This window comes from Schistocerca cancellata, chromosome 10, assembly GCF_023864275.1.
Source record: "Schistocerca cancellata isolate TAMUIC-IGC-003103 chromosome 10, iqSchCanc2.1, whole genome shotgun sequence".
NCBI classification, from domain to species: domain Eukaryota; kingdom Metazoa; phylum Arthropoda; class Insecta; order Orthoptera; family Acrididae; genus Schistocerca; species Schistocerca cancellata.
In genome coordinates this window covers 87,387,608-87,459,696 of record NC_064635.1, presented here as the reverse complement: position 1 = coordinate 87,459,696, position 72,089 = coordinate 87,387,608, and the positions used below count along the sequence as shown (strand labels likewise).

The window sequence follows — 72,089 nt, the reverse complement described above, 5'->3', positions numbered from 1 at the left end:
AGTTTGTTGCTGGTCATTCCCACATAGAACGCTTCACAGTGTAGGCAGGTCAGTTGGTAAATCACGTGGGTGCTTTCACACGTGGCTCTGCCTTTGATCGTGTACACCTTCCGGGTTACAGGACTGGAATAGGTGGTGGTGGGAGGGTGCATGGGACAGGTTTTACACCGGGGGCGGTTACAGGGGTAGGAGCCAGAGGGTAGGGAAGGTGGTTTGGGGATTTCATAGGGATGAACTAAGAGGTTACGAAGGTTAGGTGGACGGCGGAAAGACACTCTTGGTGGAGTGGGGAGGATTTCATGAAGGATGGATCTCATTTCAGGGCAGGATTTGAGGAAGTCGTATCCCTGCTGGAGAGCCACATTCAGAATCTGATCCAGTCCCGGAAAGTATCCTGTCACAAGTGGGGCACTTTTGGGGTTCTTCTGTGGAAGGTTCCGGGTTTGAGGAGATGAGGAAGTGGCTCTGGTTATTTGCTTCTGTACCAGGTCGGGAGGGTAGTTACGGGATGCAAAAGCTGTTTTCAGGTTGTTGGTGTAATGGTTCAAGGATTCCGGACTGGAGCAGATTCGTTTGCCACGAAGACCTAGGCTGTAGGGAAGGGACCGTTTGATGTGGAATGGGTGGCAGCTGTCATAATGGAGGTACTGTTGCTTGTTGGTGGGTTTGATGTGGACGGACGTGTGAAGCTGGCCATTGGACAGGTGGAGGTCAACATCAAGGAAAGTGGCATGGGATTTAGAGTAGGACCAGGTGAATCTGATGGAACCAAAGGAGTTGAGGTTTGAGAGGAAATTCTGGAGTTCTTCTTCACTGTGAGTCCAGATCATGAAAATGTCATCAATAAATCTGTACCAAACTTTGGGTTGGCAGGCCTGGGTAACCAAGAAGGCTTCCTCTAAGCGACCCATGAATAGGTTGGCGTACGAGGGGGCCATCCTGGTACCCATGGCTGTTCCCTTTAATTGTTGGTATGTCTGGCCTTCAAAAGTGAAGAAGTTGTGGGTCAGGATGAAGCTGGCTAAGGTAATGAGGAAAGAGGTTTTAGGTAGGGCGGCAGGTGATCGGCGTGAAAGGAAGTGCTCCATCGCAGCGAGGCCCTAGACATGCGGAATATTTGTGTATAAGGAAGTGGCATCAATGGTTACAAGGATGGTTTCCGGGGGTAACAGACTGGGTAGGGATTCCAGGCGTTCGAGAAAGTGGTTGGTGTCTTTGATGAAGGATGGGAGACTGCATGTAATGGGTTGAAGGTGTTGATCTACATAGGCAGAGATGCGTTCTGTGGGGGCTTGGTAACCAGCTACAATGGGACGGCCGGGATGATTGGGTTTGTGAATTTTGGGAAGAAGGTAGAAGGTAGGGGTGCGGGGTGTTGGTGGGGTCAGGAGGTTGATGGGGCCTAAGGTTCTGAGGATTCCTTGAAGCTCCGCCTGGACATCAGGAATGGGATTACCATGGCAAACTTTGTAAGTAGTGTTGTCTGAAAGCTGACGCAGTCCCTCAGCCACATACTCCCGACGATCAAGTACCACAGTCGTGGAACCCTTGTCCACCGGAAGAATGACGATGGATTGGTCAGCCTTCAGATCACGGATAGCCTGGGCTTCAGCAGTGGTGATGTTGGGAGTAGGATTAAGGTTTTTTAAGAAGGATTGAGAGGCAAGGCTGGAAGTCAGAAATTCCTGGAAGGTTAGGAGAGGGTGATTTTGAGGAAGAGGAGGTGGGTCCCGCTGTGACGGAGGACGGAACTGTTCCAGGCAGGGTTCAATTTGGATAGTATCTTGGGGAGTTGGATCATTAGGAGTAGGATTAGGATCATTTTTCTTCATGGCAAAGTGATATTTCCAGCAGAGAGTACGGGTGTAGGACAGTAAATCTTTGACAAGGGTTGTTTGGTTAAATCTGGGAGTGGGGCTGAAGGTGAGGCCTTTGGATAGGACAGAGGTTTCGGATTGGGAGAGAGGTTTGGAGGAGAGGTTAACTACTGAATTGGGGTGTTGTGGTTCCAGATTGTGTTGATTGGAATTTTGAGGTTTTGGAGGGAGTGGAGCTGGAAGTGGGAGATTGAGTAGATGGGAGAGACTGGGTTTGTGTGCAATGAGAGGAGGTTGAGGTTTGCTGGAAAGGTTGTGAAGGGTGAGTGAGTTGCCTTTCCGGAGGTGGGAAACCAGGAGATTGGATAGTTTTTTAAGGTGGAGGGTGGCATGCTGTTCTAATTTGCGGTTGGCCTGTAGGAGGATGCTCTGAACAACCGGTGTGGATGTGGGAGAGGAAAGATTGAGGACTTTTATTAGGGACAGGAGTTGATGGGTGTGTTGATTGGCTGAGTGGATGTGTAGGTGAAGGATTAGGTGGGTGAGGGCAATGGATTGTTCGGTTTGGAACTGGTATAGGGACTGATGGAAAGAAGGGTTGCAGCCAGAGATGGGAACTTTAAAGTGTGAGGCCTTTGGGGGTGATGCCAAATGTCAGACAAGCCTGAGACACCAACCACCTGTTACCCCCGGAAACCATCCTTGTAACCATTGATGCCACTTCCTTATACACAAATATTCCGCATGTCCAGGGCCTCGCTGCGATGGAGCACTTCCTTTCACGCCGATCACCTGCCGCCCTACCTAAAACCTCTTTCCTCATTACCTTAGCCAGCTTCATCCTGACCCACAACTTCTTCACTTTTGAAGGCCAGACGTACCAACAATTAAAGGGAACAGCCATGGGTACCAGGATGGCCCCCTCGTACGCCAACCTATTCATGGGTCGCTTAGAGGAAGCCTTCTTGGTTACCCAGGCCTGCCAACCCAAAGTTTGGTACAGATTTATTGATGACATTTTCATGATCTGGACTCACAGTGAAGAAGAACTCCAGAATTTCCTCTCAAACCTCAACTCCTTTGGTTCCATCAGATTCACCTGGTCCTACTCTAAATCCCATGCCACTTTCCTTGACGTTGACCTCCACCTGTCCAATGGCCAGCTTCACACGTCCGTCCACATCAAACCCACCAACAAGCAACAGTACCTCCATTATGACAGCTGCCACCCATTCCACATCAAACGGTCCCTTCCCTACAGCCTAGGTCTTCGTAGCAAACGAATCTGCTCCAGTCCGGAATCCTTGAACCATTACACCAACAACCTGAAAACAGCTTTTGCATCCCGTAACTACCCTCCCGACCTGGTACAGAAGCAAATAACCAGAGCCACTTCCTCATCTCCTCAAACCCGGTACCTTCCACAGAAGAACCCCAAAAGTGCCCCACTTGTGACAGGATACTTTCCGGGACTGGATCAGATTCTGAATGTGGCTCTCCAGCAGGGATACGACTTCCTCAAATCCTGCCCTGAAATGAGATCCATCCTTCATGAAATCCTCCCCACTCCACCAAGAGTGTCTTTCCGCCGTCCACCTAACCTTCGTAACCTCTTAGTTCATCCCTATGAAATCCCCAAACCACCTTCCCTACCCTCTGGCTCCTACCCCTGTAACCGCCCCCGGTGTAAAACCTGTCCCATGCACCCTCCCACCACCACCTATTCCAGTCCTGTAACCCGGAAGGTGTACACGATCAAAGGCAGAGCCACGTGTGAAAGCACCCACGTGATTTACCAACTGACCTGCCTACACTGTGAAGCGTTCTATGTGGGAATGACCAGCAACAAACTGTCCATTCGCATGAATGGACACAGGCAGACAGTGTTTGTTGGTAATGAGGATCACCCTGTGGCTAAACATGCCTTGGTGCACGGCCAGCACATCTTGGCACAGTGTTACACCGTCCGGGTTATCTGGATACTTCCCACTAACACCAACCTGTCAGAACTCCGGAGATGGGAACTTGCCCTTCAGCATATCCTCTCTTCTCGCTATCCGCCAGGCCTCAATCTCCGCTAATTTCTAATTTCAATCTGCCGCCGCTCATACCTCACCTGTCTTTCAACATCATCTTTGCCTCTGTACTTCCGTCCCGACTGACATCTCTGCCCAAACTCTTTGCCTTTACAAATGTCTGCTTGTGTCTGTGTATGTGTGGATGGATATGTGTGTGTGTGCAAGTGTATACCTGTCCTTTTTTCCCCCTAAGGTAAGTCTTTCCGCTCCCGGGATTGGAATGACTCCTTACCCTCTCCCTTAAAACCCATATCCTTTTGTCTTTCCTTCTCCTTCCCTCTTTCCTGACGAGGCAACCGTTGGTTGCGAAAGCTAGAATTTTGTGTGTATGTTTGTGTTTGTTTGTGTGTCTATCGACCTGCCAGCGCTTTTGTTTGGTAAGTCTCATCATCTTTCTTTTTAAATATATTTTTCCCACGTGGAATGTTTCCCTCTATTATATATATAATAGAAGGAAACATTCCACGAAGGAAAAATATATCTAAAAACAAAGATGATGTGACTTACCAAATGAAAGTGCTGGCAGGTCGACAGACACACAAACGAACACAAACATACACACAAAATTCAAGCTTTCGCAACAAACTGTTGCCTCATCAGGAAAGAGGGAAGGAGAGGGAAAGACGAAAGGATGTGGGTTTTAAGGGAGAGGGTAAGGAGTCATTCCAGTCCCGGGAGCGGAAAGACTTACCTTAGGGGGAAAAAAGGACGGGTACACACTCGCGCGCACACACACACATATCCATCCACACATATACAGACACAAGCAGACATATTTAAACCTCTTTGTCTTTAAATATGTCTGCTTGTGTCTGTATATGTGTGGATGGATATGTGTGTGTGTGCGAGTGTGTACCCGTCCTTTTTTCCCCCTAAGGTAAGTCTTTCCGCTCCCGGGACTGGAATGACTCCTTACCCTCTCCCTTAAAACCCACATCCTTTCGTCTTTCCCTCTCCTTCCCTCTTTCCTGATGAGGCAACAGTTTGTTGCGAAAGCTTGAATTTTGTGTGTATGTTTGTGTTCGTTTGTGTGTCTGTCGACCTGCCAGCAAGTCACATCATCTTTGTTTTTAGATATATTTTTCCTTCGTGGAATGTTTCCTTCTATTTTTATATATATATATATAAAGGAACGAAAGGAAATCACCAATAAGGATCATACCATTGAGCAGGAGATACCAGCACTGTTGGCCACTATTCACAAAATAGGGAATAATAAAATTCCTTTAGCAAGAGGCAAGACTTGCATAACCCTCAACGCCCCCAACAAAGGCAGCATAAACCTCTTGTCGACTGTCCAAAACAAGAGACAACTTTCTGAACATTGCCCTGAAAATGTTCAGATCACTATCCATGGCATGTTCAAGAACAACATTTCAAGAGACTTAAAACTCTCTCCCCTCTACTCCTTCCAGGAATTTTTTTACTGTGGAGAAAATAAATGGATTTACTAAACTTTCTCCAAAATTAGTGGATCTTTCAGAGAACACGAATGTCAATGGCAGATTACATGTATATAAAATAAAATTATATATTATTACATATTATTTGTATATACCATTTCGGACATAGATGAAGATGAGTAGGAGATATGATACTTCATGAAGAATCTGACAGAGCACCGACAGACCTAAGTCAAAACAAGGCCCAAGGAGTAGATAACATTTCATTAGAACTACTAATAGCCTTTGGATAGCCACCCATAATAAAACTCTTGTGTCTGGTGAGCAACATGTACGAAACAGATGAAACACCCTCAGACTTCAATAAGAATGTAATAATTCCAATTCCAAAGAAAGCAGGTGCTGACAGGTTGTGAAAATTACTGAACTATCAGTTTAATAAGCCACGACTGCAAAATACTAACACGAATGCTTTATAGATGAATGGAAAAACTGGTAGAAGCCGATTTCAGGGAAGATCAGTTTGGATTCTGTAGAAATGTTGGAACACGTGAGGCAATATTGACCCGACAACTTATCTTAGAAAATATATTAAGGAAAGGCAAACCTACATTTCTAGCATTTGTAGACTTAGAGAAAGCTTTTGACAATGTTGACTGGAATACTCTCTTTCAAATTCTGAAGGTGCCAGGGGTAAAACACTGGGAGCGAAAGGCTATTTACAATTTGTACAGAAACAAAAGGCAGTTATAAGAGTCAAGGGTCATGAAAGAGAAGCAGCAGTTGAGAAGGGAATCAGACAGTGTTGTAGCCTATCCCCGATGTTATTCAATCTGTATATTGAGCAAGCAGTAAAGGAAACAAAAGAAAAATTCAAAGTAGGTATTAAAATCAGGGAGAAGAAATCAAAACCTTGAGGTTTGCTGATGGCATAGTAATTAAGTCAGAGACATCAAAGAACTTGGAAGAGCAGTTGAACAGAATGGACAGTATCTTCAAAGGAAGATAGAAGATGAACATCAACAAAATCAAAACAAGGATAATGGAATGTAGTCAAATTAAATCAGGTGATGCTGAGGTAAACAGATTAGGAAATGACACTTAAAGTCTTAGATGAGTCTTGCTATTTGTGCAGCAAAATAACTGATGATTGTCGAAGTAGAGGTGATATAAAATGTAGATTGGTAATGGCAAGGAAAGCATTTCTGAAGAAGAGAAATTTTTAACATTGAGTATAGATTTAAGTGTTAAGAAGTCTTTTCTGAAAGTATTTGTATGGAGTGCCACCACATAAGGAAGTGAAACATGAACAATACACAGTTTAGACAAGAAGAGAATACAAGCTTTTGAGGAGGAATACTGAAGATTAAATGGGTATATCACATAAGTAATGAGAAGGTGCTAAATAGAATTGGGGAGAAGAATAATTTGCAGCACAACTTGAGTAGAAGAAGGGACTGGTTGGTAGGACATGTTCTGAGGCATCAAGGGATCACCAATTTAGTATCGGAGAGAAGTGTGTAGGGTAAAAATCATAGAGGGAGACCAAGAGATGAATACACAAGCAGATTCAGAAGGATATTGGTTGTAGTAGTTACTCGTAGATGAAGAGGCTTGCACAGGATATAGTAGCACAGAGAGCTGCATCATCCCAACCTTCAGACTGAAAACAACAACAGTAACAATCATCAGTTTGTAACTTCTGTCACAGTCTATCCAGCCATGGCTCATGAACAACGCAGTCTTAAATAGGTTCTCTGAATGGGATATTTGTATGGAAAATGCAGATACGTCATTAAATATTCTAATGTATTTGAGCTGTAAATGAACAAAATGCTGCAAACTCACTCTATTGCAGATTGTGTAACTCTGAATGTCATATTTCACATATTCTGATTCTACACCAGTATAAAACTTCAGTAAACAAACGAAAGGAAAAAAACCACTTGCTATATCTGCTGAATGTTCGACAAAGAAATCAGCATTCGGTTAACATTAACTTTTCAGTACATGGAGAGCTCACAAAACACCTTTTCAATTGACATTAGCAAATTACAACACATTCCTACTGCACATTTTTTCACAAGCATTTTATTATGATCACTAAAAATTAACGGTGGAAACTATAATTCACAAACTTTATTTTTTAGAGACAAAAAGTGAAGCATCTGATCCCACCTATCAGCTTTGACCTGTGACATAAGGCTGTTGTGGAGTGTGATGTCATGACAGCGTGACATAAGGCTCTTGTGGTGTGTGACGTCATGACGGCAGGGAGTATGGTTTGTAAGTGTGGCGTGTTTGTAGGTGTCGTGTTGCGGTTCATTGTGCCCTCTGGTGGTATATTTTGGGGTTTCGTGTTGTGTGGTGTAGTGGGTTCAGTTTGGTCTTACTCATTCTAGTGACTTGTTCGCATTTTGGCTGTATTTTGAGCGGAATTTGTTTCAGTGAGTTAACAATTTAGTAGTTTTGTGTGAAAGTTATTGTAGTGCTGTTAACTGTAGGTCGTGTGTTAATTTGAGTAAATTAATTGGTTGCTGTTTTTGGTTAGGTATGGATATGAAGGATAAAATCAATAGCATTCGTCTGAATGCAGTGATGGGCGATACTCCGTTGGAGCTCATTAAATTTTTGCAGCTCTTTGATTTGTTAGCCGAGGTCTTCAAGTGCTCTATTTGTGGGCATGAAATGAGATTGGTCAAAGTTCCGGCGACTCGGGCCAGGGGATGGTTATAGGTGGCATTGCCGTAAGGATAGCCTGTGGTGCTCGATAAGTTATGGTTCCTGGTTCAAGAAGTCTAGGTTGGGCATGTGCGAGATTGTATTGATGACGTATTATTTTTGCTATAGATCCTCAGATAGTTTTTGAGAGCATGAGACTGGCGTGAGAGAGAGAAGTGTGCTTGACTGGTTTTCATTTTGTCGTGAAGTATGTTCCGAGTTTATTAAGTACAGGGGTAAGTTGGGTGGGCCTGGGGTTGTTGTGGAGGTGGACGAGTCGCAGTTTGGGAAAAGGAAGTATGGGACGGGTAAGTCTGTGGTTGGTCTCTGGGTGTGGGGGGCTGTTGTACCGGGCGTTGGGTGTTACGAATGTGTTTTCAGGGTTGTGGAGGGGTGGTCTAAGGCAGAATTAGTGGGATTAATTGAGGAGTATATAGAACAGTGTTCCACAGTGGTTCCAGATGCATTTTCTTCTTATAGGGGGTTGGATGAGAGGGGGTACAATCATGTTAACCATAGTTTAGAGTTTAAGAATTATGAGATGGAGGCTTGTACAAATACTATAGAGGGGATGTGGGGGGCCGTTAAGTCAGTTCTTGGGAGGGAGAAGAGGCGCTCTTCCAACCTTCAGTCTCATTTAGATGATTACTGTTGGCAGAAGAGCATCCCTGAGGGCTATTGCTTTTTTTTTTTTTTTTTTAAGAGCTATTAGTAAAATGTGTAGGCCGAAAGTGGTTGGTTAGGGTAGTTTGGGTGGCTGGGGGGGGGGGGGGGGGGAGCGGTGGTGGTGGTGGTTCAGTTGTTACTGTTTGTGGGAGGGGCGGGGGGGGGGGGGGGAGAGTGTGTTGGTTTGTGATTAAGTTGTGGAGGATCTATGTTGTTGAGTTTTTGTTGAGTTGTAGTGTGTGATTGAGATTTTTTTTTATTTAGTCTTTGGTTTTTGTTTAAGGGTATTTTTTTGGGGGTGAGGGAGGAGGTTGAGTTGGTGGGGTGGGCTGTGGGCCGACCTAGGTTACAGCACCGGAACTTTGTTCTGGTCAGTTTTTATTTTTCTTGTTCTTAGCGTATTTGTTGTGTGTTGGGGTTGAGGGAAGTGTTCCATTCCAATGTGTGGTTGTGGCTGTTGGTGTTCCGGTATCGGGAGTTACTGTTGAGCTATATAGGTCAAGGGAAGTGTTAGATTCCAACTTGCGGTTGTGAGTTTGTTGGCCGTTATTGGGAGTTGCTGTTGAGCTATATAGGTCAAGGGAAGTGTTAGATTCCAGTTTGTGGGATCAGGAGCTGCTGTTGAGCTACATAGGTCAAGGGAAGTGTCCGATTCCAGAGGATATTGTGTTTAGTGGAATTTAGGGAGTTTTGTGTTGTTAGGTTTTTTCGTCGTTTTGAGTGGTTTTGTATGGGGGTATGTGTCTAAACTTGTTTATATTTAGTTTGTACCCACCCAAGAACCCCCAATTTCCCGCGCTTGTCCCGTTAGTGTCATTAGGTCTTTTGTGGAACGTGTGCGTGTTGGTTTTCCGATGTATTTTCGTGTTTATCACATTTACGTAATGACGTCATAGGTGCCATATTAGATTCGTGGTTTATGGTCGTTTTCGCCATATTTGTGACGTCATGGGTCAAAACAGATGGGTAGAATCAGACGCTTCTGTATTTCTGGGTACGAACTTATTTTGTTGTCACTTTATCTACTGGACAGTGTTTTAGGCCACTATAACTCCTAATAGAAACCAGAATGAAACCGTGATATTTGCTGATTTTGTATACACAAATAATTTTCTTCAAAATTCTGATTAGTTCTGCTTTGTGCCACTATTTTTTTTTCAAAAATGTCGCTTGGGATTCACTTTTCATTTTGTGGTCTTAAGACCACAATTCCGCGCAATATTTCAGTGTGCATACGGTAAATATGTTGCTAGTTTAGTATTTGGTTTAACCTCGTACTCATATTGTCGGACGCCGGTAGTCACCAGTGACTCCTGACGTCCGACACTACTGTGAACTCGTTACCAGTTATCTCCATACTAACTGGATGTACATCTTCTGTCTTTGACCATAGCGCTTATCCATGCCATCTCAGGAGTGTTTGCTTATATCGTCCGCCATCTTTTAGTTAGGCAAAAAGTTTCTCTTGGTGTTAACGAAGTGTATGTTGTAAGTGTAAAATGGTTATTTTGTGCTCTGCATACAACTGTACGAACCGGTGGAACAAGGAAAGAAATTTAATTTTACACAGGTAATAATTGAAAGTCAAGAAATGACAACAATCTCGTAAATATCTCGCTCGTTGCCTTGCATGATACAACTGTTCTAGACAGGTTTCCCCTGCAGAAAGGCGATTTACTGAAACAGTGGGTCATTGCCACTAAATGCCTACAAGGGCTAGTTTCTTGTGTGGAGATCACTTCTTGGAAGAAGATTATTTAGTAAGGCCTGGTACTTCGAGAAGGCATCTCAAGCCTGATGCAGTGCCATCACAGTTTGCGTTTCCGACACATTTAATGCCCAAGGAAAAGCAACCAAGGCGACAGATGAAAATAACAACTGAACAGCCTACTGTAGAAACTCGTGATTATATTGAACAGGTTAGTCACTTCACATAAACAGTATAGACACCACTGCTCAATACTAAACTGGAGAGACTACTCAAATGCGTCTTTGCCTAGAAAGCCGTGAAGCTCTATGCTAGAGTCGCCGTACTGTAAAGGGACAGAATACCACATTCTAACACTGTGGAAGTACTTATTGTCATTCTTGTACTTGTGATTTTAAAGTTAAAGTGTTGTGTCACATACGGATGTAATAATCGATGGACAGCAGAAAATGGTATTTCACCTGAAAGCTACACATGCTTTAGCATTTGGTAAAGGAAATAGTATTCGAGAAAGTCAAATACTGAAAAAGATTTCTAACATCTTTTCAGTTTTCCTCACTCGTGTCAAGAACTTTTAAAGAAATGACTGCGTGTAGCCCCAGGGGAATACAGAACTCCATCGAAATATAGTGTCATTTGTAGCTCAGTTTTCCAGGCCATTTGCAAGTGAAAATCAATCGGAGAAGGTAACTTGTTCTGAGTAAACCATCATTTACTGAAATACAAACATGTATTCAAGGATACACAGTGCAGGAGAGCTTCTGTGAAGCTTGGAAGGTAGGAGAAGAGGTACTGGCAGAATTATGGTTGTGAGAACGGCTCGTGAGTCATACTTTGGAAGCTCAAATGGTAGAGCACTTACCCGTGAAAGGAGCAGTGGTCCCGAGTTCGTGTCTTGGTCTGGCACACAGGTTTTAATCTTCCAGGAAGTCTCATATCAGCACACACAGCACAGCAGAGTGAAAATTTCATTCTGTCAAGGATACACATTGCTGTTGATGTAGCTTTCTGAATTTGTCGTAACTCGTAATTGTTGCTGATGAATTCTTTTAATTGTGTTAAATATTGAGCTCACTGGCCTTTATTCATAGAGTTTCCTTATTGAATTAGTTTCTGCACGGTTTTCTGTTCCAAATGTACACACTCTGAACGACATCAACTGTCACTAGCTGTAAATCACACCGTAAACTGTTTTTCATTTTTCAGAAATAAAGCTACATTTAAATGTTACTAAGTGCAACTTACTTCAAAAGTTACGTTGGCGGCCGAGGAAAACCTAAAATGATTTCACACGTCCTTGAGTCACCATCTTTATTTTCCGTGCTCCCTCTTTTCCATTGCAGGTATTATACCATGGAGGTAAGAATAGATGAGAACGAGGCATTATACCATGGAGGTAAGAATAAGGGGAGATGGCGCTACGTATCCCAGCCGTACTACGTTTTGAAGCCATGGGGGCGTGGCTCACTGCCATGACACTCTGACCAAAACATTGCCAGTGTACTATAGCGCTGCGTGTATTACAGTCGCTAATTGCACCATATACGCGTGTAACATCATCAGATTGGTTGTGTCAAAGTTTTTGTTTAAAATAAAATCTCGTAAAGGCGAAATTCCGCGTTTCTTCTGATTAAAAATAGTTTTCAATGTAATATTACGAATAGCTAGCCTTCAATGTAAACGATAAAATTTTGTTAATTCAGTAATAAACGTGTGTCACAAACTAAATAATAGAAACTGAAAACTAAGTTAGCTATACCCTCCTTCCAAAGCCCCATAAATACATCTTGTTTGTAATACGTACTGGGACATTTCAGTTACGTTACACTACTGGGAAACGCTGTTCATTACCACCAATATTTACTGAAATACGGTACATAGAATGGCAAATCTACACAGTGTCCTGTTTAGGCCTGTACTTTACGTCAGTTAAAGTAGTGTTAGCTTTTAATTTGGTACATGATGAAGACAAAGTGAGTTACTCAACACTTCGATTATCGACGATACATACGTATTATACTGAAACGTGAACTTGAAAACTAAGAATTTAATTCTTTGAATTAAAATACCTTTTGCAAATGTTTTGGGTGTGTAGGGAAAACTGATGGTACAGCATTTTCTCGAAGCCTTACTGTTGAAAGGGAAGTTCGGTCTATGTCCTCTTCTTGGAAATGCTGAGAACATATAGTGCTCCATTTAGATGCACGCCAATTCTTCCTCCTCACGGCATTCTCCCACAGAGCTTTCCGACTTTCATTTTTAGGAAATCTAAAATCATACAGGAGAAAAACACGCTATAGTAAAAGTACCGATGTAGCACACGTTCATACACAATGAAGTTGTAAAATCACACTTAACAAGACAACTTACACATGAAATGTTATTCCCTTCGATTTCGCATCACAATCAGAATGATTCATACATCCAAACACCACACAAGTCACCATAATAGCGCAAAATCCTTCCAAAAGCGAGCGACAAGCCTATGCATACAAGCTTACAGCAGCAATGTTTTGGTCGGATTGAGATGGCTACCCTCGGCTTCACATAGCTTCACAGCTGTGACGTCACGGCGTCTCCCGCTGTTCTTACGTCCATGTCCATTACTTAAGAAGTCTTGGACAGGTGCCAGGGCTATCTTTGGTCAGGCACTATCGATTCCCTCTGGCAGAAGTTTGTCTTTGGAGCCTGGGCCGGCTCAGGATTTAGCGGGCAGTACGGAGTGGCCAGCGGGGGTGACCGAGCGGTTCCATGCATTATACGTAGCTATTGCAACTAGCACCGATATCTCATTGGTTGGCGGTAAGAGCCAATGAGACTTAGCTACTTGTAGGTAGATCTTTGAACATCTGCTTTATTTATGATTTCTGAGGGGAGGGGGCAGCCATTTTGAAGTGTGTATTTGTTGTGCCTTTCGTAATTGAGAGCATTAAATGGACGTATATTGAAAATTTATGAAGTGAAGCGACATTTGATTTGAAATCATGGGTCAGTTAATATCCCTCCCATCTTTAATGTCGAAAATATCACATTTTGTGTTTTGCATTTTTTACGATATTAACATGTGGAATGAAATAAAAATGTTGTGTATACTAATTTTGGATCATCTGATTTCAGCGTCGTGTCATTTCCTAACTGATCTATCCGTCATGTGATGGCCTTTTAAGTTTATAGCAGTTGTTTCCGATGTGCAGTTTTTGTGAATGCTTTACATGGATAATGACCTTAGAAGAATTCATTCATTTTGAAATGCTAAAGAATATTTTTTAGCACCTGGGGAAAGATTAGGTCAATTTTGTGGTTTAAATTTACCTGGGGCAACATTCTTGACAAAACATATTTCAATGTTCAGGGAACTATCAGTTGCTGTTTCGGAAGACTTAATACGTAGTGTTAAGCATTTTCTTCCCTAAGCAGCTGCCCCTCTCAACCTGTTTTACCGCTTCAAAAGCAGCGTTACATGATTGAATCACAGATAAGCATTGTTTTAAATGATCAGTGATTGGTTTCCTAGATTCGTGATGAGACAGAAGTTCCTAGAACAGTAGTTGCTGTAGGTGATACTGCCAGCATTGGTCAATTGAAAGTAGTTGTCTTGTGTTATTGTCCAACTGCAGAGTAGGCTGTTATCCTGGACAGTGAAGTGTGGAAAAGTATATAGGCTAGCATGTATTGCATGCTTGTCAAGTAGGTGATGCAATTTGGAATTTCAGTTCGTTGAGAGTTAATCAGGGTAGGCCTAATGGTTAATTTGCAGGCTGTTAATGAGTTTTAGACTGCTTTCTTCAGTGGCAATCAATCATCTGCTATTTGTTTGCGAACACAAATTGTGTGTTGCCATCCAGAAAGCTTTACATTGAAACTGTCAACAGTAATTTAGCACATTTACTTCTCCACAACTTTAAATCCATACAGGAATTTGACATTTTTCTGCATAGGGGTTCCTCATACTCCATGAAATTCAGATCCATATATGTTTTATAAATTAGGCCTTCACATGAAACTGGTGACACTCTTCCTCCAGAACTGCAAAATTGAAAAGCAATATGTGTTTGTGTTTTTTTTTTTCTTTTTTTACTGAGAGACTGTCATTTGAAAGTTAGAGATATAAATGGTGTGCAGAGGGATACAAAAAAACAAATGGTAAAACTTTGCAAAGGGCTGTTGGGGAAATTTAAGACTGCGGAACAGCGGATTTGTGAATCAATGTTTCATATGGTTTTTTTCTTTTTTTTTCTTCAAATTAAAACATGAGTGGGGGAAGATAAGTGATCAGATTTTGTCAAAAGTAAGAACACATTTGCTCTTAATCATACATGCATGGGTGTTGCCAACACCTGCACATGGGCGGCCCACTGTAAACTTTACGCAAAAAACTGCACTTTTGAGGTGAATTCTACAAAACACAAAGGTGATATACTCCACCACAGTAGTGTCTCAGGATACCATGTTATCTCACCTGCTTGCCAGTGTTACATATTAGAAGTCTCGAACTTGCCAAGCAGTGAGTCAACAAACTGAAATTTGTTGAAAATTTTGTATTGAGAGTACTCACCTTTCCAGGACTGTGTATTCCCAATATCTAAAGGCTCTAAAAATTAGTGATGTGATAAGTTTGTCATCAGTGACAGAGCCACAGCTGGTGTCTACAGTTTTCAAATTAACTGAAAAGGGTTGCTTTCTGCTAAGATGATAATTGTGGACGTTTAGAAAATAATATTTATATGTTGCCCACTTCACTTATTACATCTGTAAACATGTATTTTCTCTCACTATGGCTGCTAATGGGTTTTGCCACTTTGTAACAAAACTGTACATTTAGAGTGATAGACCATTTGCTCAGTCTCTGTTCTGAAACAAGAGCTCTGTTTCATGATGAGCACATTAGCCTATAGAGGTATGAAAATTTGTGCAGGAGGTGGACACTTTCTATTCCCTTCCAATTGATAGTGAAAAAAAGTGTTAACAGCAATGTCCTCAAATACACTTTGCCATGTGGAAAAAAAGATAAAAGCTGATTTCAATGAAAATTTTTAAGAATGCTGCATACATAACAAACTAGTTTGGATACATTACATCTGCCAACCTGATCCCTGGAAGTAATTGGAAAGAGCGGTGCAGTAAGTGATAGGACATTTCTTGGCAGTATTAAAATTTTCCACTGCTTGCTTAAGTCGTATCAATACATACTAGAGATGTGATATTAATTTTCAATCTAATCAACATGTCAGCATCTGAGAACAAAGTAACCCATTGTGGAAGCAGGATGATCTGATATTCATTATGTGCACAGTGCGAAAGTATGTACTTGTGCTTGTCATACCAAGTAAGTTAGGATGTGACAGCAGAAATATTTTGAAAGGCTCTCCTCCTTGAATTAATCACTGTATCACTTTTCTCTTGTCGCAAAAACAATAATTTTTGGGTGTGAACAAGGAAGGCGAATGTTACATTGTTTTCAGTCCGTACAAGTAAGACCTGTATACAGTGCATCCAACTGCTTTTCTTAGTGCACAAAGTAAGCTGTTAAAAGCGAAGTTGAATGCCCTATATAGTAACAGTGAGATCAGTATTGCAGCATACTTGTACAATTTTTGGAAACAACATGGAAACAGCTAACACCAAAGAATTACCTGCTGCTCACTATGATCTTACAATTAGTACAGTCTGGAAATTCATAGTTAATACAGTTTTATAGGCATCACTCATACTACAAAATGAAAGGAAGGCTGCAGGTCAAGTGTTTGTTATAACCTGTGGGACATTTCATTATAGTGCACACCTACAATGCATTGCTTTTGAAATTTGATTGTAGTTATGATATATACAGTTATTGGTTTGTTGTTGAACTCATTTGTTGAAACTGCACAGCTTCGATATTCATGGAGGGAACAGTAGAGTTTCTACAAAAAATGCATTTTCCATTTACTCCGTAACCATTGTAACTTTGGGTGAGTGAAGATGAATTGGTAGTGACAGGCGGAGTTACATACAACCTTGAAGTTCACAAAATGCTTTTACCTGTAATCAAACAGGTGCAGGAATATTTTTACGTAACGCTCATGTCACATTTTGGTACTTTTCAAAGCAATTAACTTCTTTGGATAATCACTTGTTGAAATGAATTGTGCATGCTGTAGCTGCAAGAGGGCACATGTTCAGAGAACTAGGTCATAGATTCTTTCAAAGAGTACGTAATGATCACGACATTTTTCGAGCTAACGTATTCTCTACTTTGGTGAACTACTCTTACAATATGATCTTTCAACCTATGTTGTTACCTTTCATTGTCCTTTATGCCTCAAACATTGCAGACCTTTATAATTGTAGTTATTTTCAAGATACATAAATTTTGCTTTCAATAAGAAGGAAGATAACAAGAACTTAAGACAAGATTTGTCAAATGCTCTGCGGGGAAAAATTATCTTCCTGACATTGTTCTGAACATTCTGTAGTAGAATTGCAGTGTCAGCAAATTACTACGGACCACCACTCCAAGAATTCAACCATGTAACTAAATCAAATTTTAATCACTACATGCGTTTGAGATTTACAATTGCAGTAGCATTAGCCTGGCTTTGTGACAGACATTAACTGTTACATTACATTGAAACAACATTTCTTGCTCACAGCTATATCAATTTATTTGTTACAACCAATTTTGCTTACTACAGACAATTGTTAAGGTTATAACACATGAGATGTACATCATGTTATTCAGAATGTATTCAAAAGCAACTGTAATGTCCAATTAATCTCAATGTATAACTAATTACAACTGATTCCATTTCCTGTCAGTGAATGTTACAGTCGCATTTGAATACATTCTGAATAACATGATCAGATGTACATAATCTTGAAGGTGGTCTGAAGTGACCAAAATCAATACAGCTGTGTGCAAGAAATGTTGCTCATAAAGTTCTGAATAGCTGTAAATCACCACTTAACAAAACTCTGTTACATTTCAGTTGCTCAGTTAACAGTTTATGCTTCCATTTTGTGTGATGTGGCAGATGAATGAAATAAACATTGACACAGTTAGTTAAGGTTTGAAACACAGGAGTAGAAGTTGAACACTTAGCACCTGTATTAAATTAAATTCTGAAAGAATTCAATTACTGGCACCAAAGATAGTCCATACCAACATTGAGATTATAGTCTACTTTGTTCACATCACCGATCAGCAACTATGCTGCTATCACTAAAGTAACAATCTTATCATCCAAGGATCAATAAAACACATTAAATGATATAAAAAATATTTTATTTGATTATTAAGTCTCTTCAGGACACATTTCCATTACATACAGAAGTAACAAAAATGCTTGAAATCTTTCATAAACATAAGAAAACATATCATAAGAAACAGAGGGAAACATTACACCAGTCATTACCAAAAATCAAAGAGTATAAATATATGACAACCATCATTTTGTACCTGAACCCTCATTATTATAGACAGACACCAGCTAAAGGAAAAACCTTGAACAGACATATACAACAAGACAAGGACATATGTACAATTCAACAAAAAGATGTGTAACATTTGGAAATAGTGGGTAATTTATCTTTGCACATACAACAAGAAAAAGAATCTCAACTGGAAATAAAGGATATGACAATGCTTCTAGGTGACATTTACATTCCTTAAGTTAAACACTATTCTACTTATGTGACAGGATTACTTAGTGATTTATCTTATGAGATGCTATACAACATCATTCTTTCTCTGTAACTCATTATGAAAAACAAAAGCTTCTGTCAGCTAATCCCAATACAACAAGAATGATCAGTTAAGAAACTGTTTTTTTTATATTTCATAATAAAATTACATGTTGTTGTTGTGGTCTTCAGTCTTGAGACTGGTTTGATGCAGCTCTCCATGCTACTCTATCCTGTGCAAGCTTCTTCATCTCCCGGTACCTACTGCAACCTACATCCTTCTGAATCTTGGTCTCCCCCTACGATTTTTACCCTCCACGCTGCCCTCCAATACTAAATTGGTGATCCCTTGATGCCTCAGAACATGTCCTACCAACCGATCCCTTCTTCTGGTCAAGTTGTGCCACAAACTTCTCTTCTCCCCAATCCTATTCAATACTTCCTCATTAGTTATCTGATCTACCCATCTAATCTTCAGCATTCTTCTGTAGCACCACATTTCGAAAGCTTCTATTCTCTTTTTACCGTCCATGTTTCACTTCCATACATGGCTACACTCCATACAAATACTTTCAGAAATGACTTCCTGACACTTAAATCTATACTCGATGTTAACAAATTTCTCTTCTTCAGAAACGCTTTCCTTGCCATTGCCAGTCTACATTTTATATCCTCTCTACTTCGACCATCATCAGTTATTTTGCTCCCCAAATAGCAAAACTCCTTTGCTACTTTAAGTGTCTCATTTCCTAATCTAATTCCCTCAGCATCACCTGACTTAATTTGACCACATTCCATTATCCTCGTTTTGCTTTTGTTGATGTTCATCTTATATCCTCCTTTCAAGACACCATCCATTCTGTTCAACTGCTATTCCAAGTCCTTTGCTGTCTCTGACAGAATTACAATGTCATCGGCGAACCTCAAAGTTTTTATTTCTTCTCCATGGATTTTAATACCTACTCCGAATTTTTCTTTTGTCTCCTTCACTGCTTGCTCAATATACAGATTGAATAACATTGGGGAGAGGCTACAACCCTGTCTGCCCAACTGAACAGCTCTGTCAGGAGGGTCAATATGCAGCTAGATCAGCTGCTTCAGCCAACTACTTAGTCAGGCATAGATAGGTTTGGTTCCTGTTGATGCATTGGTAGGTGGGACTTTACGAGGCATGGCCAGCATCTGAATAGCAAAGGGGCGAAAAGTAAAATCTTGAGGGGGGGGGGGGGGGGGGGGGGGGGGAGCAGAGCAGGCACAAACTTGCGGGAGTAACTCGTTTTTAGTCTACGAACTTGTTATTAGGGTTATTGCAAATTTTGGTTAGCATACCAGTAAATTAGCTTACTATGCCTATTTTCATTCACTGCTTTCACATTTTGCGGTAGTTGATCATTAAGAGAGAAAGTATTCATTGCACATAAGTGCAAATCAGAATAATGCCTGCAGCCCATCTAAGATCATCTTGCAGACCTTTATTTAAGGAACTCAGGATATTCACGGAACCTTCACTAAACAAATATGCACTTATTAACTTTTTTGTTGTTAATAATTCATCCCAATTCAAAAATAACAGCAAAGTGCACAGCTATAATAGTAAAAGAAAGTATGATCTTCACTATTCTGGGTTATATCTGACTTTGGGATGAAAAGGGATGAATTACACTGCCACAAAAATCTTTGTTCATTTACCTAATAGCATTAAAAGTCTGATAGATAGCCAAACAACATTTGAATTTTTTGATATGATTTTTGCATATGAAGTAGTAAAAAAAAAAAATTCTCAGAGCTATTGGATGGTTTCCTTACTTTTCTTTTGCATATACATGGTCTCAGCTACTGTTTCCACTTCCCAAGAGGTCTTGTATAATGGTCTCAATTTCTGCACAGGATGGTGTTGCAAATGAATGTTCCTTCTTTTCACATGTCTTCCTTACTGATTGGAACTGTCTCTGAATCCTGCATGTCTCATTTGGTGGAGCTGAAGTTACTGGAAAATGTGGACCAACGAGTTCTTTTTGCGATGCAATGCCTGCCCTCATTTCTTTAATTAATTTATCAAATGATGCAAGGAGAGAGCCAGCAGTTTCACTGCTAGCACTTCTTGCTAATTGTTGCACAATAGTCAGCCTGTTTTCCAAAGCAGCTCGGTAGTCAACAGTGCTGCCAGCACCTGAAGTCTGCTGAGCAACTATTTGTATTAACTCCTGCACATATGACTCTCTGCAGAACCTGTCTTACATAGGGAGCTTTACAGTTCCTTTGCTGATTTCCACTGCTTCAATGTGTTCACAGAGGTTACTCTTGATCAAATTGTCTGTGCAAAAACACATACAACTGTGCACACAGATCTGAAAAGAAATACAAAATAATACAATATACGCACATGTGGATTAACATCTCTTAAATTGGCACAAATGGTTGTTACACGTAGGAATTTAACTGTTGAAAATAAGTGTACATACCTTGCACTCAGTACAGGACAATGGGCATCCAGCGCAAGAGTTCTCTGTATAGGTGACAGTATATGGAGGCCGATCAGAAACGGTGTATACATGCCATGTGCCATCTTCAATGCAGTGTATCAGTTCCTTATTGATAGCACAACCTCTTCTGTGACTCTTACTTACTTCAGCACTGTGTGTAGTTCTCTCTGTCCCCTTACAAAGCCTTATTAATCTTTGAAAAAATGAGTCCCTCGTTCTGTGCAACAGGGCCTGGATACATTTATCTACTCTGTTATTTATTTTCTTCAGTAAGTATGAGTATTTAAGAGTTTTATGGTTTGCTTCTAAGAACATATTTGTATTAAGGCCAAGTCCAATTCTGTAGCTGTATGCCCACATATGTGCCCTCCATGAATATCTATCTTTAAAGTACTTGCCAAACTCCTCAGTTCCTTCCTCCTCTGCACATGAAGTAAGAAAACCATCCAGCAGCTCTGAGAATTTCTCTTTATCTGCCTGTAAGTGCAAAGTTTTGTATACAGTACTCTTCAGCATTGCATTCCCATTTAGTTTTGCACATATATTCCGTCTCCATGCCCGATCAACGTGCCAGGTACATAACAACCTATGTTCACTATGGCCCACAACTACACTCCAGGCACTGTAGTAGCTGTCACAGTCATCAGACATGAATACCTGTAAAAATCAAAGACATATGTTAATGCTATAGTTATTTTCAGCAAGCAGTGAATCATACATTCTCTAATGAAACTGTCTTCTTACCTTTGTTTTGATGTTTCCAATACATTTTTTAATCTGCTCAAAGAAAACTTGCATGGACCTTGTGTCAGTATGTGTACTGACGCAATAAGAAACTGGACATCCAGCACCAAATTCATCCACGGTCAACAGTGTGGTCAGATAAAATTTATACTTATTAGTGCCATGTGTGCTGTCTATCAAAACTTTTTCTGCACAGAATTTTTTTGCCATTTTCTGCTGATAGTCATAAGGACTATCATAAAGTCACTTTCTGATAATTTGTTTCCATTATCCTCAGTGCCTTGGGCTTTGTAATAAATCACCAGGGAATCTTTCCCTAAGCGCTCTTTTTGTCTCACCCACAGATCAACACTGGTGGCATCATCTTGGTGTGCACTACTATCGTCCAGCTTGTATTCTTTCCTAATATTTCTAATATCTTCGTTTGCTTAAAAGATGAACTCTTCTGAAGAGTCCAACTTGAATGCTCTCTCTCACTTTCTTCAAAATTGTAGTATCAGGAAAACCTTGTGCAATTAATTCAGCAACCATTGCCCTGTCAGCTGTGGTCAGATGTAGGCTACCCACAGAGAGACTGTGTCCTGTGCGTGTCCTATAGAACTTGACATTAACCATGTTAGAAGACACATTTTTTACTACCAAACAGGCAGGGCAGGTGCCGCCAATTTTGATGGAAGGTTCCCTTAACCTTCTGCCTGAAGCTGTTTTGTCAGCATATCCAGAACGGTGGCAAACAAAATAATCACATTTCTGTTTTCCCCTTGGTCTTATGAAGGAAACCTTCTCTTCAGCTTCCATCTGTTCCTTCCACAGAAAGAACTCTGAAAATAAAATTACAATGCATAAGAAATACAAACTTAAGTACAGCATTTGTGTGTTATTGTGAGGAAATAATTTAGGTGAAATACACAAGATAACACTGAGTAAGATCAAAACATATTAGCAGCTCTCTAATAATTATTATAAGCAAGGTGCCTGAGAAATAATGGTAATGGAGACAGTCTCTCCTACTTATGTGTCATAAGAATCTGAAAATGGTTGTGGTATGTACCTACAATCAATGTCAGACTGCTTTATGCCAACATTCCAAACTAAGCCTAGGGCTACACTACAGATCAGCCTGTCACCACCACCACCACCACCACCAAGATTTAGAAACATATAGCATGCTGGGGCAAATCCAGATTAACAACTTAAGAGTAGTTTAAGTTATACACTGAAGATATATTGCCAATCATTGATTACCCTATGATACTTTCTCACCTATATTTACATAAATGATACCCAACATGAACACTAATAATTACTAAATCATATCATAAACTCACTGGAAAGTCCTACATATACAAACAATGTACAACATCAGTTATCTGGCAAATACAAATAATAAACTATACTTTTGTTTCCTCACCTTCCACAGAATTGAATGTCATTTCTTTGCACTCCATTTTCTGTTGGTGAACACACTCCAAATGGTGCATCAGTTCTTGCCTCCGAGAGCATCTAAATGTATTGCATTCGGTACATGTCATCTAAATAACAAAAAACAGGTTTTTGCTTAATATCTTAATAGCGTACTGCAACGGAAAAAGAACGTGTAAGCACAATTAATGCACTTCCATCCATCATGTTTCATACTGCCAATTATGAAGGAGAATCTTCAGGGATGTGGAACAACACAGTGAGAAACTAGGGCCTGCATTACTTAAATATTTAAAATAAGTTATTTGTGCTTCATGAAACTACTTCAAAAATTTAGAGGAAAGGCCGCATCCCCGATATCACACTGGTGATATCTCCATAATGTTTTCGCCAATATAGCACGCTTCACTATGACCCAGCCATCTGCTTGCAGTTACATAAAGATTCACGCAGCATTCATATGGTGACAGACAGGTAACCAACTTGCCTCCTACCTTTCCAGACGCATAATTGTCTCTCTTCATGTGTTTGTTTACGTCTGTTACCAACTTGTCGCAAATATTACATATTTCTTTCCTAGGCTGTACATAAATATTCTTGCAATGCGTACGATGTCGGTACAAGCTTTTTCTTGTATTAAAATTTGTTCCATACACGTCACACAAGCCTGCCACACCACGAGTCCGTTCAACATTATCCATAGTGTACCTTGCGACGATGAATTAAGAAAAGCACAACATCAACACACACACCAAGATGGGTCCCGCGAAAATCATACGAAGCGTTCAAAGATCTACCTACAAGCAGCTACGGCTCATTGGCTCTTACCGCCAACCAACGAGATATCGGTGCCAGTTGCAATAGCTACGTATAATAGAGGGAGACGCCGTGACGTCACAGCTGCGAAGCTATGTGAAGCCGAGGGTAGCCATCTCAATCCGACCAAAACATTGCCGCTGTAGGTTTGTGTGCATAGGCTTGTCGCTCGCCTTTGGAAGGATTTTGCGCAATTATGGTGACTTGTGTGGTGTTCGGATGTACGAATCGTTCTGATTGTGATGCGAAATCGAAGGGAATAACATTTCATGTGTAAGTTGTCTCGTTAAGTGTGATTTTAAAACTTCATTGTGAATGAACTTGTGCTACATTGGTACTTTTACTATAGCGTGTTTTTCTCCTGTATGATTTTAGATTTCCTAAAAATGAAAGTCGGAAAGCTGTGTGGGAGAATGCCGTGAGGAGAAAGAATTGGCGTGCGTCTAAATGGAGCACTATATGTTCTCAGCATTTCCGAGAAGAGGACATAGACCGAACTTCCCTTTCAACAGTAAGGGTCCGAGAAAATGCTGTACCATCAGTTTTCCCTACACACCCAAAACATTTGCAAAAGGTATTTTAATTCAAAGAATTAAATTCTTAGTTTCCAAGTTCACGTTTCAGTATAATACGTACGTATCGTCGATAATCGAAGTGTTGAGTAACTCACTTTGCCTTCATCATGTACCAAATTAAAAGCTAACACTATATTAACTGGCGTGAAGTATAGGCCTAAACAGGACACTGTGTAGATTTGCCATTCTATGTACCGTATTTCAATAAATATTGGTGGTAATGAACAGTGTTTCCCAGTAGTGTAACGTAACTGAAATGTCCCAGTACGTATTACAAACAAGTTGTATTTATGGGGCTTTGGAGGGAGGGTATAGCTAACTTAGTTTTCAGTTTCTATCAGTGTGCGATTTGCAGGGGGGGATTTCCCCCCTCTGCATCAGACCATCCCCTCCTCTGGTTTTAGTTTATGCATCCCAACGTGGGATGTTTATTTCCCACACACTGGAGTAAACTGAAAATTTTTAATAAGTCTTACTATTAATATGTTTGTTTTCTATCATCAGAATAAGTACATTTTCACAAATTTGCCTCTACTTTTTGAATTCCCCTCGTATATCTGTACCCGTATGTAGATGATTTTGTAAATAAGCTTGACCTATAATGTACTTTTATAACAAAGGATGGCTTTTCTGATACTGCATACGCGTCAATAGTGAGTTTCGGCATTAACATCTATTTATTTATAAATAGCTGTTTAACCATGCGTAACGCCACGGTCCAAGCTAGTAACATATATAATTCTACTAACCCCCTAAGACATCCCCCCCCCCCCCTCACACTTGTAAAAGTACAAATCGCACCCTGGGTTCTATTATTTAGTTTTTGATACAAGTTTATTACTGAATTAACAAAATTGTATCGTTTACATTGAAGACTAGCTATTCGTAATATTACATTAAAAACTATTTTTAATCAGAAGAAACGGGGAATTTCGCCTTTACGAGATTTTATTCTAAACAAAAACTTTGAAACAACCAATCTGATGACGTTACATGCGTATATGGTGCAATTAGCAACTGTAATACACGCAGCGCTATAGCACACTGGCAATGTTTTAGTCAGAGTGTCATGGCAGCGAGCCACGCCCCCATAGCTCCAAAACGTAGTACGGCTGTGATACGTAGCGCCATCTCCCCTTATTCTTACCTCCATGTATTATACTGCGTGCGTGAAACTAATAAACGTTTTGTCAAACTTAACTATGCTTGCCAAATATTTGACCGTGAACGGAGATGTTTCATGTGCTTGTCAAGCATAGAGCATGTTTGATGTGTAAAGTTTGACAAGATGGCGGACGCTGTTTGTGTTGGTTCGTCGCATATGTGTGGTGAAAAGTTATTTTACTACACTGTATGTAACTGTATCGTGGGTATCCACAACCATGAAAACAACGATCAAGGCCAAAAAAAAAAAACACAGCAATGACAGTTACCAAAATGGCTGAGGTGTCAGATATTTCCCAGCCATATTTTACGCTGGGAGGGGTTATGAACAAAATCACTGTTGACGCATAGCGTAAACTAGAGTGCAATGAAATAAAAGAAATCGAAATTCTCCGGTTCTTCTGCGGACGATGCGTGGTATATGTTCCTACGTTATGGTATTTTGATTAACTGTCATTAGAGGGGAAAGTAGAAAAGCTTAAATTTTGGCATACATCCCTCTTTTTCAATGTGAGACCGAACGTTTCACTGTCCATCCGCAGAAAGTTGATGTAATGACAAAGTTCTGAGAGTAAAATTTCCATTAACAGGTTTTCGTGTGTGTATTTCTCTCATATTTTAAACTATTCCCCGGACCAACATCTTGTTTTCGATTTCTTCTTCTTCTTCATTAAACATACCCAAAAGTCAATGCCAGGACGGAAAAGTACTTGAAAGGAGGACCAATTACGTTTCTTAGGTATGTACAACTTACGTCTACCTGCATGTGTGATATTGATGTGAGGCACTTCATATAGAGAAAAATATCGAGACATGATACTGTATGATCTTATATTACAGAGTTAATTTTTGCGATTTTGGAGCTAGATAAATCTAAAGTATGTTTGAGTAAAATGTGAGTTTATATATACACATTTTTACTATATTCATCTGCAGCTAAAAGTTATACATAAAGTCAGATTAACATTTTCTGTTTCATTCAGTTTCTTAAACTCGTGTGTGTCCAAGTACTACTATTTGAGTCAGTTTTGTACATTGTCATTTTCTATTTTTGTTTCCCAAAAGATGAATAAAGAGTCAAAATATGGCTCCAGAAAATAACAAGCAATGTCGCTCCTACAAAATATTTGCAAGTGTGCTCTGAACACTTTGCAGAAGACTGGTTTGATAGGGAGAGGTTCGGAAATGTGTAGTTAAAGTCTGATGCTGTGCGAACAATTTTTGATTTCCCACAGCATCTGTTGCTGAAAGTGACATCAAGAAAATCACCAACAAAAAGAAATTCATTAAGAGCCAATATGTGTTGCTTTTACCATACTAGTAGGCCCTACTCGTGGAAGAGAGGAGATTGCGGAGATATAGTTTAGCCACAAGGCAAATGTCCTGTGTTCAAGTCTTGGTTTGGCACAGTTTTAATAACACAGAAAATTTCATACCAGCCCAAACACCACTGCAAAGTGGAAACATCCCCAAGGCTGTGGCAAAATCATATCTCCACAGTATCTTCTCTTACAGGAGTGCTGGTCTTGAAAGTTCCTTAGGAGAGTTTCTGTGAAGTTCAGAAGGTAGGAGATAGGATACTGGTGGAAGTAAACCTGTGAGGAAGGGTGGTGTGTATTGCTTGGGTAGCACTTGCCTGCGAAAGGCAATGGTTCCGAGTTAGTGTGTCGATCTGGAACACAGCTTTAAATTGCGTGTTAGTTTCAAAATTGGGCTACTTCTTTACTCGTACAGTAGCGTATTTTCTCTCGTATGAAATCAGATTTTCAAAAGATGATTGAAAAGCACTGTGTCCCTTGAGGAGAAAAAGTACTGGTGATTATGTAAATGGAGTATTTTCAAGAATGTCGCTTTCAACCATTCATCTTAGGGAAATTTCTGTGCCACCTAATTTTTCTGCTAACCCAAAATGCTTGAAAACTGTATGGTAGTTCATGGATTCCAAGTTCATGTTTCTGTACAAAATATATGTACCACAGGTAATCGATAAGCATTGAATGATCTATTTCCTCAATATTCATGTGCTGAAGTCGTATACTCATTTTTAATTTAAGTCCTAAAATATAAATAAGATGCTATGTAGCTTTAAAATTCCAGTTATTTCCATAAACATTGGTATTTGCAGAAGCATGTTCAACAGTAATGTTACTTTATTCAGTGTGTTGTGTTGTATTTTATCACACTGTCTTTTGTTAATTTATGGGTAGTTAAGCCCGCCCAGTTAGCAGTGTGGTCTAATGCACTGCTTTCTGGGCAGGAAGCTGCCCAGCAGATTAGTGTCGAGGTCCGGTGAGCTGGCCAGCCTATGGATGAAGGTGGTTTTCCATCTGCCTCGGCGAATGCGGGCTGGTTCCTCTTATTCCGCCTCAGTTTCACTATGTCAGCGATTGCTGTGCAAATACTATCTCCATGTACGTGTACGCCATAATTTCTCTACCACGCAAACATTGGGGCCTGTTGTGTGGTTGTGTAGCACTGCGAGCTACAGCGGGGACAGAGCCTCCCTGTCATTTCTAGGTCCCCAGTTCTGTACAGTACAATACAATAGATAATAATGTTTCAGTAGTAAATGATTATATCATAAATTTTGTTTAAGTGTGTTGATTTTGGGAGGATTCAGAAATCCATTCAGGTCTTTTGAATAAATGAATTTCAATCTCCACCCCCGTGAGCTCCTGGGCCAATTCTAGCATCGGATTCCACGTCCACCGTTGACCAGTGACGCTGCATGTGGTGTCATTCGTTTTTGATGCGAAGGACAGTGGCCTGTTATTAAATATTATCTGTGGTTTTATTAATATCTGACGTAAACTATGCTGTTTCTTGCAGATATGTTGTTATTTCTAAAGATGTGGTTAGACAGCTTAAAACATAAAACACTGCAAGTTAAAACATTAGCAGTCATAGGGAATCGAGAAAGCTCCAATTCCACCCGTCTACTTTTACCCATGATGTCATATTTTGAGTAAACTGCGTGGTTTACAAGAGTTACTTAAGACAACAACAAATAACATGTAATACAATTACATCCTTCAAGGTGAAGATCACATACTTAAAAATTACGCGAAGTATTAAAAGCAGCCAATGAATGGAAATTAATGGGACAACTGCTGGAATTAGGGGGTTATGGGCAGGGATGACCTAAAAAAGGTAAAACTGTAATCATTTCAAAGCTTCCAGAAAATCCAACAAAAATGCGCACGAATTCCTCTGGAATAAATTGAACAAAAAATACAGAAAAAACCAAATTGAAGTTGAATAATTTATTTGACCACCAAAAGTGCAGTCCTCCATCATGTGTTGCAGGTGGTAAATGCGTAATGAATTACCGGAAATGGAACATGGCGAGATGCGTTGACTTTGTCAACTCTCAACTAAATTGTCACGTTCCAATCTGACCTCGGCCTCAGACTTTGCTACAGTGTAGAATGTCATGACATAGTTTTTCTTTATCAAATACAAATGCAGTCAGCCACACCCTGTCATGCATCATGAAGTTACCAACTGCAGTACACAATGGAAGACAGGTACACTGTAACAGCATTTAGACTGTATACAGGTCAGATGAGGACAGCGATACCAGAACCCCTCTTCCCTCACTCAAAAAGATGTGTGTGAAATAGAAAGCATAGTTAACAAGTATCATAGTTTACACTAGTTACTAAGATGAATGTAGGTTGTCAAGAGTCAAAGCAGATGTATGGAATCTGACTGTTCACATGACTCCAATCATATCTGTAATCTTAGTTCTCACAAAAATATATTTTGCTGTTTTTTTGCAAATGTGGTATGATTTCCATGGATTTGGTTGGGCATGCACTGAAGTGTACAGCCCAGGTCAATTCTAGTTCACCTTTCCCATACTTTTTTCCATCAGTAAGTGCATATTGTTATTTCTTTTGAGATTTACTTTTTTTTGTTTCAGGTCTCAGTACTTGAGCTTATAGGTAAAGTCAAATTGTTGATTACATCATCTGTTATGTTTCATGTTTTTGAAGTAGCACATAGAGTGAAATGAAAAAGTGCAATCCCTTACAAAATAACAATTTACAACCTTTGTAAATAACAGATTTCAGCTATCAGTCGTCCTTTGGAATATTTATTGGCAGATCTAGATTTCGGCTTGCAACTAGCCATTCTCAATGTTACGAATACAACAGGTACCTGTTGTATTCTTAGTGTTGAGAATGGCTAGTTGCTAGCCGAAATCTAGATCTGCCAATAAATATTCCAAAGGACGACTGATAGCTGAAATCTGTTATTTACAAATCAAAACAATGGTCACTGCGTGCAACAGCCTCTGAATGGAGGGTAACCTGATGAATTTACAACCTGTAAAAACCACATAACATAATGGCACATGGAATCAACAATTAAAATTGACCTATACAGCTTAGTTACAAATGCCGACTCCAAAATTTTAAATCTTAAAAGAAAGCACGTCACAGACCTATCACAAAAACACAAAAAAATAACAAACCTTGGAATCGACGACTAGAATTGACCTATGTGGGTGAATTACAGGTATCAGTTCCAAGGTTTGTTACTTTCTACATTTTGTTTTGGATGTGTGCACTGTTATTTTTTAGGAATTTCATTTCTCTATACTACTGTGAATAATGAAGTACTTTGTAATCGATAAGCAGATACAACCTATGTAGGTGATGTCTGCTTGGCAATTCAAGGTCTTGGCAAACAAGGTGTTATATTTGCAGTTTTGCAATATGTATCCCCAGCTCCTTCAGCATCTCTGTTTTCTGTTGTTGCTATCCTAGGAATCAGTAAATAAAATTGACATATGTGTCAACTTAGTTGTCGATTTTGAGGTATGTTATTTATCACATTTCTGCAACAGAACAGAAAATGACACCAAACAATTACATCTTTAACAACTAGCAGTCCACACCTAAAGAAAATGACACATTGTGATGAAACGCGGAATCAACAAGTACAATGATACTATATATTAAAATTCTCAAAGACTGGACAGTCTAGTTACCAATACCAAAATTTTCTATTTTTTCATGAATTTCTGTGTAGTGCCTCTTCCTTTAGGTTTTCTATGTTGCTGTTTTCTCCTTATTTCCTATTTATGTCCTTTACACATTTTCTTTATATTATTGTGTATTTCATTATGTGTTTGTTGTGTTAGAGTTTAGTTTGCCCTTGTCCTAAATGCTAACTTTCGTGTGATTGTCCCCTTAGATTCAATATTTTTTATTAAGAATTACTGGTATTCCATATATTACTAGTTGATGCGTGGTATTGTGGCATACTTCAAAGATTGTCTGTAGTTCTTTCACTTATATGATGATTTTTTTCATGCCTTCTGGTTTTTTTTGTTACTTTCTTTTTACCCCCAAATTCTTTGCAGTATAATTTGTGGCTGTGTAATTACTCGTGTGAACTGTGGCTGTATTTTATCATACACTGATCAGCCAGAACATTTATGACCACTGACCTACTATCGATATAAACTCATGCAGGCCATAGCAGTGTCACATGGCTAGGAATGACTGCTAGTCAAGACACACAACCAGTGCATGCAATATCAGTGTTGAGCGTGCAGCCCGTGTGTAGAATGGGGAAGATGCATGACCTATTGGACCTATTTGACCAAGGGTAGATTGTAATGGCCCGGAGGCTCGGCACTAGCATTTTGGAAATTGCACGACTTGTCAGGTGTTTGAGGACTGTCTTCAATACATGGCGAAACCAAGGTGAAAACCCCCTGCGGATCCGTGGGTTAGAATAGACCTGAGGTATTCCTGTCTGTCGTACTAGGTGACGAAAAGGAGTATCGCACATTGCGGTCTTTATGTGATGGGCCCCTGTAGGGTTTGACCTCCATTCTTCAAAATTTTCCCGAAGAGCAAGCCAGTTGAGGAAGGGAGCCTTACAAGGTGCATCATGTCCATCGAGCATTGAGATCTTTAGCCCACTTTCTCGTCGTCGCATTGTAGTCCTGCCCATTCTTCACATTTTGGGTGAGGGCACCTTCCTGGGTGCGTTTTCCACCATGCACTACGCAGTGTCGATTTCTGCTTTGATGATGACCGTGGACTTCTTTGCACCTGATATCCAGCATGGTAGCCGGTCTGTTGTGGTGGGGCTGCCATGTACCCTTTTCGTTGTAGCCCTCTGACCACACAGGGATTGCTCTGCTGATGCCTTCACCATTAACTCCCCACGTATGCCCTGAGGCATCGGGACTCCCGGCAATGGCCAGGTGGCCTTTGCTGTGGCTGGGTGGCGCCCGTGGTGAGGACCCCTGGTCGGAGTGGGTACATCAGGGCAGATGATGCGCGATGAAGTGTAGTCCATCGTCTCTTGTTGGTGGTGAAACATCAGCAGTCTCTAAGCAACCATGAGCTCAATTCAGCACACAGAAGTACGACCCCAAATTGTTCCCCTCCCTGGCCATACCATGGGAGGAATGTCAGGCTGAGGATGGCAGCAGATCTTATTCACCCCAGTACCTTGTATGTTCGAGAGCTGATGGGGAATCTTTCATGACAATGAAGCCTCCGTTTTTTGTTGAGCATTCAGAGGACAAGTTCGGGGAGGTGGAGGGCTTGTCCAAAATGAGATCTGGGTCAGTCTTGATCAAAACAGCATCCTCTGCCCAGTCATCGGAGTTACTTGCTTGTGGCAAGCTGGGGGATGTTTCTGTAACCATCATGCTTAAATATGGTGCAGGCTGTCATTTCACAGAGACCTTCTTTTGCAGTCCAACAATGAGCTGCACATCAATTTAGAGTGGTGAGGTGTACATTTCGTCTGGTGTGTCCACCGGGATCCGAAGGATAATCAGGTTGCCACCGGTGCCTTCATCTTGGCCTTTGAGGGTGATACATTGCCCAAGAAGGTCAAGGTGATGGTCTACTGGTGTGGTGTAAAGCCCTATATCCCTCCCCCCATGCGGTGCTTTAAGTGCTGGAAGTTCAGCCATATGTCTTCCCACTGTACTTCCAGCATCTCGTGCCGAGATTGTGGACACCCATCACACCCCAATACTCAATGTGCCCCACCTCCCATCTGTGTCAATTGTAGAGAGCACCATTTGCCTTGCTCGCCTGGCTGCAGGAAAATCGTAGAGTAAAAGACCCTGGACCGACTGTCTTACACTGAGGCTAAGAGAAAATTTGAACACCTGTATCCTGTGCGTATGACATCATCTTACACAGCCGCTACAACAGTTTTGGCACCATCAGCTCTGCCAACCCAGGTCACCTCCCAGAGCCAGAAGACTACACCTGCCCCCTTGATGGTGGGGGGCATTTCCCTCCCTGTTGCTCCTGCACCACTTACTTCACCCCCCAACCATCGGGGACGTCCGTCCGTCCCCACTTCTAATCTGGAGAAGCGTAAGTCTTCTTCAGCTTCTCTCGCTAGGAAGGGGTCCCTTGGGTCACTCCCTTCCCAGGTTTCTTCTAGTGGGAAAGACGACACCTGCCAGTCATTGAAGGGCCCAAAAGCAGCTGGTCGTAAGGCTTCATGGTCATCCTCAGTCCCGGAGACTGAGCCAGTGAAGTCCTCCCAGCCAGGGAAACCCGAGGAGCAGCGAGAGAAATCCAAAAAGAAAACCCCCTAAGACCAAAGAAATTGCGGTGGCACCCACACCACCGCTACCTACAAGCTCTGTGGCTGAAGATGGGGTGGAGATTTTGGTGTCCGCTGAGGACCTAGATCTCGCCAGACTCTCAGAGACAATAGACATAGACTGCTCAGGCAATAAATCAGTAGCAGCAGGTGACTCTGAGGCGTAAACTGCCTCATTGAATGTTCCATGCCTTCCCAGTCTCATGATGTCATCCTTCCGTGGAATTGCGGTGGTTTTTTCCACCACCTGGCTGAGCTACGGCAACTGTTAAGCTTTACACCTACTATCTGCATTGCCCCCCAGGAAACCTGGTTCCCAGCAATGCAGACCCCTGCCCTCCGCGGCTATAAGGGATGTTACAGGAACTGTAGCGACTATAATTGAGTGTCAGATGGAGTTTGCATTTGTGTCCTAAACTTTGTCTGTAGTGAACATGTGCCTATTCAAACCCCTCTTGAATCTGTGGCTGGCAGAATAAGGGCGACGCAGGAAATAGCTGTCTGCAGTGTATATCTTCCTCCAGATGGTGCAGTACCCCTGAATGTATTAGCTGCACTGATTGATCAACTCCCTAAACCTTTCCTACTTCTCGGAGATTTTAATGCCCATAACCCCTTGTGGGGTGGTACCATGCTTACTGGCAGAGACGGAGATGTCGATACTTTACTGACGCAATTCGACCCCTGCCTCTTAAATACTGGAGCCACCACACATTTCAGTGTGGCTCATGGTAGTTACTCAGCCATTGATTTATCAAATTGCAGCCCAGGAGTTCTCCCGTCTATTCACTGGAGAGCGCATGATTGACCTGTGTGGTAGTGACCACTTCCCCATCTTTCTGTCACTGCCCCAGTGTCAAGCACACGGATGTCTGCCCAGATGGGCTTCGAACAAGGCGAACTTTCACCTCTGCTGTCACCGCTGAATCTCCCCCCACATGGGAACATCGATGTGATGGTTGAGCAGGTGACTAGCACAATTGTTTCTGCAGCAGAAAACACGATTCCTCGCTCTTTAGGCTGCCCAAAGTGTAAGGCAGTCCCTTGGTGGTCGCCAGAAGTCGCTGAAGCAACTAAGGAGAATCGGCAACCTCTACAGTGGCATAAGTGGCACCCTTCCCTGAAGCACCCCATAGCTTTTAAACGTCTCCGTGCCTGTGTTCGCTACCTTATCCAAACAATGGAAGGAGGAGTGTTGGGAGAAATACGTCTCCACCATTGGGTGCCTCATGTCACCTTCCCAAGTCCCCCCTGCGGGTCCGGGGATTAGAATAGGCCCGAGGTATTCCTGCCTGTCGTAAGAGGCGACTAAAAGGAGTCCATCCCCCTCACGGGGGTAGTTAGCGCCTACGTCCGGAGACGGACGGTTCCACGACCTATAATTGTGGTCTTTTTGGTTTTTCACTTCTCGTTTCTTCCTTCCTTTTGTTGGTTCCTTTCTTCGCTCTTCTCCACCTCACTGTCTTCCTTACTCTTTCCCTTGACTTCTCCTTGCCTTCTCATTGCCTTCTTTTCCTTGACTTCTCATTGCCTTCTTTTCCTTGACTTCTCATTGCCTTCTTTTCCTTGACTTCTCATTGCCTTCTTTTCCTTGACTTCTCATTGCCTTCTTTTCCTTGACTTCTCATTGCCTTCTTTTCCTTGACTTCTCATTGCCTTCTTTTCCTTGACTTCTCATTGCCTTCTTTTCCTTGACTTCTCATTGCCTTCTTTTCCTTGACTTCTCATTGCCTTCTTTTCCTTGACTTCTCATTGCCTTCTTTTCCTTGACTTCTCATTGCCTTCTTTTCCTTGACTTCTCATTGCCTTCTTTTCCTTGACTTCTCATTGCCTTCTTTTCCTTGACTTCTCATTGCCTTCTTTTCCTTGACTTCTCATTGCCTTCTTTTCCTTGACTTCTCATTGCCTTCTTTTCCTTGACTTCTCATTGCCTTCTTTTCCTTGACTTCTCATTGCCTTCTTTTCCTTGACTTCTCATTGCCTTCTTTTCCTTGACTTCTCATTGCCTTCTTTTCCTTGACTTCTCATTGCCTTCTTTTCCTTGACTTCTCATTGCCTTCTTTTCCTTGACTTCTCATTGCCTTCTTTTCCTTGACTTCTCATTGCCTTCTTTTCCTTGACTTCTCATTGCCTTCTTTTCCTTGACTTCTCATTGCCTTCTTTTCCTTGACTTCTCATTGCCTTCTTTTCCTTGACTTCTCATTGCCTTCTTTTCCTTGACTTCTCATTGCCTTCTTTTCCTTGACTTCTCATTGCCTTCTTTTCCTTGACTTCTCATTGCCTTCTTTTCCTTGACTTCTCATTGCCTTCTTTTCCTTGACTTCTCATTGCCTTCTTTTCCTTGACTTCTCATTGCCTTCTTTTCCTTGACTTCTCATTGCCTTCTTTTCCTTGACTTCTCATTGCCTTCTTTTCCTTGACTTCTCATTGCCTTCTTTTCCTTGACTTCTCATTGCCTTCTTTTCCTTGACTTCTCATTGCCTTCTTTTCCTTGACTTCTCATTGCCTTCTTTTCCTTGACTTCTCATTGCCTTCTTTTCCTTGACTTCTCATTGCCTTCTTTTACTTGACTTCTCATTGCCTTCTTTTACTTGACTTCTCATTGCCTTCTTCTCCTTGACTTCTCTGGTCTCCGCCTCGGCGTTTGAGACAGTCTGTCCTCTTTCTCCCTCTCTCTCTTCTTTTTCCTCTTCTTCCTTCCTCCCTGTGCGTGCCTGAAGGCCGACCCACGCGTTCGCACGCGTAGCCGGTGACGGGGTAACGCGTAATTCCCCGCCCTGGGTAGACATGTAAGGCACGCGCGTACCCCCTGGTAAAGGCCAGGCCCGGGGAGGGGTGATTGCCTGAGCTGATACCTTCTGACCATGCCGATTGGTCCCTCCGTCTGTTTCTCGGGAGGTGCGAACATTCACCTAAGGCGGGAGTGCCCTCTGAGAGGGTCCCCACAAGGAAGGAGCGCGCCATCGGAGACGCTGGCAATCATGAGGGATTCCTCCGCAATGGATTCTACTCCATCTCTCTCGACTCCTGCCCAAAAACGGAAACGTGACCAGCCACCAGTGACAAAAGTTCTACCGCCTGCCCCACAGTTCCTCGTCGTTTCTCGATCTGAGGACGGAAAGGATTTTTCCTCTGTCAACCCTTTCGTTATCCAGAAGGGCGTAGATGCCATAGCCGGATCTGTCAAATCTTGTACCAGGTTGCGTAACGGTACCTTATTACTAGAAACTGATTCGTGCCACACTCCTGTACACGTTCCCTGTCCGGGTGGAGGCCCACCGAACTTTGAATTCGTCTCGTGGTGTAGTCTATACTAGCTCCCTCGACGGATTGACTGACGAGGAGATTCAATCTTTGCTCGCTGAGCAGGGCGTGACGGCTGTCCATAGGGTCATGAAAAAGGTCAACAATGACCTTGTACCGACCCGGACACTTTTCTTGACCTTCGATAGTGTTAAGCTGCCATCGCGCATCAAGGCGGGCTACGAGGTTATTTCTGTTCGCCCCTATGTCCCGACACCTACGCGCTGCTACCAGTGTCAGCATTTCAATCACACTCGACAGTCTTGTTCCAATGCGGCTAAATGTGTCACTTGTGGCAGGGATGCCCATGAGGGTGACTGTCCACCTCCGTCTCCTCGTTGTGTGAACTGTCAGGGTGACCATGCCGCATCCTCCCGCGACTGTCCTGTCTATAAGGAAGAACGCTGTATCCAAGAAATTCGGGTCAAAGAGAAAGTGTCCATCTCGGCTGCTCGCAAGCTATTGGCTAGTAGGAAGCCCATGCTGCTCCCAGCGGGGAAATACAGTAATGTCCTCGCCTCTCCTCGGACTACCAGGGAGGTAGCAACCCAGACATGCGATCTGACCTTCAGCACCACGGTCGTCCGTTCGGCCAGTGCTAAGATCGCGCGGTCGACGTCTCCTCTTCCTCCCATCACCCCACAGACACCAGCCCCTTCATCAGCTTCTGCTAAGACGAAGACCCAGAAGTCCGATGCACGGGCCTTCAAGAAGGAACCATCCCGTGTAGACTTCCTACGTACCTCGACCTCCCAGCCTTCGACCGGTACTTCCACCAAACGTCCTTCCAAAAAGGCTCATAGGAAGCACAGTTCTCCTTCTCCGCCACGGCGCATTTCTTCTCCTGCGCCACCCAGCGGTTGCCACCCCAGGCCGTCATCTGTTTCGCCTGGCCGCGCCGCTGGTAGCCGTACATCTGGCCGTTCACCGGCGGAGGAAGCTCCCCCTCCCGGCCATCCTCCCGAGATGGCCGATGAACCTATAGACCCAATGGACGATGACTGTCCGCCTACTGATAGCGGCGGCAGCGCTCGCTCGAAGCCAGGCCCTCAGCGGCCTTCGAGGTGACCCCTTCTTTCATCTTCCTTTTCTTACGATGGCACTTATTCACTGGAATATTCGCAGCATTCGCTCCAACCGAGAGGACTTGAAGTTGCTGCTCCGCTTGCACCGTCCGCTCATCGTAGCCCTCCAGGAAACGAAGCTACACCCATGTGATCAAATTGCCTTGGCACACTACACCTCTGTGCGTTTTGACCTACCCCCTGTGGTAGGTATCCCAGCTCACGGAGGGGTTATGTTGCTGGTCCGGGATGATATTTACTACGATCCCATCACGTTGCACACCGGCCTGCAGGCAGTTGCCATCCGCATTACTCTCCCCACTTTTACGTTTTCCTTTTGTACCGTTTATACTCCATTGTCATCTGCCGTTACCAGGGCAGACATGATGCAACTTATTGCTCAGCTACCTGCACCATTTTTGTTAACTGGAGACTTCAATGCCCACCATCCCCTTTGGGGCTCTCCAGCATCCTGCCCGAGGGGCTCCTTGTTAGCAGACCTTTTCAACCAGCTCAATCTTCTCTGCCTCAATACTGGCGCCCCTACTTTTCTTTCGGACACATCTCACACCTATTCCCATTTAGACCTCTCTATATGTACTCCCCAACTTGCACGCCGGTTTGAGTGGTATGCACTTTCTGATACATATTCGAGCGACCACTTCCCGTGTGTTATCCATCTCCTGCAGCATACCCCCTCTCAGTGCTCCTCTAGTTGGACCATCTCCAAGGCAGACTGGGGGCTCTTCTCTTCCAGGGCAACCTTTCAGGATCACACCTTCACAAGCTGCGATCGTCAGGTCGCACACCTCACGGAAGTCATTCTCGCTGCTGCTGAATATTCCATCCCTCACCCTACTTCTTCTCCACGTCGCGTACCGGTTCCCTGGTGGACCGCAGCATGTAGAGACGCTTTACGTGCTCGTCGACGTGCTTTACGCACATTTAAACGCCAACCTACAGTGGCGAATTGTATCAATTATAAACGATTACGTGCTCAGTGTCGTCGTATTATCAAAGAAAGCAAGAAAGCCAGCTGGGCTGCTTTCACAAGCACCTTCAACAGTTTTACTCCTTCTTCTGTTGTCTGGGGTAGCTTGCGCCGGCTATCTGGCACTAAGGTCCACTCACCAGTTTCTGGCTTGAAGGTCGCGAATGACGTCCTTGTGGCCCCTGAGGCTGTCTCCAATGCCTTCGGCCACTTTTTCGCAGAGGTTTCGAGCTCCGCTCATTACCACCCTGCCTTCCTCCCCCGCAAACAGGCAGAGGAGGCTAGGCCACCTAACTTCCGCTCCTCGAATTGTGAAAGTTATAATGCCCCATTCACCATGTGGGAACTCGAAAACGCACTTGGCCGATCACGGTCCTCCGCTCCAGGGCCTGATTCTATTCATATTCAGATGCTGAAGAACCTTTCTCCTGCGGGTAAAGGTTTTCTTCTTCGTACATACAATCGCATCTGGATTGAGGGACATGTTCCCGCCTGCTGGCGTGAGTCTATTGTTGTCCCGATTCCTAAGCCGGGGAAGGACAAGCACTTGCCTTCCAGTTATCGACCTATCTCGCTTACCAGCTGTGTCTGTAAAGTGATGGAGTGAATGGTTAACTCTCGATTGGTTTGGCTGCTCGAGTCTCGACGCCTACTTACCAATGTACAATGTGGATTTCGTAGGCGCCGCTCTGCTGTTGACCATCTGGTTACCTTGTCGACTTTCATTATGAATAACTTCTTGCGGAAGCGCCCGACCGCGGCTGTGTTCTTTGATTTGGAGAAGGCTTACGACACCTGTTGGAGGGCGGGCATTCTCCGCACCATGCATACATGGGGCCTTCGCGGTCGCCTCCCTCTTTTTATTCGTTCCTTTTTAATGGATCGACAGTTCAGGGTACCGACCGCGGCTGTGTTCTTTGATTTGGAGAAGGCTTACGACACCTGTTGGAGGGCGGGCATTCTCCGCACCATGCATACATGGGGCCTTCGCGGTCGCCTCCCTCTTTTTATTCGTTCCTTTTTAATGGATCGACAGTTCAGGGTACGTGTGGGTTCTGTCCTGTCCGACACTTTTCGCCAGGAGAATGGGGTGCCACAGGGCTCAGTTTTGAGCGTCGCTCTCTTCGCCATCGCGATCAATCCAATAATGGATTGCCTCCCAGCTGATGTATCAGGCTCCCTTTTCGTGGACGATTTTACCATCTATTGCAGCGCGCAGTGTACACGTGTCCTGGAGCGCTGTCTTCAGCGTTCTCTTGACCGTCTTTACTCCTGGAGTGTCGCCAATGGCTTCCGTTTTTCTGCCGAGAAGACGGTCTGTATTAACTTCTGGCGCTACAAAGAGTTTCTCCCACCGTCCTTACGACTCGGTCCCGTTGCTCTCCCAATCGTGGAGACAACCGAATTTTTAGGCCTTACCTTTGACAGGAAACTTAGCTGGTCTCCACATGTGTCATATTTGGCCGCCCGTTGTACCCGTTCTTTAAATGTCCTCCGTGTTCTCAGTGGTATGTCGTGGGGAGCGGATCGAACCGTCCTACTTCGTCTATATCGGTCGATCGTTCGCTCCAAGCTGGATTATGGGAGCTTCGTATACTCCTCTGCACGGCCATCCATCTTACGCCGTCTCAACTCCATACAACATTGGGGTTTACGACTTGCGATCGGAGCATTTTATACCAGTCCCGTAGAGAGTCCTCATGCTGACGCTGGCGAATTGCCACTCACCTACTGGCGCGATATACTGCTTTGTCGGTATGCCTGTCGGCTACTGTCAATGCCCGACCATCCGTCTTATCGTTCCTTCTTTGACGACTCTCTCAACCGTAAATACGGGTTGTATGTCTCTGCCCTGCTACCCCCTGGAGTTCGCTTTCGTCGCCTCCTTCAACACCTTAATTTTTCACTCCCTGCAACCTTTAGAGTGGGCGAGAGCCACACGCCACCTTGGCTCCAGGCTCAGGTCCGCGTTCACCTTGACCTCAGCTCGCTCCCAAAGGAGGTTACCCCCGGTTCGGTCTACCACTCCCGTTTTTTGGATCTTTGTTCAAAGTTCATCAACATGACTTTCATTTATACAGATGGCTCTAAGACCAATGACGGGTTCGGGTGTTCCTTTATTGTCGGGGCACAAAGTTTCAAATACCAGCTCCATGGCCGTTGTTCGGTCTTCACAGCTGAGCTCTTTGCCCTCTACCAGGCTGTTCTTTACATCTGCCGCCACCGACATTCTGCTTATGTCATCTGCTTTGACTCCCTGAGCGCCATCCAGAGCCTCAGTGATCCGTACCCGGTTCACCATTTCGTACACCGGATCCAACGCTCTCTTCAGCAGCTGGTGGACGTCGGTTCTCCGGTTAGCTTTATGTGGGTTCCTGGCCATGTCGGTATCCCTGGGAACGAAGCTGCAGATGCCGCGGCCAAGGCTGCGGTCCTCCAGCCTCGGACAGCTTCTTGTTGTGTCTCTTCGTCCGATTTTAGCAGGGTCATTTGTCGGCGCATTTTATCACTGTGGCATGCCGATTGGGCTGCACTTACAGACAACAAGCTTCGGGCCTTAAAACCGTTTCCCGTGGCTTGGACGTCCTCCTCACGCCCTTCTCGGCGGGAGGAGGTAGTTTTGGCCCGGTTAAGAATTGGACACTGCCGGTTCAGCCATCACCATCTGCTGACGGCTGCACCGGCGCCGTTCTGCCCATGTGGGCACTTGTTGACGGTTCAACACATTTTAATGTCCTGTCCAGATTTTAACACACTGCGTCTAGATCTTAGCCTGCCAAGTACTTTCGATGCCATTTTAGCGGATGACCCACGAGCAGCTGCTCGTGTTCTTCGTTTTATCAATTTGACAAACCTCTCTAAGGACATTTGATGATGCTGTTTTTTAATCCTATGCCTGTCAGTCTGTCTTTTATTGTGTTTTCCCTTTTAGTTGTTGTCCACTTGTGCCTCGCGGTGCATTCTTAGAGTAGTCAGGGCGCTAATGACCATTGAAGTTGTGCGCCCTAAAACCACAAAGAAAAAAAAAAAAAAAAAAACCTTCCCAAGTCTGGACGTAGATCAGAAGTCTTTTTGGGTTCCAGACTGCAACAGGTATCCCCAGTGTTACCATAAATGGTGAGTTATGTACCGACACAAAAGCGATTGCCGAGCACTTTGCTCGAGCCTCTGTGTCGGAGAATTACCCCCCAGCCTTTCGCACACTCAAGCGGCGGCTGGAAGGGAATGTCCTCTCATTCACTATGCTGCACTGAACTCTATAGTGCCCCATTTACAGAGTATGAGCTACTCAGTGACCTTGCACATTGCTCCGACACAGCTCCTGGTCCTGATTACATCCACAGCTAGATGATTAAACATTTCTCATCTGACTACAAGCGACATCTTCTCGTCATCTTCAACTGGCTCTGGTGCTATGGCGTCTTTCTGTCACAATGTCGGGAGAGCACCATCATTCCGGTGCTCAAACCCGGTAAAAACCCACTTGATGTGGATAGCTATTGGCCTATCAGCCTCACCAAAGTTCTTTGTAAGCTGTTGGAACGTATGGTATGTCGGTGGTTGGGTTGGGTCCTGGAGTCGCGCGACTTGCTTGCTCCATGTCAGGGTGGCTTTTGCCAGGGTCACTCTACCACTGATAATCTTGTGTCCATTGAGTCATCTGAACAGCGTTTTCCAGATGGCAATGCCTGATTGCCGTCTTTTTGACTTACTTAAAGCATACGACACGACTTGGCGACATCATCTCCTTGCCACGTTGTTTGAGTCGGGTCTCCAGGGACCACTCCCAATTTTTATCCAAAACTTCCTGTCTCTCCGTACTTTCCATGTCCATGTTGGTGACTCCCATAGTTCCATCCATATTCAGGAGAATGGAGTCCTGCAGGGCTCTGTATTGAGTGTGTCTCTATTTTTAGTGGCCATTAACGGTCTAGCTGTCGGGCCATCCGTCTCACCTTCTGTGTATGCAGATGACTTCTGAATTTCGTACTGCTGCTCCAGTACTGTTGTTGCCAAGCGGCGCCTCCAGGGAGCCATCCACAAGGTGCAGTCATGGGCTCTAGCCCATGGTTTCCAGTTTTCAGGCACAAAGTTGTGTGTCGTGCACTTCTTACAGTGTCGTACCGTTCATCTGGAACCTGCACTTTACCTTAATGATGATCCATTCACTATAGTGGAGACATATCAATTCCTAGCACTGGTTTTTGACGCTCGATTGACTTGGCTCCCTCATCTTCGTCAGCTTAAGCAGAAATGCTGGCAGCACCTCAATGCCCTCTGTTGCCTGAGCAACACCAATTGGGGTGCAGATCGCTCTATGCTGCTGCAGCTCTACAGAGCCCTTGTCCAATCCCGAATTGAGTATGGAAGTGTGGTTTATGGTTAGGCAGCACCTTCAGCGTTTCATTTACTCGACCCTGTGCACCACTGTGGGGTTCAATTAGCGACAGGAGCTTTTAGGACGAGTCCGGTGACCAGCGTCCTGGTGGAGGCTGGTGCCCCTCCACTGCAGATCAGACGTACCAACTGCTCACCAGTTACGCAGCACACATTCATAGTTCCCCTGAGCATCCGAATTACCATCTCCTTTTCCCGCCCTTGGCAGTCCATCTCCCGCATCGGCGGTCCAGATCGGGGCTAACAATTGCAGTTCGCGTGCAGTCCCTTCTCTCCGAACTGGAGTCCTTCCCTTTACCACCTCTACTTGCAGTCTGTTCACATATGCCTCCATGGTGTACACCTCGGCCGCAGCTTCGTCTGGACCTTTTGCATGGCCCTAAGGACTCCTTTAACCCCGCTGCTCTCCGCTGTCACTTCCTCTTGATTTTTGACGTGTTCCGGGGCTCTGAAGTGGTTTACACTGATGGCTCAATGGTTGAGGGTCATGTAGGCTTTGCATATGTTCATGGAGGACATACTGAGCAGCGCTCCTTGCCAGTTGGCTGCAGTGTTTTCACTGCAGAGTTGGCAGCCATATCTTGTACTCTCGAGTACATCTGCTCATGCTCTGGCGAGTGTACTGACTCATTGAGCAGCCTACAAGCTATCGACCAGTGCTACCCTCTCCACCCTCTGGTAGCGTCCATTCAGGAGTTCATCTATGCCCTGGAACAGTCCCGCCGTTCCGTGTTGTTTGTGTGGACCCCAGGAAATGGCGGAATCCTTTGCAATGAATTTGCCGACAGGCTGGCCATACAGGCGATGCGGAAACCGCTTCTGGAGATAGGCATCTCAGTGTCGCTGTGGCTCCCAAATGACAGTCGTCCACCTCTTGCTGGACTGCCCACTTTTAGCCACTCTGCAGCAGGCTTTTAGCTTTCCCAGCACCCTGCGTTCGGTGTTGGGTGACAGTGCCTCCACAACAGCTTTAGTTTTACATTTTATCTGTGAGAGTGGGTCTTATACTTCTATGTAGGTTTTAGTGCATGTCCTTTGTCCCTCTGTGTCCTCCACCCTAGTGCTTTTAGGGTGGAGGTTTTAATGTGTTGCAGAGTGGCTGGCTTTCCCTTTTTATTCTCGTGGTTGGCCAGCCACTGTAATCTGCTATCATGTTTTACTCTCTTCTGTTTCTGTTGTCATCTTGACCTCTTTTGTTCCTTTTAGTGTTCGTTGCCTTCTCTTTATTCTTGTGGCTTTTCCTTTCTTTCCATTTTGTGTTATATGTTTCATCCGTTTTATTCTCACACTTGTGGCATTGTTTTATTGGGAACAAGGGTCCGATGACCTCGTAGTTTGATCCCTTCTCCCGCCTTTAAACCAACCAACTGACCAAGGTGAAACCACATCTGACAATCGTGGGGTTGGGGGCCACTACTCTTTACAGCTTTAGCGTATTGTAGTCTGGGCAGACTTGTAAAACAGGGTAGGTGCTGAACTTTAATGCTGTACAGAGTAGAAGTATATCTGAACACACAGTGCACTGAACATTCCTAATGATGGGCCTTCACAGCAAACGACCAATACATATGCCAGTGTTAACAACACCACTATGATAACTACGACTGAAATGGGCATGTGACCATTGAGATTGGACAGTAATGCAGTGGCAGTGGCAGTGCATTGCATGCTCTGATGAATCCCGATATCTTCTTCGTTGTGCCGATGGCAGGGCGCAAATCTCTTGTCTTCCAGGAAAACAGCTCTTTGACACCTGTACTGCAGAATGGAGACAAGCTAGCAGTGGCTCCATTATGCTCTGGGAAACATTCACATGGGCATCCAGGGGTCCAATAGAGAATGTGCAAGGCACCATGATGGCCAAGGAGTATCTTACACTGATTGCAGACCATGCACACACCTTCATGACAATCATGTTTCTTGATGGCACTGGTATTTTTCAGCAAGATAACACACCATGTCACAAGGCTGGGAGTGTAGTGGAATCATTCAAGGAACACATTGGTGAGTTCCAGTTGATGTGCTGCACCCCCTCCCCAAGCCCCACCCCCTCACTTGCCGGATCCGAACCCAGTCAAACACATCTGGGATGTGATTGAAAGGGCAACAAGGCTCATCCCCCCCCTCCCCCCTCCGGAATTTATGGGAATTAGGGGTGTGCGTGTGCGCGTGCGCGTGCGCGTGCGGGTGCGCGTGCACACTGAAGTGATGCTAGTTCCCTACCAAGGCCTCATTGCTTCTGGACCACAATGGGTTGCTGCTGTTACCCATGCCAAAGGTGGACATACTGGCTATTAGAGAGGTGGTCATAATGTTCTGACTGATTGGTGTATGTATTTGTATTACCTCTTTTTTTCTGTGATAAATTTGTTTGCATATGAATAAGCCTTGTTCAACCCTTGTTGCCTTTAGATATCTCCTCTATATAGTGTCTTTTGCTTAAGTATAGAGTTATCGGTTGAAACTGACATGTGGAATTGGGTTCAAGAATTTGTATACAGATTTTCAAAAAGGGAGCTGTGAATTGTCTCTACCCCACACAGTATATTTTAAAGAAAATATTTGGATAAAAATCCTTTTTGATGAACATTTGGCTTTGCACACAAGGGAATTTTGGAGAAGTTCAGATTCATTGTTTAGATTATGTGTGTGTTTAAACTGAACAGAAGTATGTCTTGTATAATTATTTAATGAATTCACAGAAATAAACATCGACTGCCTAAAATAGAACTGTGTATTTGAGGTTAATCACAGCAAATGCGCATTTTTTGTATCTGAAGCACTGTTAATTGATAGTCTGTTTAAAAATGTCATTACCGATCAGAAAGCTTTGACACTATCTTCTCTTTAAAGTTGTGCACTGTTCTGAAACGCTGAATATATCATCGACTGCTACTGTGAAATTAGAGGTAATATAACACTTAATGTTAGTGTTGGACCAGCTACATTAACAGTGTGTCAAGTGACAGTGCGCCCGGGCAGAAAGGAAGGCAAAACCTTTTTTCAGTGAATGACTAGATTACGTTACAAAATGTAGAAAAGACAAATTTTGTTGTGGTGTAACCGTAATGATCTGATTTCATTAATGTTAAAGGCCTGAAAAAATCTTCCTGATGCATAATTAATGTAAATGTAATGAAAAGACACACACAGTAGCTCAAATTGAAATGCCATTCAGGGTTATTTTGCTGTAACCTGAATGAAATAGAAAATACCAACTGTGTTCTCTGTTGTAGAAGGAGGCATCCAGTTACGGTATCATTATTGGTGCCATTAACTTAAACCTTTAAGTAAGCATACAGTGACTTTTTTGCTGGAATAAAATACTGAATACAGTGATTTAATGTCTAGGCTTTATTTCATTCCTCCCATTTACCATAACTCTTACAAATGTTTGCTAAATAATGAGAGAGATGGATAGTGACTGTGATAGGGAGCTGCAACACAGATTTGTAATTTAGAATCAGAATGGACCAAATTCATCACCTTGGAAAATATTACAAATTATTGTTGTTTTATTTATTTGAAGATGAAGCAGAACCATGTGCTTTTTTGTTCTTACAGTGAATAATGCATGTACTAAGTACACCGTGTATGTGATGTGGTATTTTATTTATATCTAATTAATAAAAGTAATATGGTACTCATTGTACTTTACTCCTTGACTTCTGCATTTTTATTATTATTTTTTATTTATTTACTTTTTAATGGCAAATGACCCTATTTAGCTGTGAAGCCCTCAACAGCACTACAAAAATTTCTATTTCAAACTTAAGCACTCTGCATATAGTAATGAGAAATATTCATACAGCACTAGAAGAGGCCACGTTCAAAGATCACATTCAAACTCATCCAATGTTATATTTCTCTCTCATTCACCAATCAATGCAGCTGTAATATAAAATGTTAATATTTTCAAATTTTTGTTGAACTGAAACTAGTTAAGCCAGAACTCCCACTTGTTGACAATTTGTGATATTGCCCCTGTGTGAACATTTCACATACATACTGACATGCTCACTGAGCTCATAAGTCTGACTTTGTGTCACTCAGTAACATTGATGTATGAGTTGACAGGAAGTATATCTAAAGGAAGATCCCATGTTTGTGGTATCCCCCCCCCCCCCATTTATCATCAAATTAACAAAATTGTATTGTTTATGCTGAAGACTAGCATAGCTGTGACTTCTGAAATTTTCCCGGCGTATTTCTTCTTCTAATAATTTCCGGGTATGCAGCCGGATCCCGTCGACATTCTGCCACGATATTTCGGCCCAGAGATGTCTCACCTGATGATGGCCGGACGTCTCTGGGCCGAAATATCGTGGCAGAATGTCGACGGGATCCGGCTGCATACCCGGAAATTATTAGAACTAGCATAGCTGTTTGTAATCTTGCATTAAAAATTACTTTAAACGGAAGAGATGTTAGACATTGCTGTTCTGACATTTTATTTTAAGCAAAAACTTTGAAAAAACCAATTTTGAGAACATTAATTATCTACGTGTTGAGCGATGGCAAATATACAGAGCAATAACGCACTGTAATTTTTTGGTCAGGGTGGCATGGCAGCAAGTCCTGCCCTCTTGTCTCCAAAGCATAGTACAGTGCAGGTCCCTTGTACATCTCCCTTTATTCTTACCTCCATGGGTAGTGAACTCCAGTATGGGATGTTTCTGTTCCTCAACTGTTTGTGAGAGATTTTAGTGGAGCATTGGACTTTATGGTTTTGTATTACTCTGTGTTGTGGGAGCTTTTGTCGTCTTGTACTTAATTTACTCTATATGGGTCAAATGAAACTTCCAGTACCAGGTTTTCGATCTGTGTGGGGGTTCCTGGTATTGCTTTGTTTCTTTGAGCTATATAGGGCAAGCTAAATGTATGATACCAGTGGTGCATATTTTTGCGTTTTTTGGTTGGGTTGATTGTTGACGATTTTGTGTACATCATTTTTGAGTGAACATTTGTTTGGAATGGTGTCATGATTCTCGTTACAGGTATTTAGTTTGTTCCTGCTTAAAATCGCCTAATTTCTGCAGTTGCCCCATTAGTTTAATTTTATTGCTCGAGTCAAATATTTCACATATTACTGATGTTTGTTCACGGGTGTAATACTCATTTTGGTCACCATATTGCATATACTTGAATTAGGGATGTCCACCATCTTGATGATGGGATGGGTCAAAGGCGATGGGTGGTATTCAAACTTTTAGTGATATCTTTTGAAGTTATCATTTTCCGTTTGTGAATGTAATTTATTTGGAGGGGAAGTTCATTTACATTTATGTTACTCTATTTTTTAAGGTCCTCCTACACAGAAATGCTATACAGCGTGTCCCAGAGGAATGGTCAGTATTCTGGGATATGACTGGACTGATCATTTGAAGCACAAAAAGTCCAGTAGACATAGGCTCTAGATGTTCTTGCTTTGAATGAGCGTTTGTGTCATATACTTGAATACTGATGATTCCCCCTAGGATTTATAGAAAGAGTATGTGTGTCTTACTTCTGAATTGTAATGTAGGAGTTTGTTTTAATGAAAAGTTTTCAGCAAATTGTAACTATCAAGTTTTGATGTTCTTCAATGTCTTATTTTATTCTTTGACTGCTTTCTGTCAGGGTAACAGACATTATTTTTGTTGCTGCTTATGTTAATGCAGAATAGATATTTAACTATAAACCATTCATTTTTTTAAGATTTCATAAATTTCTAACAGTCTCTTACATGAAAGTTTCACACTTGCATGCATTTGTGGGAAGTACTGGCAGGTTAGATCATAGTGAAAAGAATGTCAAGATACACAAGTGACATTAAACAGTGCCAGCTTAGGACCTTAACAGTACAGTCACTTCCTTGACCTTTCCTCCACCTAGTTAAATGGAGCTTCTTCCGTTAGCAGTTATTTCCTCCCCCCATGTGTTAGTCACATGTAACATCCTATTGTAAAGGAATAGGATATAAATACATACAAACAAACCCAATTAAAGGTTTGTAAATATTGCAAATATTTGACTTCTTCTGAAAGAATGAGAACAATTAAAAATAAGTAGTAGCTTCAGTGAAAGTGCACTGATGGTTAGCTGTATTTTATGTTGCTTGTTGCTGTTGATGAGGGGTCATAATTTCCTTCACTTCATAAGTTTGTTTCACTTGTAGCAATGTAATCTGTGCTGTTGGGTTCCAACCTAAGCGCAATGTCAGAAATCATGATCTACTTGGAAGAAAACAGCCAAATTTTTGCTGTAACCATAATTATAAGATTGAGTGATTCTTGATGACTGCTGTGTACTATCACCTGATTGGTTATGACCAATGATAAGATTGCCAACAGCAAGATGCAGTGAAAATGTTCTGGCACTGTAAGTGCATTGTAGCCATAGCTTATAACACAGCACATTTCAGTTGCATCATTTTCAGTAATTGTTCGTTTTAATTTTCTTCAGAAAACGAGGAAGAGACCACCACCACCACCACCACCACCACCACCACCACAACAACAACAACAACAAAGGCAGGAGGCTACAAAGGTACTGTTGATCTACCTACTATCAATGGAACTCATTTTAAAGTATCTTCTCTTGTTGCTGACAACCCCTCAGTTTTTGAGTGAAAAAATTGAAGAAGTGTCAGTATCGAAAATCCTCAAGTGGAATATGAATTTTCTGTTAAAACATGAAGAATTAAAGGAAAAAATAAGTTGTTTAACAGTCAGATTCCAAAGAAAGGATGTTACATCTCTGAGTACAGTAGTTGATGAGCTTAGGAAAAAACATATTAATGGTTTGGTCTACTTGAAAGTACTTGCAGAATGCACAAGGCGTTGCTGCAGTGACAAACTAGGAAAGGTAATTCTCTGAATGTGTCTAGAACGTACAATCTAGAGCTACATTCATTTGCTCTCACTTTAGATTTTTGCTCACCAAGAGCGTACAGGTATGTTGAACGCTACTTTAATGCGTGCCTGCCACATCCTAGAACATTAACAAAGTGGTACCAATGGGGCACATGGATTTACCTCCGAGGCTTTTAACGTAAAAAGAGCAAAAGTTTTCCATTAGCAATCAAGTAATGTCATTCTTTGCAGCCTATTGGTTAATGAGATTGCAATGAGCGAACACGTAGTGTCCGATGCTACTGAATATTTGGTTGGTGTTTATATGGGGGTTGTCTATTGCCGTGTATAATTTACCTGTAACAAAAGAGGCATTTGTAGTCATACTAACGCTAGTTGCTATTAATGGCTCTTGGAGAGTTCCAGCAGGATACTTTCTGATTTGTGAGACAACAGGGGAGCAGAAAGATAGCCTAGTTGAACAGTGCATCAGTCTTGCCAGTGCCAGTGGCATTCAGGTAGTTTTTGTTGAAGATATCAGCTATGAAGTGACATTTCTGCTACAGCTCCCATTCGTGTTGAAGCTTTTTACACTGCTTTAGGCATTAATAAACATTTCTTGGATGAGCAGGGTGGTGTTATTTCATGGTATCTCTTTGAATTACTTCATAAGGTACAGGTGAATGAAAGTCTTCATATAAGCAACATTAATTTTCTCAGTAATAAAATGAAAGTGAGGTTAGCAACCCACCTGCTCAGCAGTCCCATAGCAGATGCCATGCAAGATTTCTCTGACGTGAAAGTACATGGCTTTGACAATGCATCTGCAACAGTCAAATTTAGTTACATATTCAACCATCTTGTTGATTTGCAGAATTCCAGGTGCCTTATTCAGAATCTGGAAGCAGCTTTTGACAGTTCATAACTTTACAATTGTTGATGTGGTTTTGTTTGATGTGCAGAAGTGGACCTACAGGGTGAACATAATCATTTAGTTACAAAACACTAATAAACTGAACCACTGCTCAGAATGACATCCAATTTGAATGGAATATTTTTGAAGAATGAGGAAACATTATAGAAACAAAATTTAATGAAGAATTTGCTTCTAGATGGTGCTGTAAGGGACTGAATATGCAAAATGAAAGATGCGGGTTACGCAGTTGTTCATCACTGTGTGTCCAACATGAGCAGTATGACTGTCTCGATGAAGGATTGTGCACTGCTGGTAAAGCTTTTTTACAAGAATGGTGACTGTGTGCCAGCAGCTGTGCAGAAGTTCTGGACACATTGTTGTGGAGCATGCTGTTCTCGACTTCAACTTCGGGCAGACAATCAAGTACAGCATATTGAACATCTGTTGCGCTAGTCTCATGAAATGCAAAACTGATTTCATTGCTGCTTTTTATGTGGAATTTGGCCTCAGGACACTTAGACAGATTTTTGCCATCTGATTTGTATGACCTTGCTGTGGTGGTTGGGCTTACCTAACTAACAGTGCCAAAAATGTTGAATGCCAGATCATTCAATTAGTAGATGCCGAAAGCCATTTGGTGACTCATGATCATGACTTTATTGAAGGTGGTGTGCCTCTCTCTAAGTGGCAAGCCATATTGTTGTTTACGTTGCTCGATTTGTCATTTGCCAATTAGAAAGTACATAGCATTGTGAATCATGTTTGTCTTGTGGGGGGATGTCAATAATGCTGTTTATTTTCTCATACCCAGGAAGAGCAGAGGTGGTTTAGTTTCACCATCAAATAAACATAAACATTAGGCTATGCTACATGTCATTCTGTTACCACAACCTCTGTTTGACATGAACATTAACATTCATTGGTTTCACTAGCTTGAAGCCAAATTATCACCTTTCTGCCTAATCTAGAACTCGAGCTGCGCTACAGAACAGTCTTGTCAGCAGGACCAAGATATCAGTCGAGTCAAGTACCATGCTCAAGCTGCAGCCTGCTTGTTTATTAATATTTCATCCAGGATTTTCCAATTTTTGTGTGTATGACTTTGCTGTGTACAGTACAGCTGTATGTTGAAATATAAATTGACGCACTAGAGTTAATATTGAAAGTAATGATTGTCAGCCACAAATAGCATGAGGGAGATCATTGTATTATGATTTGTGCTGCTTCTAACTGCTGGTAATACTAGTTTCTCCTTTTAGAGTATCCAGTATTTTATTCATTGTAACAAATGAATATTGAGAAACATTTACCACAGAGATTTATTTGCTTGTAACTGCAGGTAGAAGAACCTGAGGTGCCTGCAGCTGTCATTGCGCCTGGGGGGAAATGCTTTGTGTGTGGCAAAGCAGCTGGGTCAACAGGATCACCTATGACAGCTTTTACAACCACCACAAAAATCCAGCTTCATCAAAAGCTGGGTAGAGTTATAGGAGCAGAATTGGATCTTGTTGTTGATGAAGATGGAGTACTTTGCCATGGCTGTTGTCGTCTGCTGAACTACATGGACCGAATTGAAGTGGAGCATAGATTGCTCACAAAATCAGTTCTGGACTGTATGCGAAGGACACTTGGTCTTGGTTACATCCAAGGTGATAATCATATGCCTGAAGCTGTTCTTGCCAGCATAGAAAATTGCAGCAAAAACTCCAGAAGTGAGTCATGTTATTTGATTTTTAGTGTATATCAACATTTTGTTTGATATTTCTTGAGGACAAGAACTTCTGAGACTAATTTTGTGAGATTTCAAGTGTAACAGAAAAGGGGAGGAGGTGAGAGAATTGTGAGATCATTCTAGTTGGTTGAATAGTAATTTATGGCACCTGTGCTGGGGATCATGTTGGTTGTAATGAAATGAAGCTTCCATTTTATGGTGGTAGAGGGAAACTGCTAATGCTCCATGTTTTATATTGTATTTGTCTATGGTAATATTTTTGATAGTTGACAAAGACTGGCTCTAGTTTCTCATTTTCCATATATTTTTATTGTTTAGTTATTATGGTAGAAAGCTCTGAAGCATATTACTGATGACAGTGAATATTTAATATAGACATTTATTTCTTCATCTCCGAATTAACTGACAAATTAAGTTATACAAAAAATTTTGTTTAAGCCATTATTCTCATCTGTATTTCACAGAATTAGGCTTACATGGCAGTTCTTTCTGTCTGTACACTGAGGTGACAAAAGTCATGGGATACCTCCTAATATAGTATCGGACCTCCTTTTGCCTGGAATAGTGCAGCAACTCAATGTGGCTTGGACTCAACAGGTCCTAGTCACCTACAGAAATACTGAGCTATGCTGCCACTGTAGCCATCCATAATTGCAAAAGTGTTGCCAGCACAGGATGTTGTGCATTAATTGACCTCTTCATTATGTCCCTTAGATGTTCAATGGAATTTGTCAGGCGATCTGGGTGACCGAATCATTTGCTCGAATTGGTCAAAATGTTCTTCAAACCAACCACAAACAATTGTGGTCTGATTACATGTTTGGGAGCATGAAGTTGATGAATGGCTGCAGATGGTCTCGAGGTAGCCCAACATAACCATCTCCAGTCAATTATCGGTTTAGTTGGACCTGAACCCAGTCGATTCCATGTAAACGGAGCCCATACTGTTACGGAGCCACCACCAGCTTGCTCAGTGCCTTGTTGATAACTTGGGTCCATGGCTTCATTGGCCCTGCGCCACCCTTGAACCCCACCATCAGCTCTTACCAGCTGAACTTGGAATTCATCTGACCAAGCCATGGTCTTCCAGTCATCTATGTTGTTGTTGTTGTTGTTGTTGTTGTTGTTGTGGTCTTCAGTCCTGAGACTGGTTTGATGCAGCTCTCCATGCTACTCTATCCTGTGCAAGCTTCTTCATCTCCCAGTACCTACTGCAACCTACATCCTTCTGAATCTGCTTAGTGTATTCATCTCTTGGTCTCCCCCCTACAGTCATCTAGGGTTCAACTAATGTGGCCACGAGCCCAAGACGGGCACTGCAGATGATGTATTGTTAGCAAAGGCACTTCTGTCAGTCTTCTGTTGTTATAGCCCATTAACACCAGATTTTTCACAATGTCCTAATGGATAAGTTTGTCATACACCCCTCATTGATTTCTGAGTTGTTTCATGTGGTGTTGTATGTATGTTAGCACTGACAACTCTATGCAAATGCCACTGCTCTGTCATCAAGTGAAGGCTGTTGGTCACTATGTTGTCTGTATTGAGAGATAATGCCTGAAATTTGGTATTCTTGGCACACTCTGACAGTGTATTTCAGAATATTGTATTCCCTGGTGAGCTCCAAAATGTAATGTCCCACGCATTTAGCTCCAAATGCCATTTCACATTCAAAGTCTGTTAATTCCTGTTGTGCAGTGCATATTGTCGTCCCATGACTTTTGTCATCTCAGTATATGTTAACTTAGAAAGGTAGAATAGTAAGTATCTAGGCATAAATTTCTTTGAATTGTATTTATGTTGTGAAATACCCAGAAAGTTTCTTGAATTTTTTTTCTTTGTGCATGCAGTTCCTGCGGAGAAGCACGATATTTGCCTAGGCCTGCCTGACAAGGTAAGAACACATATAAGATATTTGTATTGAAAGCTATTAAAATTAGATTTTATGCCAAAAGGAAATTCACCTTAGAAAACTATAAAATGGAGCCAGAATTGCTGGCCAGGAATGGGCTCCAGGAGGCAAAATATCAGTTCTGCTGGTGGCCCCGGAGGTACTAATTTTAAATCTTTAATCTCTTGTCTCACTTAGATACTTATTAAAAAGTGTAGAGGTATTTGTTTGAAGACAGTGTGACTGTGAAAGACCTTATATGGGTATAAGTTGAAATTTTTAGTATTGTATTTTATTAAGTGCTAAAATGAGCCATTGAGTTGAAGTTTCAGTTAAAGTATGAATGGTTTGCTTCCCCCACTAAGAATTGCAATTAAGTATTTGCTTGAGAATAGTAGGAAGGTCTTTCTTCAGATTAGATTGCTGCAGTTGTCAAGGTGTGAGCCTCATATTAAGAAGGAATGGTTTTGAAAGCCTGAGTTAAATTTTATGTGCTTTCCTTCATTTACATCAAGTGATGATTGGCTTCAACCTCATCCCTCTCTTGTTTTAAAGCAATTTTGATCTTGGTCTTTGTTTCTGACAAATTATCAGCAGGCATTAAACTCTTCAGTACGATGAAGTGTGATGTAATTACATCGATTTATACAGTAACCCAACATTTCATAATTTGCGGCAACCAAAACTTTGAATTCCACAAGTTCTGGCTAAAACTTTTTGAAATCGAAGAGAGAAAAATTTAAAAGACTGAAACTAAATGAACATGCCAAAAAGGAACAAGAAGTACTTTTTCAGCATTTGTTCATCTCTCTCCAGGGTGTATATGACCCCGGACAACCAGGAGATCCGCGAGAAACTTGGGAATTTTTTAGAATTCCGGGAATTTTCCATTGTTTTAGTTTTCAGTAAAATTTTTGTAACTTGACTGGTAAGAACCAGTACTCTAACAAAGGATATTATCTCGCTATTGCAGCAATAAAACAGGAACGGGAGGAGAGGGGGGGGGGGGGGGGGGACAGAAATAAAACTTAACTTGCAAAGAAAATGCACCATATACAACAACAAAACCCAGTGCTCATAAAAGGGTCTGCCAACAGCTAAATGTGTTTGAGGTTTTAGGAAGGCTATGCAATGCTTCATAAAAACAAATTGCCTCCGATGAGCGTGATGTCACAACTGTTTACATTAGATTCGTTTGAGCAGTTGCGAGCGAACTCGTGCACATGTGTAGTTGAGTCACGTATGAGTAGTACCTTCTCCCACATTTGGCTGCAGAAGTGTGGCAGTTAGCTGTATAGACAATAGTAGCAAGCAGCCAGCTTCTATCCAGAAAAATTTACTGGCCCGCCTAAGCTGCCAGATTTATGCATGTGCAACTGGTCCGTGGATAAGGGGCAAACTGGGGTATCTGCCCTGGGTGGCAACTTCGGGGGGGGGGGGGGGGGGGGGGGGCAGATGCAGACAGAACATTGGGTTTTAATGTGAAATCTGTCCAACCACAGCATAATAGCTTGTAATGTTGTATTAATTGTGACATTTCCAATTGTGAAAGTTTACATTTTACAACAGGACAGGATTGTGAGGTGCAGTGTCATGTGGCAGTTCTGTAGGGGGGGGGGGGGGGGGGGAAGGATAGAAATACAGAAGAGGAATGTACTAATCAGTTTTATTGGTGGAATAGAAGGTGTGTGGGATTAGTACTGGAGTGGGAGTAGGGAAGGGGATAGGCAGGTGGAGGACGACGACTAGTGAAGGTTGAGGCCAGGGGGCTATGGGAACAAATGATTTCTTGTAGGCAGCGTTCCCACCTGTGCATTTAAGAAAGCTGCTGTTGGTGAGAAGAATCCAGATGACACAGGCTATGAATCAATAATTTAAGTGTAGCTCACTGTGTTGTGTGGCATGTGCAGCAACTGGGCAGTCCAGCTATTTCTCAGCCCTAGTTTGGTGATGAGCAGACAGCTATTTAGTTTCATGCCCATGTAGAAAGTGGTAGATAACATGGCTACCTTTGCATGTGGCTCTGTCTTTGATAGAATGGAGATGCCAGTGATAGGAATGAAGTATGTGGTAGTGGTAGGTTCTATGGGACAGGTATTGCATCTGGGTCTGTGAATCATGAGGCAACTAGTTGGGAGCAAAGGTGGACTAGGAATGGACAAGTGTATTGCTTAGGTTGGGGTGGAGGGGATATTCCTAATTTCAGGGCACAACAGGTAATAGTCAGAATCCGGGCAGTGCTGAATTCTTCCCATTGTGCTATTTACATTAGGCTGGTCTGACCAAGGCAGAAATCTAAATGTACCTCTCTGATCACGGTGTCATTGCAGTCCAGCGGGTGATGAGAAAGGTAGATACGTCCTTAGTGCCCACACGCATTCCATCTCGTAGGGGAGTCGTGGTGCTCTCTGGGATGATGTTCATAGTCAACCCATCTCCCTGACTACCTAGCGTCAAGCTGTTGCAATCTGCATTTTCCTTCCTTGCGTGACCTTTTCTGTTTGTACTATTTACATCCCTCCATTATTGGGTGTCACAAGGGCAGACTTCCACCAGGTTTTTGGGCAACATCATCACTCCTTTCTGCTGCTTGGTGACTTAAATGCACACCATCCCCTTTGAAATTCTTCCGGAACCTGCCCGAGATGTGCTATCTTGGCTGACCTTCAGTCAACTTGACCACATCTGCCTTAACATGGAGCACCCACATTCCTCTCAGACTCTACTCATACCTGTTCCCATTTGGACCTTTCCTTCTGCACTGCGCAGCTTGCCCATCATATCGAGTGATCCATTCTCTCTGACATGTAATCGAGCAACTTTTTTTTCCATGTGCTATCCGTTTGCTGACTCTTACCCCCATCTTCGTGCACACCCAAATGGCAGCTTTCTAAGGCTGAGTGGAGGCTTTACTCATCCCTGGCGACCTTTAGTGAACAACATTTCTCCACTTGCGATGACCAGCTAGAACATCTGACAAACGTTATCCTTACTGTCACAGAATGTTCCATTCCACGCACTTCGTCTTTACTGTGCTGTGTCCCGGTCCCTTGGTGGACTGAGGCATCCCGCGATGCAATTTGCACACAGATATGTGTTCTCCACATTTGTAACAGTCATCCTACGATGGCAAACAACATTCGTTATAAATAGTTGTGTGCAGTGTCGTTGCATTCCCCAGGATAGCAAAAAAGCTAGCTGGCTTTCATTCACTAGTTCTTTTAACAGTTCCATTCCCTCTTCCAACGTGTGGGCCAACCAAGGCCTATTCCCCAACTTCTGACCTGACACAGTAGCAAATGATGTCATAGTGGACCCTATTGCTATCTCCAACACCTTTGGCTGCTATTTTGTGGAGATTTTGAGCACCACACGCTATCACCCTGCCTTCCTGGAATCAAAAATGAATGAAGGAGGCTCGGTTAATACCCTTCTCTTCTCAGAATTGAGTGCTACAGTGCTGCCTTTACTATGAGGGATCTAGATCATGCTCTCACTTCATCCCGATCCTCTGCCCCAGGGCCAGATGACCTTCACATTCAGATGTTGCAGAACCTTTCTCTTCAGGGCAAGCACTTTCTCCTTTATACATACACTCGCATCTGGGCAGACAGCACGTTTCCCAGATGCTGGCGTGAAGCCACTGTCATACCCATACCTAAGCCCACTAAGGGCTTCCTTCTAGTCATTTGCTCCAACTCTCTGGGCCCTTTAGAGCCTCTGTGTACTGTGCACCATCCATCGTTTAGTGCAATGGGTCTAGGAAGGCTGTCATTTGCTTACTCCTGATGGAGCCACTGTGATGTTTACGTGGGTTCCTGGTCACATCGGTCTGACAGGAAATGAGGCTGCTGATGCTGCTGCCAAGGCTGCAGTCCTCGTACCTCGACCTGCTAGTGCTTCCATTCCCTTTGATGATTTCTGTGTTGCTATCTGTCAGCAGGTGGTGACATTTTGGCATCACCACTGGTCCTCCCTTCATGGGAACAAGCTGCAGGGAACTAAGCCTCTCCCAGCAGCTTGGACGAACTGTTCTCGGCCCTCCCGCCAAGAGATCATCTTAACTAGGTCGCGCATTGGGCATTTTCCTTTTACCTATCGCCATGTGTTAAGTGATGCTCCACAACCACTTTACGCTCATTGCCCTCAGCCTTTGATGGTTTGCCATTTTTGACAGAATGCCCTTTTTTTAAATTACTTATGTTGTCATTCATGTTTGTCGTCTGAGTTATTGGCCGTTTCAGCAAACAATGCATGGGCTGTTGACTGTTTTATTTTTTATCTGTCGTGGTAGTATGGTGAAGGACCATTTAATCTTCAGTTTAGGACCTCAGTTTCTCTACGGTGTATTTTATGGACCTCTCTCAAAGTCCCTGTTTTTAGCTACCTTTCCTTCCAGCGATTGGGCTTAACATGTAGTTGTTTTTAACTCCTTTTTTTTGTCTTCATGTTCTACAGTTCTGACTTGGGCCTGTATGACCCTCATTGTTTTTGCACCTTAAAATGAAACAAAACCATGGTCAGGCATCTGGAATTTCAGAAGTGCATATAAACAGTTCTCTAATTTGCCCATCACATACTGACATCAGATGGGAATTTATAGAGTGAAGTGGTAAGGAATATGTGCTCTGATTGCCCTACATGTGGAGACATTGTGTGGTAGGAGTTTGTTAGACATGGCAGTTTTCATGCAACAGTAGCATATTTTTTGCTGATTTGGGGTTGTAGCTGGCACAGTGCAAACAGCAGAATCAGGAGCAGAGACACGTGAAAAGACACACCTTTGGTTTGGGTGTGAAGGGTGACAGGTTGCTGGTTTTAGACATTGAGAGCTTAAGAGTTCAGACAGTGGAGGTACTGTATTTACTGGAATCTAGGCCGCACTCGAATCTAAGCCGCACCTGAAAAATGAGACTCGAAATCAAGGGAAAAAAATTTTCCCAAATCTAAGCCACACCTGAAATTTGAGACTCGAAATTCAAGGGGAGAGAAAAAGTCTTAGGCCGAACCTCCAAATCAAAACAAAGTTGGTCTTTTGTAATATGAGACACAATTTAGGTCGAATGAATGACGATACAGCTACAGTAGTTTGGTTCGAGTCGTAAGCTTAGCAGTTAAGCTTTACCAGGTAGCCATTGCTATGCGCCAGGTGCTCCGTCCGTATTTATACGGATACCCTTCCTTTTTCACGTGCTTCGTCTGGTTTGAATCGGTTGCTTATTTTGCTTTGATTTGATAAGTGTCGTTCTCTTTGTTATAGGTGTTTACGTCACTCTAAGCTGAATATGCATTATTGTACTGTGTCATGCATTGTTTGTCGCATTCTGATAATGAGTGTTTACGACCTGGCTTGCTTTTGTACCCCCGCTTACAATATAAAAAAAAAGAGAGGAATTGTCTCATTAGCGAAACAATGGAAAGAGACTGCTATTTGTTGTTACTTACACTGCTGCTTTCTTTGATAATGATCAACAAGAACATAATCATAGACTGCGTATGATAGATATTCTGAACGAGAGTTTAGCTAAAAATTTTGTCCGTTTGAAAATCTTTGCAGACACCTCTTTTGTACATTACATTCTGCACAGAAATTAGAATCATCATAGATTTAAAAATCTAGTCAATTGCCATGCTTCATTTCTGATTGTATCACTATTAGGCATAAGAATAATACAAATATAAACATGACATGATTTGTATATTCTTCCGCGTTTGCTGTTGTCTCTCACTAGTTTCGTCGGTTATTAGGCAGACAGGATTTAAATGAGATAGCAGCAAACACGAAAGAATACATGGCAAAATGTTTATATTCATATTATTCTTATGGTGAGGAGAATACTGCATGTGATTCACAATTCATAAAAGTTCCTATTAGCAACCATCTCTTCTCACAGGTAGGAAAAAATTCAGAACGTAGAGTTGGCCATATTGACAAATATCCCAAACAGTCTTGCCAGTCAGATTTTCGTAGTGCATTGAAATGCTGCTACATTCGAAGATGATCAACACGGAATTTGTATTTACTTTGTTGGATAATGTATGAAAATGCAGTGGTCGAAACTCGGGGCGGAGAAATAAGCTCGTCTTCCACCTTTTTTTTTTTTGGCGCCAGTATTTATCTTTGTGCCTGCAAACTAGCCTGTGTAGCGCTACATATATTCGACGGCAGAAGTTAGTTGTGGCGGCACCTACCAACATTTTTCAGAACTTCTGCTTACTTTGCACTCAATTCTAAGCCGCAGGCGGTTTTTTGGATTACAAAAACCAGAAAAAAGTGCGGCTTAGATTCGAGTAAATACGGTACTTCCTGTTGCCACAGAGTCCTAACAAGTGAGCTTCTGGATTTTCATATGTGATCTCTCACAACTGTTTGTCCCAGTTTCAGTGATAGTATTACTTTCATTTATTATTCAACCAACCACTTGAGCAACTAAAACAGTTAGAGGGTTGCATTCATATTAGTGATTGAATGTGCAGCCAGGATATGGTAGTGCCCCCTCAGTTCCTTCATACCTTTATTGCAATTGTATTGGTCTTGTCACTAAGTCTTGTGCTGTGTCATTGCTTTTAATGTAATGAAGCATCAATTTATTTTATTTGAAGTAACTTGTAGTTTCCTTCAGTCCATTATTATTATTATTATTATTATTGTTTGTTTGTTTGTTTGTTTGTTTGTTTGTTTGTTTGTTTGTTTGTTTGTTTGTTTGTTTGTTTGTTGAGTAAAAGTAGTCATTCAGTAGAATTTTATAGCAATTCCCCACAGTAAAATTACGTGTTACGGTCACTTTTGATATAGCAATTCCATTAAGCAGTTAACATTTAACAGCAGGTATTAAACGGTGTGTGACGGAGTCTGGGCAGTTCCATCACTCTGGTATGATTTCACATCCACACATTCTGAGGTTTTGCAATTGATGCATTGTCAGTTTGCATCACCAGATTTTACAAATTTGATAAAGTATGCCTAGTATGCAGCACAGTATGCAGAACAGCAGCGACAACCATTTCTTAACTCCATACTAGTTCTGTTTAAATAGAACTAGTAATTACTGTGAGTTGCCTAAATACTTTTTTTTATTAGGTGTGAGTGGTGTAAAGATAGTGTTTTTGTCATCCAGTATATACTAGCATTTTTGTTGTGGCTACTGGAAATAAAGAAGGAAATGTTTAATTGTTACTAAAATATACATTATTAAAAAAATATCACAGGAACTGTGCTACAGAAATTATTATAAAATATTTCATGTCAACATACTTAAGTCCCGATTGATGGAAGTCGGCTGTAATTTAATGTCGTATACTGCTTTGATTTTCTTTCCTCTGCTTGTTATTTGTGTAACAGTTAAATCTGCAACAGATCAGTTGACGATATGAACTGCAAGTTATTCAAGAAATTAATGATTTGAGAGTTTTTGTTGTGGTTTAATGTTTAAAATGTGCATGTGTGCACTTTGGAATTTGCGCTATGTGGAGATATGTCCTCTTGTCACAGCTGCATCTGCTCATTTGTCAGTTCTTGTGCCAGGCAGGAAGGGCTTTACAAACTGCTGGTATAAGTAGTTCTTTGTATGTCAAAACTGAGCAACTTTTTAAAAATATTTGCAATGTGCCTTAGCAGCTCAAGTTTCGACAACACATTTATTTCAGTCTGTTCTTCTTGTATGAAAAATTTCAGCGTAGGTTTTGACATTTAGGATTGGACCATTTCGTTGCAAAACTCTTGTCAGTTCAGTTTCTTCACCATCGCCGTGACACACTCCTACAGGTCAGACAATCCTGTGACCATTTATGCTGCCCTTCTTTGTATACATTCAATATCCTCTGTTAGTTCCATTTGATACAGATCCCACACGCTTAAAGCACCGTTCAAGGAAGGCCTGGTAATGACATTATTATTAGAAAGATGCACCAGAATATCAGCTTATACTATCATTTATTCACGACAGACTGTTTCAGCATTTCTCACCATTGTCCAGTACATCTAGACTGATGTGATGTCCATATTAGGTCATTAGTGAACTGTCTTATAACTGTTACTATTTTGATGAGATTTTAAATGATGTAAATACAGTGTATTGAAAATATGTTAATTATGGTATAACAGTAGTTTGACAGTTCAACTCTTATGACACTACACTTGCCTTACCCATGACTGAGACATCTCCACACAGTGTTACATCCAGGTATTTGTATGTGTTTACTGATTCTATCTGTGACTCATTGATACCATAGTAATAGGATAATACTTTTTTCATTTTGTGAAGTGCGAGATTTTATATTTCTGAATGTTTAAAGCAAGTTTTCAACATTTGATCCAAATTGATACCTTATCAAGATAATCTTGTACAGTGCTTCATTAGACCAAAAGTCACACCCTTCTACAAGAATGATAGCAGAAATTATCCACAACACTACCATCCAATATCATTGACATCAGTTTGTTATAGAACCATAGAAGTATTTTATTATTTTTGAGCTATTAGTATTGTATGCAAGCAGGTATGTTAATATTGCAAGCAAGCTTATTGATGTTCAACAGGAACAGCAAGGGTCATAACACACTTCACTTGGGCACACCTGTGGTTACTTGTACATCTGCCGATGACTCTCCGTACAAGATAACTTGAACTTGCTACATCCCCCGTACCAAAAATTCTTCAGTCCACACACAAATTTTGCCTGATACCCATACAATCTTAAATTTGATGATAATGTGGTACTGAATCAAATGCTTTTCAGAAATGGAGAAGTACTACATGTACCCGATGGCCTTAATCCCTACCTTCAAGCGTGTCGTGAGGAAACTGCAAGATGATTTTGACATTTTCGGAATCCAAGATGGTTGGCTTGGAGAACTTTCTGTTAGAAAATATTCTGAGCTCAAGCATAATGAAATACCTCTATGGTTCTGTAACAGATTGATGTCAACAATATTTTATGGTAGTGTTGTGGATAATTTCTATTGTCGTTCTTGTAGAAGGGTGTGACTTTTGCTTTCTTCCAAGTGCTGGGCACAGCTGTTTGTTCAAGGGGTCTAAGACAGATTATAATTGAGAGGGGTAACACAGCTGCAAATTCAGTATAGAATCTGATAGGGATTCCATCGTATGCTGGAGCTTTGTTCAATTTTAATGATGCCAGTTGTTTCTCGGTGCCACTGACACTTATACGTAGTTCATTCATGTTTTTAGTGGTACGGGGAATAAATTGGGGCAAACCTCTGCACAACCAGAACCATATGGTTGTACATCTACATCTTTACTCTGCAAACCACCATGAAGTGCAAGGCAGAGGGTATGTCCCATTCTACCAGTTATTAGGGTTTCTTTTTGTTCCATTCACATATTGAGTTCGGCAAGAATGATTGTTTGAATGCGTCTGTGCATGCAGTAATTATTCTAATCTTATCCTCACGATCCCTATGTGACGGATACATAGAGGGTTGTAGTATTCTCCTAGAGTAATCATTTAAATCTGGTTCTTGAAACTTTGTTTATAGACTTTCCGAGGATAGTTTACGTCTATCATCAAGGGACTTCCAGTTCAGTTCCTTCAGTATCTGTGTGACACTCTCCTATGGATTAAACAAACCTGTGACCATTTGTGCTGCTCTTCTCTGTGTACGTTAAATATCCTCTGTTAGTCCTATCTGGTGAGAGCCCCAAACTCTTGAGCAATATTGTAGAACCGCTCACGTGAGTGATTTGTAAGCAATATACTTTGTAGATAGATTAGACTTCCCCAGTATTCTACCAATAAACTGAAGTCAACTTCCTACTTTACCCAAGACTGAAACTGTGTGATCATTCCATTTCATGTCCTGTCCCTGATAGCTGAGTGCTCAGTGCGACAGAATGTCATACCTAATGGCCTGGGTTCGATTCCCAGCTGGGTCGGAGTTTTTCTGTATTCAGGGACTGGGTGTTGTGTCGTCCTTATCATCATTTCATCCCCATCGACACGCAAGTCGCCGAAGTGGCGTCATCTCGAAAGACTTGCACCAGGCGAACGGTCTACCCGACCGGAGACCCTAGCCACACGGTATTTCACTTCATGTCCCTACAGAGTGTAACAACCAGGTATTTGCATGAGTTGGCTGATTCCATATGGGACTCATTGATATTACAGTTATATGATTCTGTGTTTTTTCGTTTTGGGAAGTGCACAATTTTACATTTCTGAACATTTAAAGCAAGTTGCCAATCTCTGCACCATTTTGAAGTCCTATCAAATGCCTGACTGAATATTTATGCAACGTCTTTCAGACAATACTTAATTATAAATAACTGTATCATCTGCAAGAAGTCTGAGGTTACTATTAATACATCTGACAGTGACTTTCCATCCAAGATAATATGCTGTGCCCCCCCCCCCCCCCCCCACACACACACCAAAAAGTCTTCAGTCCAGTTAAAAATTTTAACTTGATACCACATATGATAATTGACAATAAGAACAGGTGTGGTACTGAGTCAAATGCTTTTCAGAAAATCAAGAAATATTGCATATACCTGTCTGCCTTGATCCAAAGCCATCAGTATGTCATGTGAGAAAAGTGCGAGTTGGGTTTCACTTGATTGATTTTTTTTTTTAAATCCATGTTGGTTGGCATTGAGGAGATAATTCTGTTCAAGATACCTCATTATGTTTGAGCTCAGAATATGTTTTAAGATTCTACAACAAATCAATGTCAGAGGTATGGGATGGCAGTTTTGTAGATCACTTCTACTACTCTTTTTGTAGACTGTTGTCACCTGTGCTTTTTTTAAGAACAGGGCATGCTTTTCTGTTTAAGGTATCTATGATAGATTGTAGTTATAACAGGGGCTATCTCAGTTGTGATTTCAGTATGTAAACTGATAGGGATTCCATCAGGCCCTGGAGCTTTGTTCAATTTTAATGATTTCAACTGTTTCTCAACACCACTTATACTAATACTTATTTCAGCGATCTTTTCAGTGGTATTAGGATTATATTGGGGCAATTCCCCTGGGTTTTCTTTCGTACAGGGACATTTGAAGATGGAGTTAAACATTTCAAGTTTTGCTCTGCTACTCTCAATTTCAGTTCCTGTCTCATTCGCTAGGATCTGGGCACTAACTTTGACGCCACTAACAGCCTGTACATAAGACAGGAATTCCTTTGGGTTTTGTGAAAGATCATCTTACAATATTCCGCTACGGTAGCCATTGAAGACTTTATGCATTGCTCTGTTGACAGCCAAACGTGTCTCATTCAGTATCTCTCTATCTACAGTGCTATGTTTTGTTTTACACATATTATGTAGTAAGCTCTGTTTCTTTAGAAGTTTCTTTACAGTGACTGTATACCATGGAGGTGTCCCCCCACCCCTTCCCATTATGCACTGCTCTGTTGAGTACGTATCTGTCCTGTGCATGGTCAACTATTCTTTGAAACTTGAGCCATAGCTCCTCTATGTGCTCCTGCCTTGGGCTGAAGGTTTCAGGTTCCTCATTGAGATATGGCGCTACTGATTTTTTATCTAGTTTACTGTGTGTGTGTGTGTGTGTGTGTGTGTGTGTGTGTGTGTGTGTGTGTGTGTGTTTTAGTTCTGGATAAGAAAATAATCCAAAAGCTTAGTAATGTTTTAATTGTATTTATGTGCCTGTCAGAAGTTGGGACACCTCAACTGTACAATGAATATGTACCTTTACGCGTTCCGCTACCTGTATTCCACCTAGAACTTTCCAGTACTATATTAATTATTGGTACATGACATGGAACTTAGTCTGTTGTTGCTTCTACATTACTTCCTGCATCTAGTAGCTCATTTGATCCAACTTTTCCTTTCCTTCTCTAGAAATGTGTGCTATTTTTTCTTCTGTTCGTTATCTTGCTTCTGATCAACAGTGTTAAATTGAAAAACTAGATTCAATTTTTTGACTGATTTGGATACTAATGCAGATTTTTTTCTGAAATGTTTCCAGACTTTGTTGATAACTATTTTACTTGCCAGTGCCCTCCACTGTTTTTAATGGCAGTTATGTTGTTGGAGGTACCAGTTGCGAAGAAAATGTGAGTATTTCTAACACCAATATTTTCTGTTACAGGAAACGTCTAATGAAGCTGTGTCATGGAGTAAGACAGTGACATCTAATGGTGCTCTGTTACGGAGTAAGATGGTGGCTTCGAGTGATAAAAAGAAGAACCAGACATTAGTTATAGCCAGAGGGCCTGAAAAAAAGACTGATGCTGACCAGGATAAGCAAAATTATCACTGCAAAATCTGCAACTTTCAAAGTAAACATAAGTCAGTGTTCCTCTTCCATTTGCAGAGACACCTTCAAAGTAGTTATAGGTGTGATTTCTGCTGTGAATTATTGCCAAAGGATTTAAACTGCTGGATAGCAAGGATGCAGAAACAGGCAGTGTAGAAACTGCCAACAAAAATGTCATTCCACATACTAAAGCATCAGAAATGAGAGATTATGTGGAAACAATGATTGGAGAAATACATACCGCTGGCATTGTTACCACAATGAAACCTGTAACTCCTACTACACTAAGTGAAACAAAATATAAGTATCATTAACAAATATGAGGATGTGAATAGTATTGAGCAAGGGGCACTTAATATCCTTCTGACTTTCTATGCTCACTTTGTTCACCTGTTGTGGTGAAACTTTAGGACTTAACAAAAATGCAGTAACTTGTCACCTATCCATAACTGAAGGAGGAGCAACTGGATTAATTGTACTTAATTGGATGAAGTTGAAGTCTTCTCAATAATCTCGCAGTTAACATAAATTCTCACATCCAATTTCGATGGTGTAATAGTTCCCAGAACAAGCTAGAGAGAGAGAGAGAGAGAGAGAGATATGTGGTGGTAGTAGTAGTAGTCTACCACATAGTATGAATGACAAAAAAGTAAGTAGTCTGTTGCAATCAGTTGAAGACTATAAAATCACCGGGTTCAGACTGGTGGTGTTATTCTAGCTTTTGTTTGCACATTTTTGTGACAAGTTAATAACTTCATAAAAAATGGTACAATACGAACATACATGTTGTGAATATAGTTTAGTCATTTATATTCATGTATGAGAATGTTAACTTCGGTGTTGTGTTGAGATTGGTATCCTTAGTTTGACTAGGGAGTACTTTTCAATCTGCTTGTCAAATCAGTTCTTGCAGGTTTGTATTTTCCAGGACTAAGTTACATAAGTTTTGTGTTCAATGTCAGGAATAACAAATTATAAAAGGAATTTTGGTGTGGTTAGTTTCATGAATAAAATATGTTTTCGAATCCAAAATTATGAAAATTCCCACATTTCATATTTGGATATTGTCTATTTAGGATAGGTTTGACAAAAACTAGAAAGTGTTTGTATGTCTGTCTCCTAAGCTTTCTGGTGAGATATAAAGTTCCAAAAGCTAATTTAAATTATATTTTACCATAATTACACAGTTTGTAACTTTCTTCTTTTGGTTTGTTATTGGAAGTAAAATGACTGTTTCTGTGACGTTAACACATGGACTTCGATACATGTAATATGTATCTTTCTTTCTTTCTTTCTTTTTTTTGTAATTTATTTTTTCTGAACAATTGTGTATTCACATATTTGGTTGCAAATATAAATTAATGACAATCTTTGATAATCAGTAAAATCTTATTTAGCTAATGTTATATTTCTTTAATGTAGGCATTATGAAGTGCCTACCAATGTAAACTACTGAAATATTATATGAAAAGATCAAATGGCACGATCTGTATCCAGTCAGAATCATAAAGTGTGACTAGGAATCCTTACTGAATCTGTTAGTACCATGTATATACTGTTAAAACTTTCCCAAATAAAACAAGAAAAAGTATATCAGCTCGTCATTATAATGCTGTAATGCTGTACTAGCAAGACAACTGAGGAATGTTTCTGGAACCAACAGATACATAAGACAAAACTGATGTCCATGGGGGATAAATGTACTCACAGAAAGTTTAAACACAGCTTTTGTGAAAAGTTAATCAGGTCTTCCATTGCTCAAAAACAGTCCGGTAATGATTGACAGTGAGAATGTAAATCATAAATGAGCTGAATGAAGCAGATCAGAAGGAGTTATGCAGCAAAAATAAGATTCACAAGCATATGCAGAGGAGGTGATTGTTGATCCATAAAATAGCTCCTGTAATGAAGGTACAGAAGAAAAATATTGGAAACAGTTGGCTTTGCTGATTTAAATTGGTTTGATAATGTTACTCAAAAGGTGTTGGCCATCTCAACACATGCAGAATGATCAAAGGACGTTATGACATGGTAGAGGATAGCAGAGATTAGGATGACTTGTGCTACACGGGAAACACTATAGAGCAAAGTCCAGCACATGATGATCAAAACATTCTAGAATGTGAATTAGAACTGCTGAAGTAGTACACACAGTGGCTGCCAGAATCTCTTAATCCTGTGGTTACAACCTCAAGCACAACAAGAAATGGTAACAGTGCTGACAGAAGATTATGCATAGATGTGGTCTATTCACACTACTGGAAATGGAAATTAGTGGTTGAAATCAAATGTCACACTGTTGCGTCCCAAGCGTGGGTATTGCGAGGGATTTAGCGACACGGTCCGTGGATGGGATTTAGCCGGTTGACCTTAGTGAGAGGGAGACTTTTTGATCTGGCTAAGATGTAGAAATCCCTGGTGTGAAGGTACAAGGCTAGGAAGCGGGTAGAATTAAAGTCTTGATAACTTTAACAAATTGCAGATTACTCTGAATGAATACAGCTCACTCTAACTGCGTGGTGATTGCATTCACAGGAAGGCCAAGTCTAATACAGAGACAGTGACTAACTCCACCGTTCCGACTGCCCACTAGAAGCTCTGCAATATTTCCTAGCACCCTACGCTCTAATGCTCTCCAGCGACCATCTCCGGCTGCCTGCCTACAGCCTGTCCCTCAGTCAAAGTCAGCTGCTGCTATCACTCTAACTACTCGACAAGAAGAACGCTCAGAACGGCGTGCTCTCGGGTTTTGTTAGCGTTTCCCCTTCGACCCTGCCAGCGTTTGGCATGACGTAGTGTTGAAGGCAACTTTTCCTCATTTGGTATCGTTAAAGCATTGTTGTTGCTATTGTTCTTCAGAGGCTGAGTGGAGGGATAGAGATGCCTCTCCCTATATGGTCACGCACTGCATCCTGAGCCCTTCATTGGCTCCTCATGACGTAGTGCTGTCCCCATCAAGGGCCCTCTTTCTTTCTCTCTCCACTCCCAGATCTCTCTCTCTAGCCAGGAATGCTTTCTGTTGATACTTCTTAATTGATTGCTTATCATGAGTCCCTACACAGACCTTTGTTTGTATCTGCTGGCTGTTTGCTTTCTTATCAAGCGCCGCTGCCCAACAGTTTGACTGCCGCCTCGGCTGACCCTTCGGCCACGCCTGGTGTCCAGCACTACAACTTTAACTTCTTCCTACGTACTATTCTCAAGGTACTGCAATTAGACTTGACTTGTTCCTGCGGTTACAACACCTCCCCCGCCAGGGAAATTGGCGTTACTCCTCAGAGTAGTGTCAATTGTGATTCATTTTATTTGCTTACATTTTCTTTTGTTGCATCAACACTTCACGTTTTCTTTTTCTTTCTCACTTAATTCCATTAACTTCTTTGTTAGGCACAATACATTTATCGAGGTACATGTTTTTTCCCATATCATTGATACAATTACAGTCGAGGTACATTTTTAAAAGCATTGATACAAAATACCGTTTTCATTCAACATTGGTAATTACAAGTACGTACAGTTTCACAAAACGTGGACAAAACACTAAAATTGATTACACCTTTTTGTAAGACACTTTTAATGTATATTATCTTTTGATTTTACTTAACGCCTGTTTCTGAACAGAACTGACTCTTCTTGGTTTTTCCCACATCTTTCGTATATTACTACATCTTCAGTTTCTTTATTAGCTTGTCTCCTACTTAAGCTAGTCTCTGGGTATTGATTTACTCAGTTATTATCGTCAAAGTACTTCCATAAACTTTTGAAGCATTCTTTACAGCATCTACAATTTTTACAACAACATGTTATTACAATAAAAATGACTATCGCTATAGCTACATATGTAGTTATTGAGTAATGTGTAAAATATCTGGAAGATTTTAGTTCTTCCTCCTGCCTTTCTGCCATTCGCTGGACATCATTCAGTCTTTTCCCAACGACTTTCAAGTCGTCTAATTGTGTTTCTACCTGCTCCAGGGGTAAATCTAGTGTTAGCATTGAGACATTTTTCTTTTCTTCATTTACAACACAACAGTCAAATTTTAAATTAAATTGAGGTATTATATCTTTGTTACATTACTATGAATTACTCTATCTGTTTGTATGAACACTCTCGTTCCATACCCTTTACATTTACTATAAAAACTTATCTTTCCTACCCCTTTCATTAATAAGTCCTTCAGGGGTTCCTTTCCACATAATACTGTTAGTCCTTCTTCCTTAGGAGCTACATATAGCCATTCGTTACTGTTTAGATGGGTCCAAAGGCTCTGATTCAGTGCAACTATTTTTCGCACACAGTCTTCCGGAATTTCTCTTACCGGTTGTAACAGTTTGGCTTCGCATTCCTCATGGTCGAATGTCGATAGCAATGTGAATGACTGTCTGCACAGTCTTCTATTCTTACTCAGTTCTGTACATTTTAGATCATCCACAGAAAGTTTTGCGTACTGTCTTTTGGATTCATCTATCAGTAGAAATTCTTTCTCTGGCTGTATGTATACATACCTTCCTTTCATATCTGGGATCTCTTTTGGTAATGGGAGAACTCTGTACAGATTAAAATTATTATTTTCTATTAAAGGAATATTAATTATGTACCCTAGTATGCTACCGGAAATGAAAACATCTAAATCAATTATTCTTAACAAGAGGTAGCCTGACGACTCCGCAAGAGGAACAGGAAACTTCACGTCCTTTAATTCGTCTCGTATTAAACTTAGATACTTCACAATTTGAACTGGATTAATGATGTGAGGCTGCAGTATTCCCTTTTGAGCATTTACAATGGCATTTATCATCTGCTCATATTCCTCTTCGATTTGGCCAAACACTGCCGCTAACTGTAATACTTCTTCCGTTACAGTGGCAAAAGATGTTACTCGTTTGAAACCCATATCTGTTTCCTTCACGTATTCCTTCATGAACCTTTCTAGTCTCTGCATGCCTGTCCTTAGAATGTGTTCATTTGATTCTAGTGTATATACTATTCTGTTTACTCCCGCTAATGTGGCCCTTACCACTGCCACCTGTTCCTTAGTTAACCTCAGCAAACCTTCAGAGTACCTCTTCATAGCGTCTATACTTTCTTTATAGTACGCTGCGTCCGCTTCGTCCAATGTTCCGAACAATATCTTACTTACCTGTCCAAAGTTGAATACGCCTCTCTTTCTTCTGGTTTCGTGTTTTATGAACTGCTGTACGAGTTTCTGCAGACCTGTAATCTTTTCCACGTGATGTGTAACTTGCTGATCTAGTACTCTGCATTCTATTAATCCTTCGTTTAATTGTTTCAATGTGTCACGGCACCTCTGTACCGCTGCCTTACCGTACGTCTCTGCTTTCTGAAATCTTTCTGTTATTACATCTAAGTTAACATATGTGACTATTCTCCATGTGGTACTGTATATTTCTGCTTGTCCTAAGTTATCGTAATATAGTCCTGATGAACTTGGTATTGGGGTCACTTTGAAATCGTTCATTTCGTATCCTGATGCAACGAAGCTATATGTTGTTATCACTATGATGAGTTGCACAACTTGCCACTTGACTGCCATACCTGAAATTTAAAAGAACTGTTTCAGCCTGTTGGCATGTACTTTTGTTTCCTTATTTCTCTTAACTTTTATAACTACGCTAGGACCTTCCACTTTTAACACTTCAAGTGGACCTCTCCATTGCGAATCTAGTTTCAGAGATCTACCACGTCTCACTGATTCGTCGTGTAATAACACCTTGTCCCCTACATTGAATTCTTTTGGGTTCTGCTTCAGATCATACTGTCCTTTACTGATTACCTTATTCCTTATAATAGAATCCCTAGCACTCTGTGGGCTTCCTGCATTCTTGCTCTTAGCTTATTG

The 72,089-nt window shown here is 41.7% G+C and overlaps 2 protein-coding genes across 2 annotated transcripts; one reads left to right on the top strand and one right to left on the bottom strand.

The window, feature by feature from the left end:
- Positions 1 to 19,323: 19,323 nt before the first annotated feature.
- LOC126106573 (uncharacterized) lies at positions 19,324 to 22,892 on the bottom strand. Its single transcript, XM_049912916.1, has 4 exons — positions 22,694 to 22,892; positions 21,283 to 22,103; positions 20,518 to 21,195; positions 19,324 to 20,403 (listed from the first exon to the last, which is right to left on the bottom strand). The coding sequence occupies exons 2-4, from the start codon at positions 21,490 to 21,492 to the stop codon at positions 20,290 to 20,292; spliced, it is 1,002 nt and encodes a 333-aa protein (XP_049768873.1). The 5' UTR covers positions 21,493 to 22,103; positions 22,694 to 22,892; the 3' UTR covers positions 19,324 to 20,289.
- Positions 22,893 to 23,679: 787 nt separating this feature from the next.
- LOC126106465 (uncharacterized) lies at positions 23,680 to 66,803 on the top strand. The gene is made up of 6 exons (XM_049912749.1): positions 23,680 to 23,793; positions 23,896 to 24,094; positions 49,062 to 49,145; positions 51,706 to 52,078; positions 53,949 to 53,992; positions 66,061 to 66,803. Exons 1-6 carry the CDS (start codon positions 23,717 to 23,719, stop codon positions 66,382 to 66,384), a joined length of 1,101 nt encoding a protein of 366 aa, XP_049768706.1. The 5' UTR covers positions 23,680 to 23,716; the 3' UTR covers positions 66,385 to 66,803.
- The last annotated feature ends 5,286 nt before the right edge of the window (positions 66,804 to 72,089 follow it).

Bases quoted from the DNA above. Each gene is read 5' to 3' on its own strand.
- LOC126106573 (XM_049912916.1), bottom strand. From the start codon at position 21,492: ATGGCAAAAAAATTCTGTGCAGAAAAAGTTTTGATAGACAGCACACAT. The intron at 21,196-21,282 runs GTAAGAAGACAG...TGATTTTTACAG, and splicing joins TTGGAAACATCAAAACAAAG to GTATTCATGTCTGATGACTG. The intron at 20,404-20,517 runs GTATGTACACTT...ATTTCTTTTCAG, and splicing joins TGTCCTGTACTGAGTGCAAG to ATCTGTGTGCACAGTTGTAT.
- LOC126106465 (XM_049912749.1), top strand. From the start codon at position 23,717: ATGGTGACTTGTGTGGTGTTCGGATGTACGAATCGTTCTGATTGTGAT. The intron at 49,146-51,705 runs GTACTGTTGATC...TTGTAACTGCAG, and splicing joins AAAGGCAGGAGGCTACAAAG to GTAGAAGAACCTGAGGTGCC. The intron at 53,993-66,060 runs GTAAGAACACAT...TTTCTGTTACAG, and splicing joins GCCTAGGCCTGCCTGACAAG to GAAACGTCTAATGAAGCTGT.